Source organism: Phallusia mammillata, chromosome 3 (assembly GCF_965637545.1).
Source record: "Phallusia mammillata chromosome 3, kaPhaMamm4.hap1.1, whole genome shotgun sequence".
NCBI lineage: Eukaryota > Metazoa > Chordata > Ascidiacea > Phlebobranchia > Ascidiidae > Phallusia > Phallusia mammillata.
In genome coordinates this window covers 15,492,434-15,562,657 of record NC_137254.1, presented here as the reverse complement: position 1 = coordinate 15,562,657, position 70,224 = coordinate 15,492,434, and the positions used below count along the sequence as shown (strand labels likewise).

Below are 70,224 nucleotides of genomic sequence, written 5' to 3'. Positions count from 1 at the left end.
AGAACACGCGGTTATCACTGTTAGATTGTCCGGGTCTACAACTAAACTATTACTACTATGCTAATTGTTTTCTACCACAGTACTGTCAGAATCGTAGTTATCAGTCAAACCATTGACAACACTTGAGTTATCATCGCTTAGTTGTTGGCCGTTTGCGTTAGGAGACAGACCGTTCTTGAGTGGACATGTTTTGCTTGTCGATTTATGGACGTAAATACATAAAAAACCTGATCGGGATTTGTCCCCGGGAGTGTAAAAAAAATTACTTGATTTAAGATTTGTACCCGGACATGTTTCACACTCGACCATTAGACCTCCATCGTAGGGAGTATTACAAACGCAATAAAGAGGTTTCCATTTACCATTTGCGCTTAATAGTTAGAATGTTAACGTTGTTCACTTTCTTTTTTCGAGCTGTAAGAAAGGATTTAATAGCTTTGCGGGGCAAAAATTAAGTATTCGGAAACGAGTCTAAACAACGAACCAGTGAAGGTAATGTGCGAGTCCATGTTTGTTCTGGAGTAAGTTCAGCATCGACAATCGAACTGCGACCTAAACTATCTTTTATTTCTGTTTGGTGCGACTTGCAAAAGTTTTGAAGCTTTTTAAGTCGTTTGAGAAAACTCCCCCCCTTCCAAGATTTATTGTTGCTAAGAAATTTTACGTCATGAGTTTTATCAAAACTGTTTTTTCGTGTAATTGCAGATATTGACATATCGACTCAACCATTTTCTTAGACTTAGGAAACGGTGATCCGCCATTTTTCACGCGGAGCGAGGAAAGACGCAAGCGCGGAAAAAAATCGCAACTTCTTACCATTATGATCAATAAGTCGGCAGCGACGTATGGTCCGGCGTAGAAGCATTGATTTAATAAAACTGCTCTTTCGATCTTAAGGCTTGCTAGAAGGTTCCGCAACCACTGCATTATTGCCCCTTGATCGACCCTTAGCCTTGCTTGGTGGCTTTGTAGCATTTACTGCCTTGCCCCTTGCTCGACCCTCAGATTTGCTTGGTGGCTCCGCAGCACCTACTGCATCCTTGCCCCTTGCTCGACCCTTAGCCTCGCTTGGTGACTTCGCAGCACTCACTACCTTGCCCCTTGCTCGACCCTCAGCCTTGCTTGGTGGCTTCGCAGCACTCACTGCCTTGCCCCTTGCTCGACCCTCAGCCTTGCTTGGTGGCTCCGCAGCACTCCCCGGCTTGCTCCTTTCTTGACCTTTTGCTCCTCTGGCAGTTGGACTTTCAACCTAAACTCCGATAGAGGGTCTTGTCTCTACAATACATTGAAAAGGAAGTAATTTACACCCGGAGATATAAAAAATGATCAACAAGTCGTATGCTTATATAGAGTAATGAAACAGCTTTATTCTTAAGATGTTTACCTACTACACTCAAAGAGCATTAACATGAGCTTCGAGACTGGTCATGTAATAACCGAATCCAACGTCGGAGAGGTGAAAGCGGTCGCTTGATGTTAAAATCAAGAAAGCTCACGCCGTACTCGCTGGCGAGATCACGTAGCACCCTGTTGGTCCCAGGTACACGGCAACCGTTTGTGGTGTTCTGCTGGAGAATTCCAGCTAAAACGACCTACAAGAAAAAGTTTTATTATTGTTTTGAATAGATACATAAAAATGTTTTGTTGTGCATGTGACTCAAATCTACCTGGGCCCTTGGGTACACGTCTAAGCAGATTTGAACCAAGTTGCGGAAGCGGGCTTTAATAGAGGCGATGGAAGTGCCTGAATTTATGTCATTGGTCCCGAGAGCCAGAATCACGATGTCAATGTGATCAAACTTCCGCCCCAACTTCAATTCGATTGACCCGTGGTTGATACAACCTCCTGGATTAGAAATTGCATTTAAAGTAAAAGCATCACTGCTGGAAGATACCACCAGTGGATAAACCAGGTTCCTTCCGTTGCTGTCGGTCACCAACAACACAGAAGGAATTGGTGAAGCTTCAGCACGGAGGTAGGCTGTCTGCTTCCCGCTGACACCGTATCTGTACTTAATAAGAGTCGTTCGTTTTCCCATCCTTATAGCTTGTTTGAATTGAATATTTGTTTGCAGTAGAATTGTTTCTGAAAATATATTTAAACAAACAGAATCTTTTAGTACATACGTCAAGCAATCCGAGAGGAACATAAATACTACAACTAAAGTGTATACAGTGCTGCAATCACTGGCGAGTGTGTGAGTACGTTTGTTCAGTTTTGCTTATTTTAAGTCGTGTTTGCAGAGGAAGCTCAAACGCGTTTGTAGTCAAACAATTGATCGAGGACGTTCCTTAACCTTTCTCCTGCCGACTATAGAATTACTTTTGCAATCCAATGTATTTTTTCAACATAAGTGTTGTATTCTTCAAGTTGTTGTATTCATGACACCAAGTAAACGGAAATAAAATAGAATGATTTAACTCAACATGCGCAGCATTATATAGGCAACGATTATCCATTTACATTCCACGGAAAACACGCCAGATTAGGAATAGTGTGCTTGCGGACCATACTTGAAATGTAAGGAATGCTGCACTGCGCTGAAGGCATACAAGGCTCGAAATAAGGTGCTAATTGAAACACAACGTTGGAAATTACAAAGCAACAATAGAAATCCTTAACAATATGTTTGTCATAGCATAAAGATGTTATGTACGAAGTTTGCAGCTTGTATGATTTCTATGTTTGATTTTATGGTATGTTCCATTTAATTTGGTTCCTTCAGGCCTCAAAATGTACATTAGAAAAAACAGTGATTTTACCTAGTTTACAAATTCAGACTTTTAACACTATAAGGAAGATTAAGAGTTGTTTATCAGACTCTCGAATGAAACTGGACTAGTTCAGCACACGCAGGTGACAAAAACCAAATTTCGAGACTTTTACGCAATTTTCAAAAGTACGTTCTATTTAAGGAACCACGGCAGGAAAAAGGTTAATGAGTCCGTGGTCGAGCTGACAAGACTAGTTCTTTTCGAATTATTTTTTTTATGTATGGTCTCAATTTACACAAAGCTCAAGTCAAACGATTTTCAAACCGCGAGAAGCAGCAATTTTTTGTATAACTTAGGTGGTTCATCCTAACAAATGGACATGATTAATTATTCTTTATATCCATGTTCCGTTTGCAATGTAATTGACATGTTGAAAGGTAATTTGTATTAAAAAACACGCAAAGAATTACTGTAATTATTTGAATTGTTAACACAATGTTCTCTGCAACATATGACTCGCCGTTGGGTAGTTAGGCTCACAAAAACCCTGTATTATCTTCAAACGTAACTTTATAACGCAAAACCTGCAGTGTCTAGTCACTTGGTGAGTTTTACCTTATTCTACCACAGACAAACTTATAGTAATAGTCATCAGTCACAATGAACATGTTGTAAAGGACAGTTTCTCTTCCACTCCATCGGATAGAGTTGAGATGACGGATGAGTTACCTTCTATCACTTCAGTAACAAGTGAAGACACCTTAAGTTGACCTTTGATACAAAAAGCCCGAAGCTATCAGCACCTATTATCTCTGAAAGGGAAATCATAGGAGATGGATTGTCTCCATCATTTTTTGCAGATGTGTAATCAAGTACACTTTTTTCAAGTCAAATCAAATTCGTCGAAAAAATGGCTGGAGTTTTGGGTATATTCTGCCGTAGGATACGACCTGTTTGAAGACGGTTATAGAGCCCGCGGGACCAAATGAAACGCGGCTAGCGTAAACACCAGTGCGGTTCTTCGGAACGTTTCCTGTGGTGATCTGGTAGACAGACCTGGGATTACAGAGGAAAATCATTAACGATGATGGAAGCGCCACTTATGCTTTCGTCAGATCTATATCTCCGATGGTGGTTCGCTGCATCGCCTTGGACCTGGCTGATCTGAAGAAAAAAACCTATGGCATGTTTTTTTTGTATTTGACTAAATCATTTGGCTAATTGGTATGATACTAAAAGGTAAAAAAATCTGAGAAAAAAATAGGAGCAAAAAACAAAAGTAAAACTTGTCGTCCTGTGGTATTTCATCCCACACTTGTAGTTTTGGTCTTAAGCTAAGTAATTTTGTCACTGTGCTGACGTAACAGGTTTTATTGGATTGGCAAAAAACGAAGGGTAAACTTTGGGTCTTTCTTTTCGGGGTTTATAGTAATCCTCTCCGATCAGAGTCATGTGCAATATTAATAACCTTCAAAATGCGCCATCACTCGAGCTTTGATCAAATCGCGTGTTGCAGAAAACACGAGATCAAACAATCTTAGTTTGTCAGTTTTCCTCTCCGCAGATCAATGATTACCTCCAGGTTTCTGGAGAAAGACTGATTCAACTCGGGAAGGCCAGACTAATGTGGGTCATTATGTTAATTCTCCGAATCTTGTCAAATGAAATTTAATCGAAAAATATTATTTTGTGTTTGAAGGTTCAATTGAAAAATTATGATGTAAAATGAGCAGCAAATTTGTTAAAGCATTTAATGCGTTTCTTTACATTAAATGCGTTTCTTTCTTTCTTGCACTTAGAAATACATTTTCCTTTTTGCTAAGGCACTTAGAAATACATTTTTTTCGCCGACTTGCACGTTTTCTGGAGGAATACCCAAAACAAAAAGCGACTGCAAACATTGAAAAAGGACCACAATTTTCACAAATCTTTGATTGTTTAGTAACACCAGGAAAAATACAATTTAGCTGTTTATGTGTACATGAAACAAGTTTGGATAAAATGAACTGATCGCAAAGGCCATACGGCGCTTTAGGGCCGCTGTCATAAACAACAATCGTTTGCTTGGTGAACAAATATTAGATACAGTTACCCAGTGATTTCCGTCTACATTAACAACGATTTGGACTACCCGCAAAGTTGGAGAAAGCCAAACAACTTTGTAAACCCATAACATTCGAAAACTGCTGTGCCAACATGTGCATTGCCGAGTGTATGTGCGAATCACCTAACCATTCATCTGCTTGCAGCAAATCCGAATAATCTAAAAGAGAATTCATTGAAAAATCTGGTATAAACTTTTCAGCACAGCAGCGTGTCGCCAAACTCTTTTTTACTCGTACAACCCCGAATGTCGTTTACAGGGGCCTGCATATACTTGCCTGGATTTTTATTTGGAGTCGCTAGTCTTGTTCGCTTGCTCGACTTTTCCTCAGGCTCTGACGACTGTTTTTGTTCTCTACAAATTTGCCTGACCACTTTCTTAACACACCTGGAAGCTTTTCTCCGAAACTGTTTTCTTTCTGCCTATCAAATTTTTTTTGCAACGCCCTAATCTCGCTTTGATCTAAAACCCGTGTATTTATGGCTTCATGGCGTGCTTTCTTTAACACTGTCTCATTTGAAGTTGCCTGACTCAAAAACATTATCAGACAGTTTATTAATGCTTTCCGAGTATTCATCACGAGCTGCAGCATTTTTTTTGCTGATGCAAACCTTTCAAGGGACAAGCCACAATTGCTTTGGTGTTTTATTCCCCAATTTTTTTCGAAAGTTTTTCACGCACAAAGTGTTGTTTTCAATACGGTTTGGTGAAAAGTGAATTGGCTTGCTAACCGAAACAACGGTATCGGTCACGCGCTTAGCATCACATGAATTATTGCCTCAAGAAACATGGAATTTGGTCTTCACAACCAGGCGACTGATATCATCGGTGATACTCCTAAATAGTCGCCCGGGGTTTGTCCTTATTTGACCGGGATTTCGCTATACGTTGTTGGTTCCAAGGGCCAAAACCACAACATCGACCCGAGCAGGGGCGGCTCGTGCTAGGGAGCTGCAGCACCCCCTAGATATGTTTACTTAATACACCTACCATAATATTACAAATAACTTTCATTATTTTTATTTTTTATTCCTTAGCAATATATAATAAGCATAATTTTTGCCCTAATCCCTTTTTTTTCATTAAAATTTTTTTTTTTTGGAAACACTAATGTATATCTATGCTGGAACTGCAGCTACAGTTTTCTGACGTTTCGTGACGTTTTGCGGTTCTGCGCATGCGCACTTTGAAAAGCTACATGCTGGGCGAAATAGGAGCCAACGCCTGATATTCAACTTTGTCAGCCAGAAATGAGCCACAACAAGAAATATATACGCAGTTTTAATTGTAATTGGTATCAAAAGAAAAAAATGGCTTTGTGGTTGTGAAGTTAAAAATGCACTGTTCTGTTTTCCATGTTTGCTGTTTGGAGGTGATTAAAAATGCTGGACAAAAGATGGTTTTACAAATGTAGCCAAAATAGGTGAGAAAGCAGAAAAACATGAGAAGTCAAAGAAGCATGTGGACAATGATGTTTCACTTTCACTTTGGGAACTGTAAATATTAAGGAAAAACTTAGTGTGGCGTATAGACTTTCAATTATTAAACACAACAAAAAAGTGGAAAAAAATCGTGAAATTTTGTCCGAAATAATAGACTGCATTTTGTTCTGTGGAAACTTTGAAACTCCCTTACGTGGACATGATGAAAAAGATGAGTATTGATATACTGGACATGTACTGTTGTCTAAACCAGGGGTTCCCAAACTGTTTTGGTCTGTGGCCCAAATGTCTATTTTATAGCGATTCGTGGCCCACCACGTGCTGTAAATTTGGGCACAAACAAAAATAACTCAAAAACTGGCGAAATTATCCAGCAATTTATTTTTAATGAGATACATGCTCCTGAACTTTGGCTACAAGATTCAGAATTCTTTGCAAAAATTACGTTTTTCAAAACAAAGCGCATAACATCTACAGTATTACAAAACAGTAGAATCTATTCAAATGGCTCTGTGGCCCACTACCGGGCCATGGCCCACAGTTTGGGAACCACTGGTCTAAACAGTAGCTGCTAAATTGCTTCACAGGAATTATTTCTTAAGAATGAACATTCTACAGACAAGATAGTGTTGACCACCAAGCACATCCAAAGAAAAGCTAGTTGCTGAAATGAAAATGTTTCTGTAGATCTGATGTTCATGATTACTTTGAAAATAATCTAGATGATGTTTTGACAAGTGAAATTACTAGGATGGAAAATCCTTTTTGCTGTTTCCATGAGTCCTTCAAAGGCAAAACAGTTTGGATACAAACCTTTGTTAGGAACACCATTATTTCCAAAAGACTTGCACTTGCAGTGCTAGTACAGACGAATCCGGTTAATCGCATACCGGTTAATCGCATAATCCGTTTAATTGCATCGCAATTAAAAATCCCAAACCGTCGCCAATCGTTTGTTAAGAAAATCGTCCGGTTAATCGCATACCGGTTTACCGGATATTCGCATCGATTTTCAACGAAATATGCGATTAACGGGATTGATGATCTCTATGTGAACGTCGAACAGGCCGAGTTTTTCGAATAAAAGACGACCATATGATATTAAAATCCTCCGGAGGTAATGTACGCGAAAAAGACGTAGATGCATTTTTGCATTCTACACCAAATATCGCATCTAACGTTGAAACTGAAACGTCTCGACCTTAAAATAGTTTTGAAAAGTTATTCGGAAATTAAATCGACGTTCAGTTTACCGCTGTGCGATAACTAGGAATCGTTACCTCAAAGCCGTGCACATTGTTCCTTTATTGTTGGCTTATGAAATCGCCAATATATAACAAGCGTTAAAAAGAGTTCAGCACGTTAAAATTACGAAACTGGTGTTCCGGCAAAGACGCTGATTGTAATTTCTTACTATGTGCGAACTGCACCAAATTCGAAGTATTAAACTGTATTGAAGTTTGAACAATGTTAAATGTAAAACAAATTGTTAAAAATGTTCTTATGTTATTGTTCATGACCCGCCAAACACGTAATGGTTGTAAAAAATGTTAGATCGCAAGTAATCACTCTATGTTGTTTAGATTCACGTAATTGGTAACGTGCCAATAATTGCCATTTTTTATGTCTTCTATTCGTGACCTTGCGCAACGTATCAGGTAAATCACCATTTAAGAAAGGCATTTATCCCTCTAGTAGCTGTTGCTGGTTTAAATTTTTGAAGCAACGATTACACGTTGATCACGTGACAGTCACGCTAATCTTGCAGCTGCAGTTTTGCTGAGTAAGCTAGAAGGTAGCGCCACAATCCGAGTCTTAAAGGTTTGCTGAAATCAATTATTCTTTTAGCGCCCTTGCGCTGTAGAATGTGCCGAAGTTGTAAGTGTAACCAGGTTTCAGTCGTGTACTTTTGGATTTGGGCTGGCTTGCAAATATGCACACGCGTTGGTTTGAACTAGAAAACAAAATAGGTCAGAAACAACAGACTATATTACGTGTATATTAAGCGAGAGGTCTATCACATTTATAAGGGAAACTACCCAAAACAAGACTAAAACGTCATAAACCGTCGTCATAGGGAAGTTCCCAAATTCAAATGTTGGGCCCCATGGCTGTGTAACACATATTTTCAAATAAACCTGACTGCAAGAGAAAGCACAAATCAAGCGAAATGTGGCGTGTGCGCCATTTAAGAGTGTGTGTGCGTTTCTACAGTTTCTCCAACACACTACTACCATAGCCACGACAGTTAGGAAGCACGACGTCATGTATTGCGCTGAGAGTAATAAATCTAGTTTTGACTTGAGAGTACTTTTTTCAATTCTCGGCAACAAAAGAGAAAAAATACTGCTCCGTTGCCATAGTTGAGCGTCACTGCATATTAGTTTTAGCTGGGAAAGTGAAAATGAGCACTTTTGTTAACGACGTGTACTGCTTACGTAGCAACCGGATTATCGCATAATCCGGTTAATCGCATCAAATGCCCTTTGCAAATCGATGATGCGATTAACCGAATTCGTCTACCACTATTACTAGTCAAAATGTTGTTGCCACACAGGTTTTGCACAAGTTTTTTTATTAGGGTTGTCCCACAGGTTATCTTACTTGTGCCTTGAGGTACCGGGCACATTATTATTACATGTTTTTCATCATAACCAAGCACATTGTTTAGCATGTTCACTTAAAACCACTGCACTTTGGGGTGATTTGTTGTGTACGTGTAGCGAAATTTTATTTGCTTGTTGGTTTTTGTCATCGTCACTTTATTGTTTTTATTCTTTTTCGTTGGTGCCACCCCTTAATTACGTTTTTGTGTTATGGCACCCTTATTACTCTTTCCCTTAGGGGTGATTGATTTGTAAAGCGTTGATTGTGCCGGAATGTGCATTTGTTCCGCATGCCTTAAATCGGGCGTCCCTAGTCGACGTTGTGTTTTTACATTGTTTCAAAATATAAGTCCGTGTCTATAAGCTAAACCAGTGTGCGGGAGTAATTGGCTTTTGTAGTGAGCCGTTATTACAGGATTCTGAACCGGGTACGAAGTAAGCAGGCTTGGTGTATACCGATTTACGAGGCCTGCCGAAATAAACCAGTCACCACAACCTCGCTGTCTCCGAGTTATGGCGGAGGTTACCTTGGTGCTGGCGACCTACTGTCGAGGTGCTGGAGCTCAAAGAGAACAGAAAATCAAGTTTTTAGACCTGGTTTCGGACGAAAAAAAATCAGCTATGATGTACGCTATATGATTGCAGGCATTTGGTTCTACGTCGCTTCACCTTCAACTTAAAGCCGGTGCCCGTCAAAAAAAGCACGCAAGGCCCATCAAGTCAAAGAGTCCATTCAAAGAGTCGGAACCGGGTGCTCTGTTTCGGCGATTTCGCAAAGTGTATTTCATATTTGCGTCACTGTGTGTTTTGGAGGGCACCTCTAGCGCCTAATAATAAGCGACGCAAGAGTACAAACTCTGTGTTCGCGAACGAATGTTGTTATGCAACAACCCTGTTATGGACAAACAAAGGCATATGACGTTTTAGATGTTGATGGCGCCGAAGTGCTCTTTTTTATGTTAGTCCTACGGGAGTAGGACGAATTCAGGTCGGGGGGAGTGTAGCGAAACTTCGTTTGCTGGGTGGTTTTTGTCACCGTCACTTTGTTGTTTGTTTGTTTTTTTGGCACCTTAGATAGGTTTTTGTGGTATACAAGAGGGTATAATGATGTCTACTTGTCAACTGTCGAAAAATATGAGGCAAGAATGGACAGATGGGAAATGGTTGCATCTCTTCAACATGCACGCAACTGTCCATCAGCCTATGTGGTTGGAAATAAAACTATGTTATTAGAGGGTAAGAATTTTCCCCTTAGTTCCCCTACGATAGCGGTGTTAGTATCGGTAGTGGGTTGCCACGTGCCCGGCATAACGTTAACGTGTGCGGGATTAATTGGCTTCAGAAAAAGGCATATGTGTATCCACCCACGAGCTTTGACAGATACCAGATCATTGCCAAAGATAAAGGTAAAACTTTGGATTACAGGGATAAAATGGTGGAAAAATGTTAGAAAACGAATTACTCAGTTTATTAGTGCATCTCCAGAAAATAGAGCAAAATTTGTTTCGAAAATTCGAGGATAGCATTAAGTAATCAGCAAAGACCTGCTAGGTGTGTATGCGGTGAAGAGCTCGAACATCATCCAAGACAACCCAGTTTTATTGGGGAAAGTAAAACGAATTAACATGTTCCTGATTTTGGTTTATTTTGCGATCCAGTGTTTTCTCGCGTTTCCCGTTTTTTGTTAAGTACTGCGCCTACCAACATTCAACTTATTCTAATTTCCAGTTTCTACTCTGTATGTCTCTCGACAGTTAGGGAAATGAGCCTATGTCCGTTACATGTTCCAAAAATGCCAGGCGTTATAGGCAAGGAACACAGAGCTGGACGGCATCAAATTTGCGCCTTATTTTTGCTTGCACGGAGCTGCGGGGAAAATCCCCTTGGGTAATTCCTCTTCCCAATGGAATACGCTTCAACCATGACCATGCCACAAGGTCATAACCCTTTACTGGGCCAAGGGAAAAATGTCGGCATCGGTACATACTATTCCCACCTGATTTCTACATGTATACGAGAGAAAATAATTAATACAAATGGCAAAAATGTGATAGTTGTCAAGTGTTAATACTATCTGTAAAGTCGTTTCTTACATTTACAAAAAAATCTGTTTGGCCCGTTTAAGGATTAAAGATTGACGCTGCGGAGAGGACAACAACACCGCCCAGAGTGCCGCGGTGAAGTTCATCTTTTACTCCAGCAGTAACGCATGGAGATCGCCAAGAGAATAAGGCGACTTGCGCCTTTGCCTTCCTGACTACAAATACGAAGGATCCAATTATAAGATTAGCTAGTCTTGGACCAACCAATGCCGAGAAGATCGATCACCAACCAAGGAGGCTGCAATAACAACAACAAAAAAGTTGGATTACTAAGGCGAATGAACAAATGACAGTTGAAGATCTGGGTGATTTGCCAGAAAGCAAAAAGCAAAAAATATAAAACAACATCTGAAAATCACCAATGAGTCTGTAAGTTGATTTGCAAGGTATCTATGTTTATTTTTAGACAAGCACAGTTTATCATTTAGTGTAGTGTTTTGGAGTCTTAGGGATGCACTATTGGTGGTTTAGTGTGCAAAAACAAAGAGATCGAAGTTTTTGGTTGGGCTAAAGGACAAGCTTTTTTTCAACTACTGCTGTATATTTTTAGTTTGTTGCTCCAAACAGAATGGGGTGCAGAAAGATGGTTACACTATCCAAAACAGCCCATCTATTGTCACCAGCTGCACTGATGAGACCTTATAGGTCGAAACAGCCCACCTTTTTTATTGTGGGGACCAAAGGTAGTTTCTCAAGTGTGTAAGGAGCCGCAAAACAAACTTTTAAAACAAAGTACAGGATAACAGCCAACAACAAGAATCTTAGTAACTACTTTTTGTTAATATGGTTTCCGACTTATGAGACACAATGTAGTAAGCAATTTTACCTCTGCACTTATTATTTTCGGATTGAATAATACTAGTGTTTTAATATGCTGCATTGTAAACTTATATAAATAGGAAATTTTGAAATATCACTCTTTTGCAATTTTTTGCTAACTTTTGATGGCAAATAGTGAGAGCTACAAAATAAGTAGCTAGGAGCCGCATGTGGCCCTCATAGGTTGAGAATCACTGGTCTACACTGTCTGCAGCTTTTTATAATTATTATTATTTTTATCATTGAAGATGCCGAAAAGTTGGAGATAAAGTGCAGTGTTGTGATTTTGAGGAAACAGGTTCAGAACATTTTTAACTTAAAATATTGTATGTAACAAATTATACTGCAAACATGTCCCGTCCCCCCCGCTAATAAACTCTTGGGTTTATTTAGCTGAAGCAATTGGAAACACCAGGCGAATGGAGTACTCGAAGAGTGGTTTGTTTAACGTTATTGGATTGCCAAGTGGCACAGAATTACCGCAACGCTATGGAATAGGAGATTGTAAAAAATTATAGCTGCCAAAGACCAGATAAAAGTCATTTTAGATGGTGGGTATAAAATTTAGGCCGAATATCAGAACCGCATAAGCATGCAGGTTTACAAGCTTGTGTTTTTATAGGGTACCATCATGTTCTTTGAGCCAAGGAGGTAATGGAGCTGGATGAGAGATGCTTACTTTAATCGACAGCATCACCCTGCTTGGGCCGTTCGATCAATTTAGATTTTCGTTTTGCTGGAGTGATTTCTTCTTTTTTAACTATGCTGGTTTGGGACATTGCTTAAAAAATGAGCCTGCAACGACCCCTTCGGTTGTGCAGGTTAAAATTTTACTGCAATGGCACTGATATCAATAAATGCAGGACGAATGTGTGTTTGTAATGTTTATTGCCGCGGATTTGTTTTCCGTTATTTTTATTTTAAATTTTCAATATTCGCCAATGCTATGACTTTTCTTTTCGATTTCAGAGCGTTACGACAAAAGAGGAGGGGGGTCTTCAACGTTTCTCAACCTTTCGTGGACCGTGGGCATATTTCCAAAATGTTTCCGAATTCGAACAACGGGTTTTTTAAGCCAATCACAATAGAGAAAGTTCGCGGGTCACGGCATCTTTCAACCAATCACAACACACCCTGTGTATCAGATTTTGTTAACCAATCAGAGGACACCTTGCGTAGCAACCTGCCTTTCATCGTATTTGAAGTATGTTTATCACAGTTTAGTATTGATTGTAAATTGTAATAGTTAAATGCAATCGCAATTATTTTGTTCTTTTTTTAACATAACGCTTTAAAACGAGTTTGATATCAATGTCAGTGTCTATCATTCATTCTCTGCAACAAAGCGGGGGAAACTGACCAACTAAAAATGGATTATTAATGACTATGGTTTTCTCACTTGAGATTTTTGACACATTTTTTCCTGTATCTACAGAAATTTTCAAATAAATTTAAAACCAAGCCAACACACCTAATACAGCATAGATAAGTTTATGACCAGGCTTTTCAGTAATTTTGATTGGAGACAAAAAGCAGTGGAAAGTTTCCATCTTCTCTTGTGCTCAATCCGCTACACACGGGTAGTTGAAACAGAATCAAGTCTTACCCGAAAAGAAAACCTCGAAAGGACAAGAACAAAATGGTCAAGACACCACAAAACATTGATAGCAATTGTTTAAAGTGACCAGCTATTGACACTCACATTTCTTTTTGCTTGATATTAATGACACAAAGTGTAATTTCCTTAATGCCCCTTTACATTTTCCATGCACTTTGGTTTGAAATATATTTGCTGGTTTTAATTAAACTGTGCAGCATGTACATGTAGATCTCAAAGCTGTAACATACCACTAGTTGTGGACATTTGGTACTTAATTAATTTAAATTTAGACACAATACATTAAACAAAAATATCATGACATGGTATAAACTTCTTCAGTATACTTGATAAATTAATTACTTTTACTTAGAAATGTTGTGGAGTACCTCAATTCAATTCTCAATTCAATGGTTTATTTGTCACGATTTCGTGTAACAGTAACAAAGAAAATTGCACAACAAGTAACTACGTGACAGGTCAACAAAAGGCCTATATAGTTTCCTAAATGGTGAAGTTTATAATATTGTTGTTTCGTTTTTATGTTGAATTAAAACAGTTAGTGTTGACTACAATGGTGAATTTTAGAATCTATCTGCACCAGAAAAGCTATGAAGGACCTTGCAACTGTAGAAATAGTATAATAAAACAAAAGATCGACTGAAATCATTGGATTTGTTTTTCAAAAATTGTGATTAGACCCTGCATAATAAACAGAAATTGGCGACTGTAAAATTAGGTAAACATTTAGCTTAATTTAGAGTAGTGTTGGTATTATCTGGTCGAATCAAAAATATATACACACACCATAAAAAAACATTTACAAAATGGCACTTTTAGTTAGTAGTTAAACATTATGATGCTTACTTATTACTACAAGTAATATATATAAAAGTCATCTAATATAAATTTGTTTGTAAAATGAGGAAGTTAAATATATATTATATCCCAGGCTTTACCAACTACATTACAGATCTTTATTGCATCAACAGCTGCCAGTATATCTGTATTTTTCATTTATAAAATAAAAATGTAAATTGTTTTCTAGTTTTTCGATATGCTCTAATTTGATGTCATGTTTTGCCAAAGAATAAAGTTCTTGATGTTACAATAGCAATGCACTGATGTTGCATCTATGCTTATTGTTTGCATCAATGAGCATATAAAAACAGCTTCGCAAGTTTTTTTTTCACATTTTAGATAGAGTGCTGTCAATCGTCAGGCTTGTCAACTGTAATTTAGACTATGGTAATTGAAAAAGTGTTTTGTTTCATCATAGATATGATAAAGATATCATAGATACATCACAGATATAATTGACTTACTGTTTATGGTTCCATTTATGGGATTGAAAAGATTAAATAGCTGAGAAAACCTGCTCACATAAGGAAAACAAATTTCTAAGACTGCTGCCTGCACTGTTTTTAGGTGGTAGTTATTCCGTACAACATTTTTGGATAAAAATATTTATTATTTCAATCTCATAAGAAAAACACTCAAGTAATTCTTCTCATTTACTTTATACTGTAGCAGCCTTTTTCAATCGTCCAGTTCTTTCAAAGCACACTAGTTCATTTTGTCATTCAAGATAACTTCTGTTTTATTATAAACTTACGACAAAATTACCAGCATTCATAATGAAAACAACATACACATTGGTGGTACAGAACAACATTCAAGTCTGAACATACTGGGAGTTGTTTGGAACAACTATGCAAATGGTGTCCATAGTGTACATTTAAGTTAGAACTGCACTGTGTACAACTAAGAAAACCATTCATAGGAACAGTTTGTTGATCCCAAGGTATGGCATGCATAATGTGATAAATTGTGTTGATCATGAGGCTTGCACTATAGAGAGAATGTGGCATAATACACATTTATTATGCTATCCAAACTGGTTTGCTGTGCCCTGCTCATCATATGCATTCCAAAAAAGACATTGATTGGTTGAAAGGGATGTGTGTTATCCTAAACAATTTGCACAAAAGCTATTTCAGACTTACTAAAAATTATAAGTGTATAATTTACCATTCATAAAGCATATATTGCACAGAAGTCATTTTACATTTATATAAAATTATAATTTGCTGCTATTCATAACCTAATGAGCATTACCTTTAGTTCAAACACCCCAACTGCATCAGTCTTTATCTTGTTCTGACCCACAAAACGTATTTTTAAATCAAAACTGACAAAAAACTTTGAACCGTCGACAATAGTGAAGTTTAAGTCACCAGTGGTGGTGACTCACCACTTAGCAACCTAGACGTGACGTAACGACAACCCGCAGGTTTCCGCCGTTGTGATTGGCTAAAAAAAAACTGTTGTTCGAATTCGGAAACATTTTGGAAATATGCGGACCGTGGCCCCCTTAAAATATGTAAATAGCATATGTAAATATTATGTGAAATAGTCTAATGAATTAGGGAATAAAGTCAAAAGAAATGGCCTTTAATGGGTGTTTTTGGTGAATCTACACCCATGTTTTCCCGAGCACTGAAAGCAAAAATGATACACAGAAAATGGTATGCCTAGGATTGTATGCTACTTAAACCTACATAGGGCGACAACTTTGCTGGTAAAATCAACAAAAAAATAAAGCTACGTTGGATCTGTGAGATATTTCATAAAATATGCACTTTTTTCGCTGATTTCCAAATGTTGTGGGAGACCAATAAATGTCAGTCCCCTCTAACCACATTTTTAGGTGAACAGGTCATTTTGGACTATGAAAGGTGCTTTAAACGAGCTGCATAACAACTCTATTTCGCCTGGAAAATTGCAAGTAGTTTTTTTTACTATTTGTACTATTTATATACAGACAGAATACGGGTAATTCGGTAACAAAATGCATTCGAGTAGCCTATTTTATCCACTTATGCACAGATTTTTCGTAAGGTAGAAAAAAACGCTATACAAAAACTAAAATTGACAAACTACATGTTTTAGGTAGGTTTTGTGCAAAGGTAACGCGTATCACCCAGAAGTTAAACCGTTTACGTTTTCGGCTGTTACGACCAAGGCAAGCTAGTGATCGCCCATTACGTAAATCAATCGTGTGGTCCAGACTAAACATTTTTTCACATACACCACATCGATGTGGTTTTTCATTAGTGTGAGTCAACTTGTGCCTTTTCAAATTTCCACCCTGACTAAACGTTTTCTCACACACATCACATCGATAAGGTTTCGTAGTGGAGTGAATTGCCATGTGTCTTTTTACATCTGCGCGAAGACTAAACGTTTTGTGACAAACATAAGATTGGTTTTCTCTTTTGTGTGGGTCAACATGTGTCTTTTCAAACCTGTGCTACGGTTGAACATCTTTTCACATACATCACATTGAAAGAGTGTTTTATTGGTGAGAATCAATTGTTTTCGTTTGAAGGCACCCTCCTCAGAAAAAGTGCTTTCATTTATTTTAGACAGTTGTTGACGTTTGGATCTCTCAGATAATTTAAGCATCTGGATCTGAAGCATCTGGACATTGCAGATCGGTTTGCTTCAAAATTAATTCCTGGGTCGCCATTATTTATTGTTGTTTATCTGCGAAAACAACAAAATGGTTTTTATGTTGTACTGCTATCTCAAAACATTTTGTTTTAAAAACCTCCACAACTGATTTGGGCTTTAAAATTAGTTGTTAGCAATTTTAACATATAGCAGTCCAAAATCCACAGTCAACAATCATCTGCGCAACATTACATTGCAAAAAAGAGAACTGCACATGTTTGATTATCATCAACTAGAACCCCCAATCAGTATTTTTTAACCTGTGATGTTAAGTGAAGTTGATGTTTACTGTAGAAACCGACAATACCTTAAGTCGATATTATCTGTAATTGTAAACTTTCGAGCAAACTTAAAATTAGTTGAAACACTTCCTTCCTAGCTACAGTTTGGCATGCAAGCTTTTACACAAGTGCAGCAAGAGAAAATATATGTCAATTGAGGATGAACCGGAGTCTGTTCGCTGATAGTCAATTATTCACCATCATTTTAAACCAGTTCTACGTCTGGATATTTGCAAAAGATTGCATAGTAATAGCCGACAGCTGTAGTGACCACTTTTGTCAATCCCAATCAACAAATCAAATGATATCAAACCTGCTGCATATGCTTTCACAAAATGTAACATACCAGTTTTAAAGCAATGTCTTGTGTACCATATAGCAGTCTCTCGTACCTGCAAGCATATACACCGTATACATAGCGAAGCTTTTAGTTTAGCAATTATTGAAGGTATTCCCTTGGGTACAGCATATAACACAAGGTTGAAACAAAACAAATTATCAACGTCTAAATCTAAAAGAACGAAACATATATCTTTACTTTCAACACTGCGTGTAGTCACAAATGGAAAACTGAATTGCTTCCGACTGTAGTCGCAGCTGCACAAACGCCACAAGTACAAGTAGCAGAAAGAACATGTAACACAAACCGATTCTTTTTTTCAATATAGTTGCTGCAGACCAAAAGTTCATGAAGTCTGTACGTTATTCTTTACTATTGCGGTAAAACCCTAAACACATGGATGACTACAACAAAATTCTTAGATTCGACAAATAAACATCTGTTTTGGTAAACACTATTCTGCAAACCGAGCACTCTAATACAACCGCGTAAGCTGCGAGCATAGCATCTGTGACATCCAACGGACAAACAAATCATGGAACATCTTGAAATGGCCTAAAAATTCACACCTGTAGTAGAACTTAAACATGAAAATAACTTAAAGTTCTTGGCCGATAATGCGGTCAAGTAACAACATTGGAAAACTCGTGTAAGCCACATAACTACGCATCAGTAAACACGTGTGCATTGACCTGAAACCGAAAGAAAAAAAGTAGCTCGTTGAGCGTCAGGTTTCCATTGTATAATACAGACAAGAGATTTTTAAATTGCTATGTTTAATAAAAACGATTTTACACGGCCTAAAGCATGGATGCAACTTTTATGTTCTCGGCAGAGGTAATAGAGTTAATATTAGTCATAGTTAAGATTATTTTTATGAAGTCTTGTTTGAAAACATAACGATAATATTTGTCCTGTGTTATGGGAAAAATAAAACACGCCCGTTGCTTGGTTAGTACGCTAACAACTTGACAAAAATGTGATGGGTCATGTTTTGTAGACTCAAACTAATCTACGTGGCATGGTAACCTTAGGATCTACTACTCCGTCCATAATGCGGTACACTGACAACCTTGTGACTGTCAGACTCGTCCACACTGCAACAGTAAAGGAGTGCGCTGATCTGTAACCGAAAGAAAAAGGCAGTCCTACAGCTAGTCGAGTTTCAGACTCTTGATGTGTAAGTTAATAAGGAAGTGTTCACCAAACCAAATCAGGCACATAGAGAACGTTATCACAGGAGGCATGGCACTTCTTCATTTATGGCCATTGATTAGTATAGTGCCGAACGTCATTTTATGCAGCCTGGTATGAAACGACAGCATTCGTCTTGAGTGTAGGGAAAAAAGTAAATCGCGCCATTTGTGTGATTAGTTCATGTTTTGACAAACAGACTGTCTAAATAGTCCAGCGGTAATACGAAATAAACACGTGTGCATTGACCCGTTGCCAATTATTGGAGGCAAGGCGCGTTCCCTGGCATTCTGGAACAAATGAACTAATTACTTCGGTATAATGACGTATTTTGAACTTACTTCGGTATAATGACGAGTATTGTGTATTTATTGGTGCAGTGCGAACAAGCTTCGGGTATTTCACAAAATTTTACAAAAGCCGCACCATTTGCTTCATGCGATTTGACAAAACAGTTTTCTTGACACACAGTGTGTCTGAAGAACTAATCCACGCGGCATTGATTTTTATTAAACACACATAACATTGTTTGACAAGGCAAGTAAAGTTGTATGTGTGAGTGGAGTAATAGTATTTTACAGCAAACCTGAGCCTAATGCGATTTGCAGTCACATCTGAACCTCCAGTGTTAGTTGCGCCAGATGAAGGGCGATAGCAAAAGCAATTAACACATAAAGCCTTTTGTCACTGGGAGACTTTAGCCCGCAATAATATTTGTTCATAGTAAACCAAAGGTAGATGCTAATTCCAGAGTTTCAAGAAATATCTAATGAAAAAGAGTTTTTGAGTTCGTTGATACAGTGGTGTGATCGTTGGTTATGCACATACTGTTAGACGCACCACAAGGGCAATACAAAGCATTATCTAAAAGTAGAATGGCTGAAGTTCGTTGGCTAAGCTACAGAGGCATAAAGACTTTTTTTGCCAAGACTTACACATCCACTGACGTTGCAACCAACACTAGCTTTGTGATATTTTACAAAATGTCTGAAAACATTAAGCCATAATCAGAGGAAAAGTTAGTTAGGAGTGCTTGATGGCCTCAGGTACTTCAACTGCAAGCATAAAGTGGCAAGATTTAAAAAGTTGTTAAGTCGGCGGTATTGTGTTTGGTTGTGGCATTACGAGCGTGACATTTAGGAAGTAGTTAAATACAGCGAACGAATAAACGACATGTCGCGCTCCTGGTGCTATTAGATGATTTGGTTTACAAATTTTGCATAGGCTATAAATGTATACACAGCTGAACGTTCGTACACATGCATAAGTACAACATCAACCGACAAGGCGAAACCAAATGTGTTTATGAAATACATTACCAGGTGACGCCTTTTATAAGACAGATGCTTCTTTTATAACCGAAGAGCAACAATCTTACTCAAGTGCAAACTCTATAAGAAAGTCGAAAAGTCAGATATAGCTTTTGCTCAGAATCAGTTTCCCAGATTAAAACCGTGCTTGAAGCTCTTTATGCTAGTTCAATTAACATTTCCAAACATTGTTTTATAGAGGAACTTAATTTGCAAAAAAGTAAAGCTTAGAATTATTTTCCAAGTAGCAAAATCTTTTTTTTACATTTAGTGTTTTGAAATGTACGCTTGTTTCCTCCGTTGTCAGCAGGGATTTGTGATTTTGCCTTTAGAAGCCGACATCCTGATTCAACTGAGAAATTTGTTTAATAAGTGGTAAGATAAAGAAGAAAAACGATTTAGAGTCAAACCAACCGTATTCAGTACTGCAAAGAAATTTTGTTCAATTGCAAACTTACAAAATCTTTGCCACGAGACAGAGAAACAACCTTTAAAAGTGGCTTATATGAGAAATGCTTCAGACGCAAATTTAACCTCAAATGTCACATGATGAATCGCACTGGTAAGAAACCACATCAATGCACTATTTGTGAAAAGAGTTTTAGTCAAGGTGGAGATTTAAAAAGACACATTCTAACTCACACTGGAGAGAAACCACTTCTATGTAATGTTTGTAAAAAAAAGGTTTCGTACTGTTGGAAATTTAAATACACACACGTTGACTCACACTGGAGAAAAACCACATCGATGTGACGTGTGTGAAAAAAGGTTTCGTCAACTTGGACATTTAAAAGGACACATGTTGACCCACATTAGAGAAACCACATCAATGTGAGGTTTGTGAAAAACAGTTTGTTGAAATTGGAGATTTGAAAAAACACATGTTGACTCACACTGGTGAAAAACGCCATCGATGCTATGTTTCAACAAAAGCTTTGGTCAAAGAGTAGGAGTAAAAATGCACATGAGGATTCACACTAATGAGAAACCTCACCAATGTTATATTTGTAAAACAAGATTTCGCCAAGTCGGACATTTGAAATCACACATGATAACTCATATTGTTGACAAACTTTATCCATGCAATATTTGCGAACAAGAATTTAGTCGAATGGGAACATTAAAAAAACACATGTTAACTCACACAAAAGAAAAATCGCGTCAATATTAGTTTTGTGAGTTTGGATTTCGAACCATGGTTGTAAATAATTAGTCAAACTTTAAAAGCCATACAATGAATTTAATGGTGAAAATAACGGCCCAAATAGACGCAAAAACGACATGCTTTATTGTTCAAACATTTCGGCAAATGCTCATGCCATCATCAGTGATATGAAGTCCACATCAGTTAAACCATTAAACTTATGAACAGATCCGTATGTAGTGTTCCAAACATACAATGAATGTTCTGTGCCAAACGTGTTGGGATTGATACCCAAAACCTTATCAAAATTCCTTAGGTAAAATGTTTTGGCCAGAAATACTGCCAGTTGCGTGTTATTCGCCCCGAGTTATAGTAAAACGTTGTCGCTTGACTATACATTCGCGTTTGCTGACTTATCTTAGACATGCACTGAGGGTAAGTTTCAACCATACAAACACCAGAGAAGTTTATACCTACGTCATGTCAAATTTGTCTATACTTTTATATACTTTGTTTAACTTTTTAGTTGATTTAGTCAGCGAGTCATTGTGTATTTTTAACGGCAACGTTGCACACAACAGCTCTAGGTAGTTGGGATTCAATTGTTGCACTCTTATTGTCCTACTGGGCACGATCGAGATATCAGCAGACTGCGTGGGACAATCAACAAATTATTGCTTTCATTCTCCTAACCAAACCACCTTCAAGTGGCTCATCTTCTCAACATCATTCGTGTCACAAATATGTTTGTTTATCAATATCGTAATAGTTTTATAATGAGTTAGATATAAAACATATCGAAAAATTAGTGATAAGGTTTTAATGACCCATATACAGACATAAAAAAACCTTAATCGAGATTCGTCCCCTGGAGTGTCCTGGGTTCGAAACCCGTGAAAAAAATCCCACAAATTGAGTTATCGTTGATATTTGATGAAGGGGGCAATGTGTAGCGCGAACAGAAATATTTGCTTTTTCGTAATTTACGATCTCTTTTTGATTGGGTAGTTTCCGCGCGTCAGCGCTTTTCTTTAACAAATTAATGTGGTCAGTTGACGACAGACTATTTGAAAATACACAACCTAAGTATTCAATTGTAAAACTAAGCATGGATCTTTGAATTGTTTTTTTAAACCCCAGTCGACTTTTTAATACAACACAAACGAGACTGTCTCCTTGTCCCTATGTGTTCTTTCACCAAGCGAAATAAACTCAACTCCTAACGGCATGTATATTTTTGATTATCGAAGTCTTGCATGCCAACAGCGAACCGGACAGAATGCGTTCTTTCTTTCACTCTCGCCTTAAGCGGCGTATTCTTACATTGTGTCAATTGTTTTTGATGTAGCTCGAACAAACACCGCGCTACAAGCTGAAGTGAATATCAGCCAGAATTGAATACGTGAGCTGTGTTATTATGTTTAGTAGATAACAACAAACCAAAAGTAATGTGTTAAATCAAAATGTATCAGAATGTACTTGGACATGACTTATGCATGTAACTTTTCTCTGTTATTGTTATAGATGAGCTTGAAATGACTCTGTTTGTATGCTAATGGCTTTGTTAGCACGCGAACGATTTGACATAAACGCAATGGCAACACGTGTGCATTGACCCGTCACCAATTGATGACAAAAGTAAAAAGGCACATGTTTCATGTTGGTGCGTTGTTGTGTTATGCAAACCCTTTAGCCTTGTGCCACATGTACTGACATGGTCATGTTAGCGTATTTTAATCTTCAAGTAGCGTAACGAAGTAGTTTCAATTAAACCAAGTAATTAGCCTTCGCATATATCAGCTTTTGACGATCTTGCAAAAGAATAAATATTGTATACAAATGATCATTTAAAAAATTACCTTTAATTTACTGTTTTCCTTAACCATCAGTTGCTTCCTTTTAAAAACGTAATGTTGATTGAATAATGTGCTATATACACTGTGGCAGGTGTGGAGGTGCTATAAAGCGGGTAATGATAAATTGCTTGTTCGTACAATTTGAAGTCAAAGCTTACACAAACGTGACAAAATGAAAGGCCTCCGGACGAAACATTTGCCTGCCAGCGCTGAATGTAAGCTTAAGTTTCTTTTTTCTCAAATTGCTTGTGTCTACTTAACCGTGACGACAACTACCCATATCCTCGCTTTGCTAATGTTACACGCATCAATGCGCACAGACCAACGGGCATTGTAGCGTCAAACACAACGAAGCTATTTATCAATCTAGTGGCCATAGCTGAAACAGTGGAATGATTTCGTAAGAGGGGAGTGAGAAAGGTTATAGGTAAAGTTTTTCCTGTGATACAAATGCTGTATTTTTAGTGTTGCTTTTTTAGAGAGATGTGGGGGCTGTTGTATCGATTGGTTTGAGCAAGTATATTGTTTGTTTGTTTTCTTATGCACTCTACACAGTACAAGTTGTAACCAACTACGTGCTATAGCTAATTTCTCGTCCATTAATATCAGAACGTACAAAATTCTAAGGTCGCAGCTGCGCAACTGGTTAATGTTTCATTTTTACGTACACATTCCAGGAGCTACCAAGACCATTAAGTAGCAAGATAAAGTTGTTGTGCGTATGTTACCTTACGACAATTTATTTGTTTACTGTGTTAACAACACAGAGGTTCAATATTTCACCAGTGGTCTGTTATGTTGCGTCAGATTCGAGAATGTTTCTTTTTAAGCATGCTTAATATGCTACGTTATTACTAAACTTGAATACTTTTGCCTTAGACGATGCGACTGTTTGCATATCGAATTTCCTGCACGCCCCCATAAACGAATTGTTTTATATATCACACAAACTCAGTTTTAGTAGCGTCAACTGAATACATGCAATATAAGAAGTACTATTTCCTTGTTTCAAACAGGTCAACAACCGAAATAGCGGGGAAAATAACAAAATCTTGTTTTTAGATATCAGTTAGACAAGTTAATTACCGGAATTGAACGGATGAGAACTAAGGATTTGGACTCTGGAACAACACCTTGTTCAAAAAAAAAAAATTGACACATTTTGATAAGATAATTTACTGATGTAATATTTGTGAGAAAAGATTTCGCAAAGGTGGAAATTTGAAAACACACCTGATGATACACACCAGTGAGAAACCCTAACAAAGTGATATTTGTAATAAAAGCTTTACCCAAGGTGGACATTTTAAAACACAAATGTTGACACACACTAACGAGAAACCTTACCGATGTGATGTTTGTGAAAAAACATTTAGCCGAAGTGGAGATTTAAAAAGGCACATGTTGATACACACTACAGAAAAGCCCTATATTTGTGATGTTTGTGAGAGAAGATTTGTCCGAAGTGGACATTTGGAAAGACACATGTTGACACACAAAAACGAAAAACCTCATCGATGTGATGTTTGTGAGAAAAGATTTGCCCATTGTGGAGTATTAAAAATACACATGTTGACACACACTAAAGAAAAACCTCATCGATGTGATGTTTGTGAAAAACAATTTACCCAGTCAGGAGTTTTGAAAACACACTTGTTGACTCACTCCGATAAGAAACCGCATCGATGTGATGTTTGTGAAAAAAGATTTAAACGGGGTGGAGAATTAAAAACACACAAGTTAATTCACACTAAAGAGAAACCATATCAATGTAATGTTTGTGAAAAACGATTTGGCCGAAGTGGGGTTTTGAAAACACACATGTTGATTCACACTAAAGAGACACCTCATCGATGTGATGTTTGTAATAAAAGATTTAGTCAAAATGGAAGTTTGAAAAGGCACATGATGATACACACCAATGAAAGACCTCATCGATGTAATGTTTGTGGAAAAAGATTTAACCGAGGTGAAATTTTGAAAAAACACATGTTGACACACAGGAAGCTGACTTGATTGGGTAAATTACCTCATTTAAATGATGACGTCACGAAGTATGTTTTTATTTCGCTCTAGTGCAGTGGTTCCCAACCTTTTTTGTCCTGTGCCCCCTTTTAGTAGATATTCAATTCAAATTCCCCTCCCCCACTACAAGTGTAGTTTGCTAAAATATCGTTTACATTACCATTTTAATCTAATTATTAGAACTGAAATTAGACTTTTGATTATAATCTTTATAGCCTTTAATATTCTTCTTTGTACTATGACCTTTACTGAAAAATGTTTTATTCAAAGAATATATTCAAAATATTAGAGTCAAACTGTCAGTGTGAAGCTTGTGATTGCTTTCGACAACTCATGAATGCGTGGAAGAGTAATGGCGAATAATGTAAATATTACTGAAGATATTTACATCTAAAAATGTAAATATTACTGAAGATATCCCCACAAAATAGAACACAATTAACTCAAGTGCGACTAGGCTACACAGACAAATATGCTTGGTATAAATTTATGGTGGTCTCTCCATTGTTTGAAACTTTTTTTAAAGGAAACGTTTTCGGCTAAAAAAACACGTGTAAACAAAAAATGAAACCTACCTTGTACTGCTTTATAAAGACGAGTGTCTGTAAAATCCCTTTTCCCTCGGTTTCCTTTCATATTAAATATAGTCATCAGTTCGTTTGCCATCACTCTGTAATTGATCATTTTACTTTTTGTGTTTGTAAGTATCTCTTGAACAGTCACCACCTCCGCGAAAAAAAACATGGTTCATAACAAACCAACGAGTTTTGTAAAAAATCGGGAATAACTTAAAATAATGTTTAAACCAGTGTTTCCCAACCTAACCATTGTTTCTTTATTTATTTTTATGAAGTGTGATGTGTAAAAAAAACTCAGTTTTGGGATCAGGGACTTTAAAGTCAGTGTTGGTAGCGTTGGGTATGTACAGTACAAATTATGCTTGGAATGTGTCAGCAAACATTAAAAAACACTGGTCTAATGCTTGTGTAAAAGATTAACAAGAACAAAGACTGGCAAATATTCATAATATGTTTAATCAGATGGTAAACATACATTTTGTTCATAATTCACATTCTTGCACATGTTCAAAACAAAGGCAAAATTCAGTTTTCCTTAAGTTATGCCGTCAAAACCAAGAAACAATGAACACGAAAACATTTACCCTTCAGCACTCTGTGTACACAATCTCTTGTGTTACTTCCACCTATGCGTTTCAACAGTGAAACCTAAAAAAGCCATTTTAACATGTTTACATTACAGCTTTGTATAGTTGTATGTAACAATGCTTTGTGGTAAGACCCATAAATGTTTACTTCAACACTTTGAAAAATGTAAAGAAGCTTAATACGATTTATACGTTTACAAACCGTTTCATTGTATTTTTCGCTATCTTTCAGGTCAGCTTCAAGCCGTTTAAACTCCTCTTCGCTGTTGAGTTTTATTATTTTAAACTCCAGGTAAGTTTTGAGCAAGTGCCTTTTCCAGTTTTTCATTTACTTCCACCAAGTAGAAGAGAACCTTCTTGCAAGTCTAAAGAAAGATAAAACATAGCCGAAATGCATTTTTTGTGATTATTACCAAACACATTGAAAGTGTGTGACACATGCATTTCCTTTTAAAGTGTTTTTTCGAACAGTGTGCCACAAGATATCCTCGATGAAACCTCACAGTTCAATTAGTTTTCAAACTTGGACACACAAAGCAATACATTTTGTTTAGCACCAACCTATGGCTTTTTGCATGTAATAAACTGTGAACAAAACTTGCTGCTGTACACTTAATGTAAAACATAAGGTTAGGTTGTTATTGAAACTTTTTTTTAAACAATGTACCTACTTTTGTTTGAAATAGGAAACATCCCATAACCTTGGTCTGCAAAAAAGGGAGCATTGCATGACAATAAACTAAGATAAATATTTAAACACAGCTTTACTTTTATCAGAGTGAGTAGAATTGCTGCAACTGGAACTTGAGGGACTTTCAAAACCTAAACAATATGACAAAAGTAGATAAGATTAAGCAATGTATTACATTTCAACAAACTGAATGTGTTATATTCACTTTATACTTGGTAATAAATCTTTGATTGCATCACACACCAGAAATGAACAATTTGCACCATGTTTTATTTACCTTTCTCTACTTCTTTTCTGAGGGAGTTTGGGGTGAGGGATAGTGTTCTGCTGAGTGGTGGACCACTATCTGAAAATGAAACAAAAACAACACATTCTTGTGTAAGCATAAAAATGTGGCGATGCACAAAAAATAACAAGATATAAAAATATTATAGTTAACACTTATTGAATCTGTAAAAAGTCTAAATGATATGTAATGTTTTTTTAAAAAAATTGTCTGAACCTGCCTATTTTGCTTGCAATGATAAATTTGTACATCCTAATTAGATAAAGTTTGCTACATATTGATTTTATTTTAAGTACAAGGCTCAACAAGTTCGTGTATAAATACATAACTGTGGATCATACCCTTGTTACTACATTCTGAAAGACAACTTCTTTCTTTAGGTGGATTAGGAAGCAAAAAATTAATATCATCATCTGAATCTGTGACAAATTCTACAACAAACTGGTTGTAAAATGTTATGTTATATTTTTTACTAACATTTTAGCATTGTTTTACCAGAAACATAGTCTGCATTGGCAATTTTTTTGCCACAACTTCTTTTCTCATTTTCTTCTTTACTTTCAAATGTTAAATTGTACATGTCACATTTTTTTCGGGACTCTTGAAGAAAACACACCAAATGATTAAACACAAAATTCAATCTCACAATCACATAAATACCTTTAAATAGGTAGTGCCATAGCCACTGTAACTTAAGTTAGATGGGTATTGCCTGCCCTAAACTTATAATTAAGTCTAGTTTCTTTAAAAACCCACCATGTTGAAATTTGATTTTTTTAAGGGAAATGTTGTCTATTCTTCGGTCGGTTTAATCATAAGTTTTGCTGCACGCTCAGCCTGATTTTTTGGCCACAGCACTTCTTTTCCAGTTGTTCAGCACAAGGGAAAGGTGCCCTCCACTTCTCTTCCATTTTCAGTCCATACACATTTGCACCACATTTTTAAGAATTTGAAACACTGAAATCTTCCTAAGTTTCCTAAAAGATAAAAATACAAAAACTTTTTAAAAATCATGTCTAAGAGGAAAGCAAACAAATCCAGTTTTATATTTAAAACAAACAGCTTTTTTTGACAGCTGCTGTTTTGTTACAGTTGTAATTTTTCTTTTCAGCACACAGGGCTGAACACAGCCCGGTGGTACTAAATACCGCATGTGACTGCATGTGACCGCATGTTATCACACGGGAGGAATCTGTGAAGGACTTAAATATGCTTTTACCAAAAAATAATTTTGCGGACTTTTGAAAGCGCTGACGGTTAGAGCTATTAGGGTTGGGTGAAGGTTTGAAATTAAAATCAATCTAGAATCTGGTCTATTTTACCCCTCATGGGGCTGGAATTCTTACATTTCACATAACATGGTGTATTTTAAGAGGAATCACATGCGGTCACATGCGGCCACATGCGGTCACATGCGGTATTTAGTGCCACCCAACACAGCCTATGGCAAACAAGGTGGAATTGCATGGCCTAACAGAAAAATCAGACACATCACATTTGGACACAATGTAACAAATAAAGTTTTCACCATCAAGATCTTTTACAAAAGCATAATTGTTGCTCGTTAACAAAAAGCACCCATTTATGAAATCGGGAGCAACTTTTAGTGTGAACTTTTGGCTGCAGTGTGCATTTCTTGAAAGCTCATACACTTTTAATCTTTTAACAATTTGGGCACCGGGATTGCAAGAGTTTCGCACAAGTCGCTTGAGTGTTTTCATATAATTCTCAAAAGAAAAGGCCGAAATGGTATGAAGTGAGTGAGGTTTTTAAGTGTTGATAATCATCAACCAAGTGTAACAAATTGTGGACATTATAAACACAAAAACTTTTTCCACAAAATGTTTCACAATTTTTAACAAAAAACTTTAAAACTGAAGAAGCATAACTTGCATATTTTTCTTGTATAGCTGGGTTATCATCAAGCAAAACACTCATGGAAATATGCAGTGATAAAAAATGTATGTAAGCTCTCTTTTTAAGTACATCTCGTAGTGGAACAGGGCCTCTATAAAGCAAGAACTGTCTAAATTTGGTTGCTTTCCATCGCTTAACATCATCCATTGACCTAGGTTGCCTAACAAATTTCTTCGGCAGTCGCAATGAGGTCATATTTGCTGAAAGAAAGTTTAATTGATTTGCTGACAACCGACATACCCGAGGACCCTTTTTGAGAAAAAGCAACATGCGCTTTACCACACCCAAGCAAACTAAACGCATGTAGTCAAGGGAAAATGATTGAATACAGTTGATGCCTGCCTTGGTTAAGGGTGATACACACACCTGGTGGTTGATGTACTCGCCTCTTGCAAACTTATCATCAGTGCGTGCTTCAACTGTTGCATCAGTTTGGTTGTACATAACACGCTTTTCCAAGCCCCCTTTAATTGTACATCTTTCACAACCATAATAAGAGTTGTGTGGTTTTATGCACTTGTGATGCTCTTGCAGGTGCATCACATACAAATGCTTTGATTGATACTGGAAACACTATACCACAATGAATGACTGATTTACTGAAGTAATGTTCTTGCATCATTTGGAACACTAAGACCATGACATTGCAAAATACCCAAAAGTTCGTTTAAGGATCTTCGCGCGCAGTAGTTGCGTGTAGCCCACTCAGCCAAGTCTTTTTGAATATTTTTTCCGCTGTTGCTTCAACGGCAGAATTGCCACCGTCACTACTTTTAATGACAGACAAAGGTATTTCAGGTTCTGATTCCTCACAAATTATTGCGACACATGAAGCAATCAAAAAAATTTTGAAATTTTTTTAAACCTTTCAAGTCGCCTGACCGACCCATTCTGGACGGTAGATACTTGAACACCAAAAACTAGCGGCACTGGAGTCCGGTTTACTTGAGGTCAAGAAGGTAACGTCAGGTCAAATATTTGGAAAATGCTTGTTTTTAACCTTATTTATGATTTTAAACTTTCACTTGACCCTAAAAGCCCTAACCGCCGGCATTTCTACAAGTCTGCAAAAAAAAGATAACAAAATTAAACTATTATAAACTATTTGGTATTTGACCTCCGGTGCTGCTAGTTTTTAGTGTTTAAGTACCTACTATCCTGGACAGTCGGCAGTAAAACATAAACGGTTTGACATAAATTCAAATTTTTTCACTGGCCAACTCTAGACTTCTGTCAGATACAGCATGCAAAGTTTCAGATCATTCCAATAAGCAAATCGAAACTGAGAAGCACACATCGTATGTCGAAATTAGAACCAATATCGAACATCAACCGAGCGTCGCCCCAAAGTACTAGATTCACACTAGCCATAATAGTGACCACAACAATATTTCACATGTTACAGTTAAAGCCTACTACAATATCGTCACAATAAATCATTGCCTAATGTTCGAGCAATTCGGACAGATCACAAATACGCAATACTATTCGCAGAGTGCGCGTTGCCCAAATAAGTCACCACATCAATTCATTTTTTTGTATGGGTCACGTGTCACCTTGGGTTTCCGCCCATTGCCCGATTAGCACCCCACATTTTTTTCGAAACGCCTGCCTGGTTGCGGTCAAAGTCCCTTAATCGTGGCTCGAGCGTTATCGTGAGGAATGTTATAAATGTTTTGCTATGTAAGCAAACAGAAGATGTCGTATTGTCTTTCATTTCCTTACTAACATCAAAAACACATTCCTTGGAGAAAGGGGTCACTTCTCTTGCACAGTTTTGTGATGAACATATTAACATAGATTATTTTTATTGATCACCGTAGTTATTCTGTATTCAGTTTTTAAGACGGTCACTTTGTTTATTGGCGCTCTAACCCGCACAATATTAAGTATGTGTCTAGGAAACTAGCAGCAAACAAGCTGTTAAAAAGAGAGGTAATGTTCATGCTACACGATGAAACAAAACACCTATGGGTAGAAGGGTAATGCGTGGTAAAACAGCGAGAAAATAACACTGCATTTAACGCGCAATAATGGAATCAATGGTTCATGCAAAAACTATAGTACATTTGGGTGATAAACAGCAAGGTTACATCTGTTAGTAAGTTTGATTTGCGTTAGGGCCTGAGAACTTAGCACCAACGCACCCCGGGCAAACAGCGGAAAAAAAGGCTCCAGCAAACACACAAAACATCGCATATCTTCAGTTCTGGTGAAGGTAGATAGGTAAAATTACACACCTGTACTAAGTCGAGTATGCAGAATTTAAAAATGCAAAAAAAAAATGCCACAAAATTAAAAAAATTTGGGTCGAAATATCCCGATTTTGGTAACTTAAAGTAAAACGGGAAAATAAAATATAGATCTTTTTTTTTTTGAAAAGCTTAACGTTTCTGAAAATCAAAGTGATATGCGCCAAATTTCGGGGCGGCTGGTTAAAAAAATGCAATTTATTAGAAAAATTTTATGACGTAAAAAGGTAACAGTTTAGGTTTGGCGCTCAAATTTTGGGGTCAAATCCCAACGGATTTGAATGAAACTTGCAGGAAATGCACATGAGGGTCATTACATTGCACAGAAAAATATCTACTTAAAAAGACCTAATGGTAAAAATTGATAACCGATTAAATGTTATTACTGCCAAATTACATTTTGGAATAAGTACGATCTTCAGTTCATCTTTAAAAAACGCAAGAAATTGACACTTAAATGCAATGAATCATACACATATGCAATTATAAGGTATTTAGGCTACTATATTGTAAAAATCAGAAGAAAACATTGATCCTGAGCGAAATATTAATCATACGAAACTGAATAGTGCCATAACGACCAACGCTTGTCCTATTTTGAGGCGGATTTTTAGCTATTCTGTTAAAACGGGAAAATGCCACTGCCATATCCTTTTTCTGTAGCGCATGCCGTTTTCAAACAGCCCTAAATCGTTATTCTAACTTCGGGGCCACTGCTCGTAATATTCACTTGAAGTTCATAACTCGCGCATATTGCCGCCGTCCCGCTCGCCAGCAAACAATGACGCGCGACCGATCAAAATGGCGAACTAAACAAAGCCGAACAGAAAAATTTGCACGAAATACTTTTCGAGGAATTAACAAACCAACGATGGCACTCGCTTAAAAAATAATCAAAACCACAAATATTCATGCGCTTATGAATATGACTGCTTAATGCTCTTTGGTTGTGGCGTCGGTGTGGTCAGTGCTGGTGCTGCTTTGCTCCTCGGTGGCGTCGGTGTGGTCGGTGCTGGTGCTGCTTTGCACCTGGGTGTCTGTGGTGGTTGTGGCATCGGTGTGGTCGGTGCTGGTGCTGAGCTTTAAGTTTTTTTTTGCAGAAGCAACTTATTATAAAAACTAACCCGGGGTTTTACCAACAATCTTGCCGCCTGGGCATAGCTTTGGCGGACCTCCGTTGCCTTCTTTTTCTGGGTATCTGATCCTGGGAAATCAGACAACGCAGGAAAACCCTCGGAAAGTGATACCTCAGTTTGTTTCCCAACTAACTTCGGAAGTGTTGGTGGTGTAATCCATTCCTCAAATAAACGGTCAGTCCATCATCGGAGAGGTGAACCTTGGCTTACCACAGCTCGGGTGTGTTTGGTACAGCGAGGTCCAAATACGTGACATTGCTTTGACTGTGACTATAAATTACTCAAATGAAACATGACCATATTAATGACTGAATAGCAAGTGTGTTAGTTGTGGTCATTGATATAACTAGTTATTCTTAATGTGGTCCAACTGAAATACTTTTCGACTCATTTATTACTATTTTGTACCATGTATTGTTGTTGTGTCTTGCCGTATTTACAACCGCTTCGTTTCGAGGCCGTGTCACGTGTGTTGTTGCGCCACAGTATTACTGCACGTTATTGAGTTTGGCCCTTTGCCATGCAAGTAAACAAAATTCCTTAATGATACCCGAGTGTAACATTAATGCGTAACAAAAATTACGTCACAATGGAGTTGCTAAAGATTCGTATTACTTGTTTTTCTGCGCAAAACAATGGCTGAAAATCTAGAAATTTGGATTTTTTGTATATTGCCAACTTATATGTTCAATAAAGGCTAAAATGTGGATCAGCATCCCCAGAAATTTTAGGCACGAGCCGCCACTGTTATACACAACAGATTGCTTTATAGCAGAAGGAAGTCAAGTATAGTATGTTGTTACTTAGGCACCATCACAAATAGAAGGTGTGGAAGTACCAATGATGCTTCCTGGTGACCCACACTATCCATAATTTTGTCTTTGTAGGTAACCATGTCTATTCTTTACGACAACTTTTAGCGTTGAGTTTCTTTTCGGCATATAAAAAGAACATAACGCATAAATTCCATCCGGCCGAAAAAGAATAAAATACGAATTTTTAATGCGGTTACGGGCCTGATACATGAAACAGTTCGAATGCGGTCGCAGGCCATTCAAAAGCTTTTAATCCGTTCTGCGGGCCAATGGTTGCCCGCCCACCACATCATTGCTAATTAATGTGTTTGGCACTGACGATTTCGAACAAAACAATTGCGTTAAAGGTACTGTTTAGTATTGTTTTTACAAGCACTACTTTCGAAACAAACCTCGAAAAAAAATTCTCTATGCCTCTGTACCCTTACAACAAGATCTCTCCGATAAGTTCACTTTGTCACTGAGACAGAGCTAAAACCTTGATCTACAAGCTTTCCTCTCTTCTATAGAGAACTGATGGAAAAATAGTTTCTACTATTCGACTCGGCTTTGCGGCTTTACATAGTATCGAACTACTTTATTGTTGGTCTAGAACAGGGGTCACCAAACTTTTTTCACTGCGGGCCGGATAAGTTTAAAAATAATTCGCGCGAGCCACATAGTTTACATGCCCTGGCGCCTCCTATCCAAACTTATTCCGCTAGGCGATTTTTCTAGGTGCGCCAAAATATGGTCTTTCTACAATCCCATTTAAAATCTGGTGATGCGATCTATAAAATACAAAGGTCGTCTCTTACGAGCAATGCTTGTACGTCACAAGTAACAAATAATGCAATTGTTTGCGCACAACTGACACACTTGTAGTCTTAAAAAAAGTGTGCTCCGACAGCAATGTACAATAGGAGATGACAGCCATTGGATTTCAGTTACCATGTAGTTACAATTTCAGTATAAACTGGCACCATAGATTACATGTTTGGTCAGTTTACACAATGCCAACTAAGACGCAAGAAACCTATAAATAACCCAGGCCCACATACCGTTCCTGTATGCTCATGACATAATTGTGCAATGCGCAATGAAGCTTGTAACAGGTTGCAGGGCTAGTAATATGATAGTAGAGAAATTATTGTAATAGAAATGTAATAAACTACGACAGTAGCTGTGTTATATTCAGTTGATTAATAAGCTAGTGCCATAACCAGCAAGCGACGAAAACAATAGAAGTCTGAACCAATGTGTCATATACATGTCACGGTTTCAAAACCCAGCTGTTATCATTACAGCGCGTATTATATGTGTATAGTAAGACAACCAGAGAATTGGCTGCCCCCAAACCCGTTACCCACTTCTTCCCGGCGTGGTCACCACAAAGGGAAGAAGTCCTCCATCCTTTCCGTTACCGAAACACGTGCCGTAGTGGTTGTGATTTTGGTTTTCCCCGTCCTCAGAGGGCTCCCCTATCTACGACTGACTTTCGACTGTTACTCCACAGCCCCTGTCGAGAAGGTCCGAAACAGTCACTTGCACGCAACGGGCATATATGCCAACAGCACTGTTACCGTGCTCGATATTACACTGGTATTGGTTGATCAGCCAGCCAGTTTCGACAGCTACGTCATCGGCAAGTTTCGACGATGACGTCACAACGTCGGTTACCTAGACTCCTTGGAACCAGGTGGTAAATGGGACCCTCTCACGGTCAGCAGGGAAACAGAAGTCCTTGCAAAATTGCCGTACAAGAAGTCCAGCCATTACATTTATGAAATGCTGGCAACGATACTGTACCCTATTATAAATCTTGAGGGGATAGTCGAGCGCCGCGGAGGCCTAACTGATTTTACATGCCGCACTAGGGAGCTCGCACTCCAATTGGTCAAGAAAATGAAAACTCTTCGCTCTGTTGAGTTTGTCAAAGCAATGCCACCGAGATTTTCTGTACAGGATCAATAGAAATACGGACCTCTGATCTGAAACTGCGACCCATTGGCCCGCAAGTTCAAATAGGAGGCTTCGCCGTCAAAATTGGGTACGAAGCACAGCCTCCACTGTGCTACATTTGCCGCCAATTGGGACACATGCAAGACACTTGTGATCTCCTGCGTCGACAGGAAGAGGATTTTCCAGCTCCTGGTGACAATCAGCAGGTGAGCACGTCCAATCAGTCGTCTTCGACACCGAAACCACCGCAACGAAAGGCCAAATCTGGCACTGCTCTTTCGGTGATCGATGAAGCTCCTACCACGAGCGAGCAAGACCCACCAATCAGGGATATCCAGTCTGATGTCCCGCTAGATATTGTTCAAACTTCCGAGATCCCGCTCGATGCAGATAAGTCTCCAGACAATGTTGAGACTATGGAAGGTGACATGCCAGAGGAACATCCGAGCCCCCGTACTTTATGCTGAGGCAAGTGCTCATGATACAGCTGCCGATCGCGTATTGGATACTTTCTTCAATATACCTACCATATCAGGAGTTACAGAGGATCGCACCTCGGGTGCATCCGCCACACCTCACCATGTTGCAGAATATCGCACATCGGGTGCATCCGCCGGAACTCAAGGAGTTGCTGAGCGGTACCTCGGGTGTACCCGACACATCTCTTTATGTTGCAGATGATCGCACCTCGGGTGCATCCGCCGGAACTCAAGGAGTTGCAGAGTGCGGCACCTCTGGTGCGCCCGCCACATCCTATCATGTTCCAGAGGATCGCACCTCAGGTGCTTCCGCCGGAACTCACGGAGCTACAGAGGGCCGCACCTCGGGTGCGCCCGACACATCTCACCATGTTGCAGAGGATCGATCGTACCTCGACGATTTCCTTGTCTGATTCGACATTCATTCAGGATGCAAGGTTAGCATACCGTTCTACTGAACTCGGAAGAGGAGGTTGCAGAGTACTTAAAACGTATGCACTCCTCTTCATCTTCGTCTAGCCATAACTCTAGCAAATGCGTTGCATTGACGGACAGGACGTCGTGTTGTTGCGGCCATAAGGTAGCCAAATCCCCGGGGAAGAACGACACCTTTTGTGAAAGGTGCGCGAGTTACTTCAAATGCTGCGATAATTGTGGCGATTTGTGCAATTTATGTGATAAAACTTACGTGGATCGCTCGGGTTGTGGGTACCCTGTTAAGTACACCAACGCCCCCAGGGCAAACAGCGGAAAAAAAGCTACAGCAAACACACAAAACATCGTATATCTTCAGTTCTAGTACAGGTAGATAGGTAAAATTTCACACCTGTACTAAGTCGAGTATGCAGAATTTAAAAATGCAAAAAAATGGCACAAAATTAAAAAAATTTGGGTCGAAATATCCCGATTTTGGTAACTCAAAATAAAACGGGAAAATAAAATATAGCTCATTTTTTTGGAAAAGCTTAACGTTTCTGAAAATCAAAGTGATATGCGCCAAATTTTGGGGCGGCTGGTTGAAAAATGCATTTTAGTAGAAAATTTTTATGACGTAAAAAGGTAACAGTTTAGGTTTGGCGCTCAAATTTTGGGGTCAAATCCCAACGGATTTGAATGAAACTTGCAGGAAATGCACATGAGGGTCATTACATTGCACAGAAAAAATGTCTACTTAAAAAGACTTAATGGTAAACATTGATAACCGATTAAATGTTACTACTGCCAAATTACATTTTGGGATAAGTACGATCTTCAGTTTATCTTCAAAAAAACGCAAGAAATTGACACTTAAATGCAATGAATCACACACATATGCAATTATGAGGTATTTGGGCTACTATATTGTAAAAATCAAAAGAAAACAGTAATTCTGAGCGAAACATTAATCATACGAAACTGAATATTGCCCTAACGACCAACGCTTGTCCTATTTTGAGGCGGATTTTTAGCTATTGTGTTGAAACGGAAAAATGCCACTGCCATATTCTTTTTCTGCAGAGCATGCCGTTTTCAAAAAGCCCTAAATCGTTATTCTAACACCGGGGCCACTGCTCGCAATATTCACTTGAAGTTCATAACTTGCGCATATTGCCGCCGTCCCGCTAGCCAGCAAACAATGACGCGCGACCGGCCAAAAAGGGTTCACTTTCGACCTCAATATCTCGCGAATCAAACAAGGCTGAACAGAAAAATTTGCACACAACACTTTTCAAGGAATTAACAAACGAACGATGGCACTAGCTTAAGAAATAATCAAAACCAAAAATATTAATACGCTTATGAATATGACTGCTCAGTGCTCTTTACTACGTTTCGCGGCATAAAAGCCACTGCCATATTCCTTTTCTGCAGAGCATGCCGTTTTCAAAAGCCCTAAATCGTTATTTTAACTTCGGGGCCACTGCTCCTAATATTCACTTGAAGTCCATAACTCGCGCATAATGCCGCCGTCCCCGCTCGCCAGCAATCAATGACGCGCCACCGCTCAAAATGGCCAAAAAGGGTTCACTTTCGACCTCAATATCTCGCGAACCAAACAAAGCTGAACAGAAAAGTTTGCACACAATACTCTTTGGTTGCGCAGTACATGTCCGTTGGTTTCCCTCGCGTAACGAGGTACTCGCGACTCTCGCAGAAACCAGATCAATGATTACCTCCGGTTTTCCGAAGTACGACTGGCTCAACTCGTGAAGGCCGGACCATATCAGAGTCATTACCATGTTTTTTGTTTCTCTTTTTTCCAAACAAAAATTTCTGATAATATTTAATATGAAGTAGTAACTATTAAATAATCAATTTTATTTAAACGTTTTGTGAACTGCATTTGTCACAGTACCAGACTACATTTTTGTCACAAACATTATTTTTACGTTTGCACAGCCAGAGTGGTACCATTCCTTACATCTGTCGCATTCATTATAAAGCTGCTTATTGTCAGCTAACCTACACTTGCAGTAAACTGGAATCTCAAAGGAGTCCCTGATGCGCTTTGTAATTACCCGACCAGAAATTATATCGTTCGGACAAACTTTTCTGTTTTCCAGCCACTTTCCAATCATCTCGCGCAAACTCGCCTCCGTGAACACCGCGTCTTCAGGTCGCATACCGATGCAAAGCGCAGCAGCAAATGCTATCGCGAACGGACCGCAGTTTCCTGATCCTGCTCTCTGTCGAGACACATCAGGGAAAATTAATATTTTTGTTTTTACAGGTAATAAGTTTTGAAATGGGGAGTTGTTCTTCTCTCTTGTATTTTGTGTTATCAATGTCGTAAATCATAACAGTGGAGTCATTGTCTGAAAAAACATTTTACGCAGTAACCCAGAGATTGCCCTGGACATTTATAATTTGAACAAATTTTTGCTGAGGTGTGTAAATAGGGGACGTGTCCGTACAACCTCAAAAACGCGAAACAACTTTGCAAGCCTCCAATATGAGGAAACTGCTCAGAAAGAATGTTCATTGCTGAGTGTATATGATTATCACCAAGCCATTTTTTGTTCCTTTTTGCATCCACCAAGTCATCTGACGTTAAAGAAAACTTTGTTTCCCACTTTGTTGCACAACAGCGCCGAGCTAAACCTGATTGTTCGTGCTCGCATAAACCTTTTGTTAATTGACGCTGATTTCTCTTCTTTGCATCGTCCTTTCGCTGAACTGTGGAGCCTAAGCAGTCCCGCAGAGACACTGCGGCAGATTGCATATACTTTCCCATGCGTTTGTCTGAAGCTGTGAGCCTACTTCGTTTTTCCCACTTTTCTTCAGCTTCCTTTGATGCTGTTTGTTTTCGATTTATCTTTTCACCTATCCTTATGCCATCTTTGTACTCGCGAACCAACCCAAGATAACTGTGTGCATAAACTTGTGCAAACTCATGTAAGCCTTTAAATATTCTTTCTTGACACCTAGTCCTTTTCAATTCCTGTTGACTTTTTTCCATAATGCCTTGCGTTCGATTGTCTTTGGTAAAATTCTGCTCAGTTTTTTTCTGCACTTCATTGTAAAAGTCAGAATAACCTTTATAAACCCGAGTTTCACCGTGTCGACCAACATTCCCAAGCATCCAACTTGACCACAAGGCGAGTTTGGGAAGTGTGTTCTTGACAAACTTTTCATTAATTCAGGACAATAAAATTCGTTATCCTGCCCACTGTTTAAAACACACAATTTTGCCTTTTCTATAACCTCACCAAAATAATCTGTAAACGGATTGCCCTCCACTTGATCTGCCTCAAATTCAATGGTTTCTCTTTCTTCTGTTTCATTTTTACCGCTCTTTTGAATAGTTTCACGTGCAATTTTTTGTTTTAAATAATGCCAACTCTGTTCTGCTTGCTTTGTGTCTCTTGCTGTAAAAATAATTATCATATGATGCAAAATGTCTGTTACACTTTCCAATGCACAAGTAAGTAAACCCACGATATACATGACTTCCTGTCTTCGCTTCTTAACTAAACTCGCCAGCTTTTTCATATTTTTCATAGTATGACTGGTACATAAATTCAAAAACGGTTTGTTGATCGTCGTTTTTGTTGCTTTTCCTGATACTACTGCAAAACAACGTTCTAAATATGTCTCCAGACTTCCCTAAAAAAAACCGGTAAAACTGAATGAATTAAAGCAATGCTTCCGTCGCAAATAAAGGGCGCGGGCGGGATTTACCACAAACAAAACTTTCGTCGCTTTGAAACGACATGATAAAGTTTTTAATTGACGCAGCATTATGCGAATTCGAAACGTACGTTCCGACCGCCAACGGTGCCCTACCCTTAAAAGGGTGACGCACCACAATTTCATACGCATAAAACGGCTTTGGAGACGCCCATTATCACACCGCCCGTTGCATCGATGTACGCTGCGTCAAACTGCGTACGATCGTGAAAAACTTGAATTGTCCTCTGACCACAACATCACAGAGCGCGGCTCACCAGACCATTTTCTCAAAACCCCAGGAATCTTTTCTCCAACGCTACTCGCTTTCTGAGTCTCAAACATTTTTTGCAACGCTGTCAACTCGCATTTATCTGGGACCTCAATCTTTCTCGCTTCGTGCCTGACCTTCCTTAAAACTTCTGCACTCGGAGCAACGTCTTTATTTCCGGATTCGTAAACACTTTCTGAAAGAGTGTCAACCAAGTCTTTGCTATGGAGTCGCGCTTTTTTGTTCTGCATCGTTTTTTTTATTTCTTCTCTACGCTCTCCTTTCAGTTTCCAAAAATCGTTTTTACGGTGCTTCACTACTCCACTATACTTCACGAAAAACTCTTTTGTTATGTTGTCAAACAAAGCAATCTCGAATTTGCGTATGCAAAATTCAAACTTGCAATTGCCAAAGCAATGAAAAACGCATTGGTCGGTTTTATGTTTGTTCCAGTGGTGGATTTAGAAAACAAAAGAACAAAAACTGTTTGACTTTTTTAGCATGTTTTTAAAAATATCTGTCCAATTTTTATTGCAAATATAACGACTCTTTACAGAACCGTAAATTTGTTCCCAATCGTCTGATTGCAAAACAAATGAAGTTTGGTCCGCTAATATATCTGAAGGGGTCCAAAAACTTACATCACAGTTAGACTGAGTATTAGTGTCAACAAACTCTGGACTGTTACTGTCACACTGCGATTCGTTTACTCTATTCTGTTGCCAAACACGTTTAAAATATTTTGCTTTCGTTTGTATTTCTTTCTTTGACATGTTTTTGTTGTAGATAAATTTGACAAGTCTTTCCAAGTTTGAATTATGTTGAACATCTGTTATACCCAAACTAGCGGCCGCAACTTCTATTTCAGATTTGGTTACTTCTTGTCGGTTAGCCCAACCAATTAATCGAACATTTTGAACAACACTAACCTTTTTAGAAGTTTGAACATTTTGAACAACACTAAGCTTTTAAGAAGATCGATCGTGATGTGTTGTGGCGATGATCTGCTCTTTGGTGGTGGTGATGGTGTTCTTGGCGTTGATTGTGCTGGGGTACTGTTTGGTGGTGGTGAGCGTGTTGTTGTACTCAGTGTTGCTGGGGTGCTTCTTGGTGGTGGCTGCGTTGATGTCGGTGTGGTCGGTGCTGGTGCTGCTTTGCTCCTCGGTGTCTGTGGTGGTTGTGGCGTCGGTGTGGTCGGTGCTGGTGCTGCTTTGCTCCTCGGTGTCTGTGGTGGTTGTGGCGTCGGTGCTGGTGCTGCTTTGCTCTTCGGTGATGTCGTTGGTGTGTTGGGTTTTGTAATCTTTAGAGTTTTAAGTTTTGTTATTTTCAGCAACAACTTATGAAAACTCACCCGGGGTTTTACCAACAATCTTGCCGCCTGGGCATTGCTTTGGAGCTTGGTTGCCTTCTTTTTCTGAGTATCTGATCCTGGCAAATCAGACAACGCAGGAAAACCTTCGGAAAGTGAAACCTCAGTTTGTTTCCTAACTAACTTCGGAAGTGTTGGTGGTGTAATCCATTCCTCAAGCTGCCGCAAATAAACGGTCAGTCCATCATTGGAGAGGTGAACAGCGAGGTCCAAATACGTGACATTGCTTTGACTTGCAGCCTCACGAATTGCCAGTTTAACTTGGGGAATAAAGCCACGCTCGCTGCGCCAGTGTGGCAGAATTCCACAACAGTATACCTATATTTACAAGACTAAAAAAAAACAAAAAAAAATACACCCCAATGTCCAATGGCATGACAAAATATACAACACAGTACATTATTAGGTTACCAAACCCTGAACGAATGTGCTGCGATGAAGATCTATAAAATACACAGATTTTGTATCCATGGAGGTTTAGAAGGCGTTTACTGGAGATGAAGCTAATTAGCAGTTTGGTTAACGAAACAGGTTATAAAATAAAAAACGATCGAGGTAGCTAAAGCACATAAAGAATATGTTTATTTTACACTGACCTTTGCATGGGGGTACAACGATTTGGTACAGTTGATCATCCGAAGAATATCCCCGGTAATCTTTCTGGCCAACCAACGCCACTGGGTTCCAACTGCAAACGCATCACTTAGGATGTTGTTCGTACCCAGGGCCAAAACCACAACGTCGACGTTTGAAATTGGGGGACGATTTTGCAACTCCGTGATTCCATGCTCAATGGTACCACCGGGGGTGGTAACAGCTGCAAAATCGGAAAAAAAATTGGGCGAAGGTTTTACGACAGAAGGACAAACCACGTCCCGTGCGTTGCTGTCCGAAACAAACAGTACGCAGCTCTTCTTTCTTGGTTCAGGCACCAGCCACTTAACCTGCTTTCCGGAGACGCCGAACGAATACTTCAGTGCCAGCATTGTCTGTCCACGAGGCCATGTGGTGTTTCGTGCACCAAACTGTTAGCAACACATACTTATTCATTAGTTAAATGTAAAAAAACCAACAACATTTTAACCAACAAAAACCAACAACATTTACTTTCTACTTTCCAACAGCTAAACAACACTTTCCACTGAACGGCAACAAAACACTTTCCAACAGCTAAACAACGCTTCAAGCCGCTTACCTCTAGGTCAAGATCCAGTTTTTGACGGAAAAGAAAGTGCTGACGATGTAGATACCGTTTGCAATATTCGGACTTTGAGTTTACAAGTTCAACCGTCAGATTCGTATTCTTTGCAGAAAGAGACCAAAGATTCCTACACTGACCAAGGTGATGCGTTATACTCGAGAAGGATGGCCGGTGAAATATCGCGTAGAGGGTATAAACGATCCAGCAGAGAGTTTTCGAAAAATTAAAGGATCCCTGAGCACGTGCTACAGATGTATATTATACGGCTCACGAACGGTGATTCCTGAAAGTATTCGTCCTTTTAAACTACTACACGAGGGACAATTCTGTATGCAGCGTATGATGCAGTTGGCTCGTACAGCAGTCTACTGGCCAAACATGGACAGGGACATCGTTAATCTCTGCCGAAAGTGTAATACGTGCGCGGGATATCAGAACGCTCCATCAAAATTTGCCCTGCATCCATGGATGAGTCCACAAAAGCCGTGGAGTCGGTTACATGTTGACCATGCAATTAACTTCATGGGTTACAACTGGTTGCTGCTAATTGACGCATATTCGAAATACCCGTGTATTCATCCGACGCAGTCGATATCAGCAAAAACTACAATCGATCTTTTGGAGAACGACTTTTCTTACTTCGGTTATCCTCACACGTGACAGATAATGCTCCCACGTTTAAGTCCGAACAATTTCAGAATTGCAACGAGCGAGGAATAGTTCACGTTACAGGAGCACCATACCATCCAGCCACCAATGGGGCTGCTGAGCGCTTGGTACAAACTTTTAAGCAGGCTCTTCGGAAGTCGTCAATTCCGCCTAAACAAGCGCTGCTCGAGTTTTTAATGCAGTACCGCCGAACACCGGCCGGAAGTGGTTATTCACAAAGCGAACTTTTAAACCACCGACAGATGCGAACAAAAGTTGAAGCATTGCTATGATCTCTAGCCCATATTTTTTCTCTTTCGCTATTTTCATTTCATCACATGCTCTATGACGAGTTCTAACCATTAGTTGTTTTCGCAGCCTCCCAGGAAGTTACGTCCGATCTTTGCTTCCCGGAGCAGCCAAACAACTTGAAATGATCGGCGACGATTTGGCACCACATGACAATTGCTTTGCAGTGAAGGACAGTAAAGCTGACAGGTATAAAATGAATTTTCAGCCAGGAATTAGACAATGTGCTGCAAACCTTAGTGTAAGATCTCTGAGTGGTGTTCATTTCATATTGTAATTGCAAATTATAAATATAACGTGGCTTGCAAAATGCAGTTTTGATTATTTTGTTGTGGGTTGCATTCAGTCGATCCAGCAGAGAGTTTTCGAAAAATTAAAGGATCCCTGAGCACGTGCTACAGATGTATATTATACGGCTCACGAACGGTGATTCCTGAAAGTATTCGTCCTTTTAAACTACTACACGAGGGACAATTCTGTATGCAGCGTATGATGCAGTTGGCTCGTACAGCAGTCTACTGGCCAAACATGGACAGGGACATCGTTAATCTCTGCCGAAAGTGTAATACGTGCGCGGGATATCAGAACGCTCCATCAAAATTTGCCCTGCATCCATGGATGAGTCCACAAAAGCCGTGGAGTCGGTTACATGTTGACCATGCAATTAACTTCATGGGTTACAACTGGTTGCTGCTAATTGACGCATATTCGAAATACCCGTGTATTCATCCGACGCAGTCGATATCAGCAAAAACTACAATCGATCTTTTGGAGAACGACTTTTCTTACTTCGGTTATCCTCACACGTGACAGATAATGCTCCCACGTTTAAGTCCGAACAATTTCAGAATTGCAACGAGCGAGGAATAGTTCACGTTACAGGAGCACCATACCATCCAGCCACCAATGGGGCTGCTGAGCGCTTGGTACAAACTTTTAAGCAGGCTCTTCGGAAGTCGTCAATTCCGCCTAAACAAGCGCTGCTCGAGTTTTTAATGCAGTACCGCCGAACACCGGCCGGAAGTGGTTATTCACAAAGCGAACTTTTAAACCACCGACAGATGCGAACAAAAGTTGAAGCATTGCTATGATCTCTAGCCCATATTTTTTCTCTTTCGCTATTTTCATTTCATCACATGCTCTATGACGAGTTCTAACCATTAGTTGTTTTCGCAGCCTCCCAGGAAGTTACGTCCGATCTTTGCTTCCCGGAGCAGCCAAACAACTTGAAATGATCGGCGACGATTTGGCACCACATGACAATTGCTTTGCAGTGAAGGACAGTAAAGCTGACAGGTATAAAATGAATTTTCAGCCAGGAATTAGACAATGTGCTGCAAACCTTAGTGTAAGATCTCTGAGTGGTGTTCATTTCATATTGTAATTGCAAATTATAAATATAACGTGGCTTGCAAAATGCAGTTTTGATTATTTTGTTGTGGGTTGCATTCAGTCCACTGGCAAGCTTTCTGTTGCAATTTGCCATTCGTTGTGTTTTTAATTGCAGGAACGCGACTCAGAAATCGTTGTAACGTGCAAGATCTTGCTTTGTATTGACTCCTTTCTTGTACGACAAAGCGCATCTTGCATGACAAGCCTTGATGTCAATCTTTGACATAACGAGCAAAATTCTATTTTTCAGTCACATTAATGTGGATTTGGGCAAAACTTGGTCATCATTTACCATGGAGATGGCTCTTTACCAATCGGAAAGTTTTACTACAATTGAAACTGACCAAACGATTGGATCCCCTGTTTACATTGGTGTTAGCATCGATGTGGAAGCTAACACTAACTTGGTTTTGCAGTTATAATGTCACAAATACACGCTTTAATGCCCACTTTGTTTCATTACCTTAATATTTAGGGAATAGACTTTCACAGTTGTGCCGCGCCTGATCCTCTTAATGTTGACGGGAATGTCATCTACAATGTGACCGACTTTCGCACGAGTTTGACTTTTCGTTCTTAGGATTCAGTTGGTTTGGTGTTAAAGAAGTGAAACAGAAGATATTGGTTACCACATGACAATCTGCGATAAAACCGAAAATAACGACTGCAAAATAGTATAGAGTTTTTAGTCAATACAAATAGACTTTAAACTTTGCCATTAAGCATGTTATGAGTTTAACATTACAGGTGTAATATAATTTAGTTTAATCAACTCGACCAGTTGTAAAGGCAATTGCGGTGATCACGAATAGAAAAGCATGTCTATATGCTTCGGCGATGTCTTATTATCACCACCAGGGCAATAAATACCTAATTGCAGTGACTTGTAACTTGTTTATAGTTGTATGGACACTCGAGCTCACGACATAGGTACACCCAGACTTGCTAATGCCTAAACATGGCCACCTAGACCAATTCATAGCATAGAACAGGTGCGGGCAACATACGGCCCTCAGGCCGGATCCGGCCCACGGTGGGATTAGGAGCAGCCCGCAGACAGTTTCAGGTCTTACATAATAATGTGGCCCGCGGCCACAGTCTGCTGCAATTCCCCACTACTTGCGTACTGTATCAAATTATAGTTGTAAATGTAACGGGCAGTAACGCTCCCCAATAGCAAAAACCTTTCCCGCCGTTGTTACCATTGTACCATGCGTCCATTGTTACGACATAACTGCCAACCAAGTGTGTGGCCTGCTTTCACGGTTTCCTTTGTTTCCACACGTGTAGCCTAGTTAGTGTTTAAGCAGTATCTAAGTTAAATTTGCTGTGGTGGATAATTTTATGTTATATCAGTTAGATTTGGACTGCACATTGTCTTTGTGATGTTCTTGAATGTGTTTGGTTTAGGTGGTCAAAAATCCGTTTTAAATCACTGGATAAATAAGCGATTAATGTATATCGATTCAGGAATCCAGCCCGCCAAGTACTTAACTTTCCCATATCAGGCCCGCCGACTGGAGAGGAGCAGTTCGTTAAACTTTTATAAAAGTAAAAATGTGTAAGTATTACCTAGCCAGCCTACTTTACTTACGTCGAGATCGTTTGGTACATTTTTTACCTAATTTTTAAAGACCAGAAATGAAGGCTTCAAGTCTATTTTTTGGAACGATTTAAGAGCCAAATATAAACCGCTATTTTCTATTTTGCCTTATATTGCTTACACACTTATTTATTAGAGGTCAAGCAGTTCGTTAAGAAACTTATGTAAGGCTCTCTTATCTCGAGTAACGGAAGAAATGAAAAGGATGAAGAGTTGGAGGAAAATTAGAGGATAAAGTAAAAGACATAAGAAGACAAACCGATCATTATAGTCTACATTTACACAGATTGCATTTAATTTTTCGTGTGGTTGTTTTAATACAAAAATAATCAACTTAAATTGGCTTGTTTACAAAATTAGTCATTTTGTGACTGCGGGAGTGTTGTAAGGTCACGTCCACCTTTACTGCTATAAAAATGTAACTTGTAAATATGCTTTGGCACAAATGTAAGTGCAGTGTAATAACAGCATACAGGAATCAGTATGTGTAACAGGGCGGTGACCGACATATATGTAGCGGCAACATTCCAATACCGGCCATTTTGCATAGCTTTTTCCTCAACCAATGCACAACCGTGTACAGCAAAGCTAGAAAACTGACTTCCCGTACGTCATAGAAAATACATCGCGCTAAATGGCGCGCTCGGGAAATCCTCTGACTCATGCCTATATAAACCGCGATTTTTGGGAAAATTTGCCATTTGTATGTTAACGCTTAGACAGATAGGATAAACAGGAAGCAGAAAAATAACAAAGCCCTTAATTTAACTTAAAGCGATGGGACTTGGAAATTTTAACGACTGCCTGAAAAATGAAAAATGAAGTGTTTAAGTTTAAATAGATGCGCGAGGGCTTTTTAACTGAAACCCGCGAGCCAATTTTAACTAAAACCTGCGAGCGGGCCAGCGGCTCTTAATTACCGGTCAAAACAAAATGTCGGCCCTGACCTCGAGTCTTTCTTTTATACTTTGGTGTTAATTGCTAATTACCGTTTTCTCTTTAATTACATTCTATTTAAAAAAGACTTCTTGAAATATTTCTGTCGCTGATAACCAAATAAGCCAACAATGTAGTAAAACGATTATACAAGTGGTGTTTTTTTACAAGTGGAGTTTATCTCCAAGGAATCTTGAGGTAGCAGTTTGAACTACAAACTTAGTGAGGCTCATAGCGCAAACCTATTGCGTTGTTAATTGTGAGAGTAGCATTACCAGTATTTGAAGACCGCGCCTGAACCTCCGCAAATTGGTGCTGTAAAAGTTCGAGGTCTGCGGTTTTCAAGGATCTACTGTTGCTGTATAATTATTCTTGTGGAATACCGCAACGTTTGGATATACAATTTGGGATTTACCATCTAACTGCAACTTGGGAATTACTTTCGAATATAATTTTCCGTTCATGGTAATCTTGGATTATTTCCGCTACCAAGCCTTATCCTGCAAGCAAGATGTCGACGTTTATCAGCTCAATTACTCTGGGACGCCTTTCTCAGGCAAACACTCCAGAATAAAGTCGCGGTGTTTCAAGTCGCACAAGAGCGGCATTACGAACCAAAATGATGTCACAAACAGACATACCAACTATGTACAAGAGAGTGGCCAGGAGGCAACAAGCAACACTGCTTCCGAACAACCTACCTGCACCCAGCAACATGTATCTGTCACAACAGAATCAAAAGATAGTTCATTTCAATCGTCACTGCGTCAAACCATACTCAAATGTCCGGCGCTTTGGTGTAACACAATGGATTTACCCGTTTACTTTCGATTTCTGGACAAATGGTTGGAATCAAACAAAGTGTACGACGAAGAAGCGTGATTCACACTTTATGAATATAGTTTAACGAGCGAGCAAACAGCCAATCGCAGGGCCTCGCTCTTAAAGGCAGTCAATTTAACAACACCTTACGAAACGATGAAATCAAGCATGTTTGAACTTACACAAGGAACAGGACTTGCCTGTTTGACAGTTAACGAAATGGATTTTCAGTCTGAAGACGAGTCGCCATCTCTGCTACCAAATCGCTTAAAAGCTGCATGCAAGCTTAATCCTGACGATGACAAAACAACGAGAGAAATTGTCACAACGAAATTTATCTTGCTAAAGCCAGTAGTACAAACAGTAATAACTGCACGTGACTTCAATACTCTTTCTGAGCTAGGAGCATTTGCAGACAGATTTCATCGCCCTTACTCTGTTAAGACACAGCCTACCAATAAAACTGATGACAAATTAGACGAACTCAACGCCGTCATTGACAAGTTAATCGTCGCGATTACAACGCAAAAACATTGACAAAAGTACAAAACAACATGTACATATTGCAAAAAAAGAAATTATTCTGCGCTGAACATATTGTTCTGTGTCTGACCATTGCCTGCTGTAAACAAGTACTGAATTACCCGTTAAAAAATATAACGGACAGTCTGCTTCCCAGCACGCAAGTGCAGTGTCCCCTCTGAGAATCACTTACTGCACCGTCCAATTGTTTTAATATTCAACGCAAATCTGCGTCACGCTTCGCCCTCACACCCAAGTACGGTGTCGCCTCTGAGAATCACTTACTATGCCAGCCGAATTATATTACACTCAACGCAAACATGCGCCAACGTCGACGTCAATCCTTTTCGGCTTTATTTACTACAACGCTACAATCGATGCAAACTTTACCTGGCACAGTATTGTCAAGAGGAGAAATGTCATGACCGGCTCTCTATTGCAACCTAGCATCCATTCCAACACCGCGAGCTGCATATGGCTACGGCAATTTCGCATTCAAGCGGAATTTGCAGTTTATAGAGAGTCTCGAATGTAGCGGCTGGTTCGCTGGCGTGAATTGTTTGAATTGAAGGGTCCTGATCAAACCACTTCGGTTTTGAATGATTTCAAGTTTTTCGGGACAAAGAATCTCTACCGCGTCGTGTTTTTACATTGAGGACTAATTCTGAAAGTGTGTTTCGCTCTATATCACACGAAGATTAACGAGCACCTCCGCCTAACGACTTCTGTGACAATCTCAAAGTTTTATTGCCCTCCTTACCGCGCACAGCAAGTGCAGAACGACAACGAATCCCACGAGACTAATCGTCATGCGACTATTCCTCATGCGAAAAGCATTATTATCAACTTCGCGTCTAACCAACGCTCGATTCTACTTCTCTAATCGTGGACGCCCACATCGACGATCGCAACGGATGAAGACATTTTATGTTCAACCACAGTTTGATGTCTAGACCTTTACCGCGTTCATGAACTTATTTCACGCTTCTTGCGCAGAATTCGACACCACCGGTGGGTCGAGCGCCATCATTGCTCTCAGCCGAGAGTCGTTCGTGTAGCAACGCAACTTTCGCCCTACTTACACGTATCCATGTAACCAACTGTATATAGTGTATATATGTCACCGACATTTCTGTTCCATGATCATTTCTCGCACCCTATACTACATGTTTGTTCGTGTGTCGAATCACACGGTCGCCATGTATATACCGTCGATCTTATGCTGATCGCCGCCTAAAATCTGGGTGGGGGACTATTTGTGGCAGCAACATGATAATACCCGACATTTTGTATAGCTTTTTCCACAACAAAAGCACAGCCGTGTACAGCAGGCTAGAAAACTAACTTCCCGCACGTCATAGAAAATACATCCCGCTCTAAAATGGCGCGACTCCTGCCTGTATAAACCGCGATTTTGGGGAAAATCGCCATTTGTATGTTAACGCTTGTTAGACCAGTGCTCTTCAACCTTTTTCCCTGTTGTATACCTTTCACAATTTTTGAGCAACTTTATATACCCTACACATAGCAATTTATAAATGTGCACAGAAAGTAACAGTCTACCAATAGGTACTTGCCTGGTCGCGCGAATTATTGTTATACAAGGCCAGCAGTACACAACCTGTGGCCGTGAACATGTAAACTGAAATATTTGGATTTGCAAAACTAGTTTGAGGGGCTGGAAAAAATATTAACAGCCCTGAAGCCGCATGTTTTAGACTTTTTGTAAGCCTATTATGGGTAAACAATGTGAAAACAGGCATCATTAGCGTCATATTTTAAATGGTGACGTTATAAACAGTAAAGTCTGATCCCTAGACTGTTCTACGTAACAAGCTAGAAATTAAATTGGCTATCAGGCACTGCGGAAAGGCTGTGCACCCCTGTGCTACGTCCAGGAAATTTAGCATACAAAAGTGTGCAAACGTAAGAAGTTGATTTAATGGCTGGCTTGTTGCTGCATTCTTTCAGCGATTTGGACATGTGGTGTGGCGTTGACGTGTTCTCAATTTTGTGTATTCGCAATCCTTTACTCCAGGAATAATAAAAGTAAAATTTCAGAAAGTACATTGTTTAGCCTTAACGGATACTCCAGGTATGTGCTTATTTGCGTCATATTTCACATTATTGACGCATCAATCCCAACCTGACGCAATAATATTTACAACAAGCAGGTCAGTCTCACATAGGTCACCATACTATGTCTTCCTGCATTTCATAAAAATAGCGACGTTTAGTAACACTGACCTCGGCTGTATTCCCTTCGTATACCTTTCTTCAGTCGTATACCCTAATTTTAATGTGGTATACACTTGGGTGTACAGTATACCCGGTTGAAGAAGAGCACTGCCCTAGCGTACTGTGATTTATATATGAGTGTGCCGTGATCGCTGGTCTGCATAGACGCTTCAGGGCTGATCCCAGTTATATTAAAAGACTTAGTCTTACCTAAACCAACGCAGGTCTCCTTTCTCTTTTGTTCCTGTCTAAGTCTACTTTCTGTTTATCCTATCTGTCTAATAATTAAGAGAAAGGAGACCTGCGTTGGTTTAGGTAAGACTAAGTCTTTTAATTTAACTTGAAGCCTCTGGACTTAGAAATTTTAACAGTAACTAGAAAAATGACAAAGCCTTTAACTTGAAGCGATGGGACTAAGAAGTGTTTAAGTATATAGAGGCGCGCGGATTTAGCCAATTTTGACTGAAACCTGCGAGCGGACCAGCGGCCCTTAATTACCGGTCAAAACAAAATGGCGGCCCTGACCTCGAGTCTTTCTTTTATACTTTGGTGTTAAGATGAATGTAAATATATAACTGGGATCAGCCCTGAAGCGTCTATGGAGACCAGCGATCACGGCACACTCATATATAAATCACAGTACGCTAGGGCCATTGAAGGCGCTATACCGAATCAGCCGGTCACCAAGCAGAATGGGCCTGGCGTACTGTGACTTTGGTGTTAATTGCTAATTACCGTTTTCTCTTTAATTACATTCTATTTGAATAAGACGTCTTGAAATATTTCTGTCGCTGATAACCAAATAAACCAACAATGTAGTCAACGGATTATACAAGTGGCGTTTTCTGGAGTTTATCTCCAAGGAATCTTGAGGCAGCAGTTTAAACTATAAACTTAGTGAGGCTCATAGCGCAAACCTATTGCGTTGTTAAATTGCGAGAGTAGCATTACCAGTACGTGAAGACCGCGCATACACGTTGATGGTGTGCAGGTCTCCTTGAATATATATTGAATACGCTAATTTACTTTGTGAAAATAATACTTTAGCAAAGTTTTAGGAAAAACAAACTCAATCAAATAATCACTCAACCGTGATAATTGTTTTAAAATTTTGCAAAACAAAACGTTAATAAATCTATTTGTAACTATTTGTATTTGTTAGTCAACTAGACTGTAGTTGAACATAAATAGTGTTTATGTTACAAATTCATCCGGGAAATATGTTCAATTATGATATATACTTGGTCCTAGGACGTGCTGTTGATTATGAAGTTGTAACCATTCACAAATAAAAAAAATGAAGGTTTCACATGAATTTCAACATAATCAACCACTTTGTTGGTGCCAACTGAATATAAACGATATGCGTGGCAAACCCGGCTGTGTTAAGTATGTGTAAAAACTTTACACTAGAAAGAGACAAATGTTTCGGCTTTTACTTATCTGAGTTTGTGTTGTGGTTCAGGACTGCTATTCTGTGGCTGCTTGTGAAATTTAGAAACATCTATTAGCAAAAAGCTTCTGAAATGCAGTATTTTGCAAAGCCTCCTTGCTTGATTTTGTTATATTAAACTCTGCTATTGAGAATAATAGCGTATGTAATGTAAAACAAAGGGCATCTCAGTTCGTAAATGTCATATTTGCATTGATTTCCGAAATTGTGAATAACCAATGTTTTTATCAGAGATGATTTTCAATAAATCTGTTTCCCTCCTCTGCAAAAGCAAGCATAGAAACCCAATATTAAATCCGATGAGTGATTTGTAGATCAGCCTCTCAGGGTAAATAATTTCCGCCATTTCTTTACTCTGGTGAGTTGAGCCATTTATGTACCAAGTTTTCGTGTAAGAAACTAATAGATCTGCTAATTAAATTCATCAGACGGACCTTGAACAGAAACTATTTGATCCAATTTTTTTTCATAAAATACAGATTAGAAACAGATGTTAAGAGTAAAAACAATGCTGTAGACGTTTTGGTTCCCGTTTACTTTCTATCAGATGTTTGCAATTGCAATAAACACCAACATGTTTTCTTTCCAGGCCAACACAGCTGTTTCCAAAACAGCAATTGACTGGAAATTTAAATCCATAATCTATAAGATCTCCAGAAGAGGTTATACAAAAGTAAGTTTGGTGATTTTAGGAGTTTAATTGGAAAATGGTTCCGTAGCTTTATGTGATACATATTATAATGCGTCGGGTGGTATATTAACAGCCTGTGGCCACCAACACAGGGTCGTATAACAATACGCGTTGTGTGCGAGGAAATCGTTGCACGCTTTGCAGCAATTAGATACCAGTCACCCGAGCTTACAGCTTGCTCCGTTTTAAGTGTTTGTGAAGAATTTTATTGTCTTCGTTCCTATGTGAGTTTGTTTTGTAGTTCAGGCCTGATATTCTTTGTTTTATAGCAATATGCAGAAACATTGACAAATGATGTTTGTTGTTCGAAATATAGAACTGGTAAACAAAGAATACCCATAAAAACAGTTTATGTTATACGCAACAAACAGTTTCTTAGTTTGCAAATATATTCATAGGTGCATTTTTTCAGAATGAAATAACCAATGAGCAATTTGTTAATTCCCATAAGGATAATAACTTCTCTTACATTCCTTTGTTTAGTCTGGTAAGTTGGTCTTCTAATGCCTTTGTAATAGAGCTATCGACTAAAATCAACACAGCATCCCTGAACAATTAACATTTGGTTTACATTTTTTAGTAAAATACCAACCAGAAAATTAGAATTCTTTGCACTATACCTCCCAGCGGATAAATTCTCATGAATAAATCTGAGCCAATGATGATAGAAATGAAAACATAGGTGCAGATCACAACGTTTTTGTTTCTGTTTACTTTCTATCAGATGTGGGCAGTTGCAATTAACACAAAGGTATTTTCGTTTCAAGCCAACACAGCTGTTTACAGAGCATTTACTGAGTTGGATTCGACCCACAACCCTAAAGATTTCCATACGAAGTCACAAAAAATGTAAGTTTGGCGATGTTGGGTGTTTAATTGAAAAGTCATTCAGTAGCTTTATGTGTTGCATATTATAATACATTGGGTGGTATATTAACAGCAAGCAGCTACCAACACAGGGTCGTATAACAAAACGCGATGTGTGCGAGGAAATCGTTTCGCGCTCGGCAGCAATTAGATGCCAGTCACCCGAGCTTGCAGCTTGCCGTAGTGTTATGCAACCGTTACATGCTGTGTTCCTAATGCGAAATAATACCTATAGTTATGTCCTATCAACCAATGATGTTGTAAACTTGTATATCCAAACGAACCTCTGCCATCCCTTTTTATATTTTCATTGAAGTTTGACAATAGGGACTTTCGTACTTACAATGTGCATGGACTATAAATTAGCTATAGCCATGCTGTAAATAGTCTATAACATGTTTCTGCTCCGTTTTACGGCTTGTTAAAGATTGAGCCAACGACCTTACGATTACAGGAGGGTCGCACTAACCACTGGGCCATCCCAGAGTCGGAATTGGGATGAGAACCACCAACCTTTTAATTAAACAACAAAATGGGCTAGATCCACTAAAACTTAGAAGATAATGGTTTTTACCCTATTTCTACTCCAGAAGGAATCAATACAAACAGAAGTTACGTTTTTCTGTCTTCTTTCTTTATTTTGTGGGCAGTTGAAACAAAAATATTTTCTCTCCGAGCTAATACAACTTTACAAAGCAAGCATTGGTTGGGATTGAAGTCCATAATCATTAAGATCTCCATAAAAAGGCATAAAAAGTGAGTTTGGCGATTCTAGGTGTTTAATTGGAAAGTTATTCAGTACCCTTATATGATGCATATTATAATGCATCGGGTGGAATATTAACAGCATGCAGCTACCAACACAGGGTCGTATAACAATACGCGATGTGCGCGAGGAAATCGTTTCGCGTTTGGCAGCAATTAGATGCCAGTCACCGGAGCTTGCCGGTGTATTACGCAACCGTTACATTCTGTGCTCCTACATGTTGCGTACATTCGTTACATTCTGGTTTCTACGTGGGTTTCTACACGAATCGGGCTGTATGAACGTGGGTCATCTTCGGTGTCAAGTTGGGATTAAAACCGTTAAATGGAAAACTACACCTAGGTTGCACAACTATCATACACTTGTTCACAAAGAAGGGATATTTTAACACATGAGCATACGTTTAAACGTGTTGATCAGGATTGTGACTCGACGATTGTTTTACGATCACAATATGGTTTCCTGTTTTTGCATTCGTTGTTGAACGATGCATTGGATCATAGCCACGTAGCAGTTTGCACCTCCACAGTAAAGTGAGCGGTTTAATATAGTGGAGATGCTGATATCGACTGTTAACTACGGTTGTCAGGATTCGTTTTTTCACAGTTTTTTTTTTTTTTTTTCACAGTCAAATCATAAGTTAGTTCGTGTCTTAAAGAATTGATCAAATCGGCGACTGAACTGGTTTTTATTTTTACACGCATTGCACGAAATACAACTATGGCATTATTCTACTTGAAGTTTCTGGCCACATTTGTTTTCTTCTTTATACAACCCGGTGAGAAAGTTCATTAAGTCTTTCATATAAGTCAGGATATAAAGTAAACGTAAAAGATATCGTGGAACACACTCATTGTAATCAGTATTATCTCATAATTGCGCTTGTTTAAATGTAAGCTTTTGGTAGTTTTTGTGACCATAATTATTTTGTTGACAGGATCTTGCCAATATTGCCCCAACCACCTGTTTCAATGTCAAGACCTGACCTGTATTCCACGATCACAGCTATGTGATGAAAGCTCCGAGTGTTCTGATGATGAAATGAATTGTGACGGTAAACTGTTGGTTTTGTTTAAAGTAAATTCAGTTTGTTGCAAGATGATATCGGTTATTTTTGCGATTAATTCTTTCGGGTATTTGCACATTTCACTTTTCCACGTGTTTACCACATTGTCTCATTGTTTTAAATTTGTTTCTTCTGATAAAAGAAAAGCTTATGTGCAATGGGAATGTTTTTCTTCCGTTTTTCCTCCGTTCTTGGGCGTTGACAAGTGTAGTGCATGATTATATCCAACAGATTTTCCAGGCAATACGAAGTAGCATCAATTCAACTCTGTTTCCATCTTGCAGGAAACTGTGCAGCTGACCAATTCGAATGCCAATCTGGAGCCTGTATTCCTCTGTATATGAAATGTAACAGGAGGAACGATTGTGCTGACGGGGATGACGAAGCCGGATGTCCAAGTAATTTAAAGATTTTGATTTTGTTGCAACTCATTAAAACCAGTTCAAACATGTTGCAGTGCTTAACCGGTATGCGTCGTCCTGTGATGTACTCTTTAATGCTGTATTTAAACAGTGGGGATGGGCCGAAACAGCAAGTGTTATGTTTGGCCGAACACGTTAATGCTCCGTCCATTGTTCAACGTCGCAAGCACTACCAATTCCACCCTAGTTTTGTAGCTTTCCAAGGTCCCTAGCGTTACCAGCAGTGTATTAAGCTGTACAGGCCCCAGAACTACGCGTTTTCCACTGACTAACGCATTCAGGAAAACCGTCCTTTTTGTTCTTGGATACCCTTTCGAACACTAGTTTCGCAAGTTATGCAAATTTAATGCTTAAGTCAGTTTGTGCAGATGCTCGTTTGAGCATCAAAGTCAGCAATGTTCGATACCGAGTTCTCGGTTCTGGTTCGGCTCGGCCCATCGCTCAAATTTCAGTTCGATTGACAAACGGTTTCCGCTAAAAGCCAACAATATGAATTTGATTGTTAGTTTCAAGACACGTTTCAAAACGCGATAAGACTGATTGACAGGTTGAGAATGTGGCATGTTTGGCAAGTAACGCTGACTCATGCAAGAACACCAGGGAATTTTAGTTATAACAATTAAGAGGTTGTTGCGTATCAGTTACGTTAGTAGTTCAAATGTATACCGCAGTTACTTTTCAAGCAGTTCAGAGAGCATGACTTTATTGTTCCGATTGATATTTGCAATTACAGCAAACCGCGGTTTTGGGATGTTCGCCTAATCCGGACAAATTGCGTGATCCAAACGGGTCCGAATTAACCGAGGTTTTTAAAATCGTCAAACAGACCATCAATTTTTCTACTCCATTTGTCAATGTTTGCATCACTTTGAAATTGCTTTAAAATGTTTGAAGGCTTCTCGACTCGTTCCACTAACGTCCCACCCCCAGTCGTCTTTATCCTCAATGCGTCAAACTTATATTCTTCCTTTTAGTCAAATAACTCTTTAGAATACAGTGTAGCTGAAGCGCGTTTAGCCAACATCCACCAATTGTGCCCTCCACTTTCATGCGCTCCACAACGTCTTAACCTTGCGCAGCTATTTCCGGCTTGTTGGTGGGTTTTAGTGCAATTGTGTCGCTATGATTTCTTTCACCAAAGGAAATAAACCCATCTCAACGTTTGAGTATTTTCGATGGTTCTGTGTTTAAACTTATCTTAAATGAGTTTTACTCGTCTTTAAAGAATTAACAGTTGAAAATAAGTGATCAAGTGAATGCACTTTAGTTGTGAATAATTTATTGTCATCCCTCAACTATTTTTTTTTTCTTTTTAGATTCAGACGGATGCAGATATCACGAATTTCAGTGTTTTCCATCAAAGCAGTGCCGTCCGATTTGGGACATGTGCAAACCAAACACATGTCCACCTGGTGACCAGCCGCCTTTATGCAATGGTACGATCATTTTGTCTTTGACAAAGTGCTGTCCGCTCAGTGCTACAGTATCAACTAAACTAGTCAGGATAATTTGCTCATGTCGGCTCTACTCGACTTAATAGTCTCAGAAATTACCCTTACGAAGCATTAAACCGTAATGTCATTCAGGTATTTGCGGTCCCGATCAGTTTAAGTGCGATAACGGGGCCTGTATCCCGCAACAATACCGCTGCGACAAAATCTGGGATTGTGAGGGCGATGAAATAGGATGCGCTCCAGATGATTATCACACAAGTAAGCTTCTATTTACCCCGTATTGGATTTTCCTTGTGTTGTTGTTTTGCTTGACTGGTAAAATAAACAAACAGTGATATCAAATTATGCGCGACTTATTTGTCATCCAGCGGTCAACGTCACCATCCTGCGCTTGCTGGTTAAGTATACTCATAAATATTCACTTAAATTTTTGTTGCCTAATACTGTTGCTTAATACTTCTGACAATGTGGAATATTTCAAATGTAACAAACAATTTGGTTGACCCCTTGAAGTTCGTAGATTCGCTTTTAGTGAATTGAATTAACAATCTTGTGATACATTTTTTTCCTCACAGATGCCGACAACTGCACTGCGCATCAGTTCTACTGCTTTTCTTGCAACAACATTCATTATGGTTGCGCCGAACCCGACTGTCACCCCGATTTCGAGGACTCGTGCTTTGGTAATAAACCGAATATTATAATGGAGCCCTGAATCATTTTAATTTTTGGCTTTTAATTATTTTTTTATGCCCTGATTAAACCGTTGTTCCTATGTCCTGTTGTTGGGTTCATGCCAATCTCGCTAGCCCCATGATTATCCCACTAGCCCAATACTTATACCTCGGGTTCATGCTTATCTCGCTAGCCTAATGGTTATCCTGCTAGCCAATGGTTATCCCGCTAGCCCCTTATTTAACCCGATAGCCCCATGGTCATTTCGCTAGGTCCATGCTAATTTCAGTAGCCCCGTGGTTATCATGCTAGCCCAGGGGTGGGGAACCTTTTTGTTTGTGAACGCCACGACACTCGTTCAGGCCGCACAGACTATTTCTCAAGCCAAGTAAAGTGGCATTTAAACTTTTTGTCTTACAGAATGGTTGGTGTGTTATTGGACTTGCGGTCCAAGCTAAATAAAATTCGTCACTACATTTCCACCCTCACTACAACGTTCGGGATTTTATTAACATAGAAACTCGCTTGATTATCAATATAAATCTAAGAGCAGCTTGTGACATCACAGACGAGTTTAGGTCATTCAATTATGCGCAAACAATTGTTTTTTTGTAACACAGGTAAGATTGTAGAACCTTGGTCTCTTGGCAGTTCTACGGATATGTGTGCCAGCACGCAAACATTTAACTCTAGTTTAAAATCAGTTTGAATCATTTTTTGCCATTTAACCATCACAGGAGAATGTGGACCTGACGAGTATCACTGCCGATCTGGTTACTGTCTTCCACAACAATATGTATGCGACGGATGGCACGACTGTTTTGACTTTGACGACGACGAAGCCAATTGTCCCGCCACAGTTCCAGGTTTGTTTCAGTTAAATTGTATAGGATTGAACTGTAGACTTTACCGATCCGCGACACGATTAGAAAGCTGAAATTGATTTAGGAACATTAGAAATACATTTCAGTTGCCAACTACTGAATCATTGCACCATCTTAAAACTGTACGTTGATTGCAAGGCGATTGCGCTGACCATTGCGTCATCTTAGGCCGAGCGGAGATTAGAACCACCAACCTTGCGATTTCAAGGCAGTTGCACTAACCACTTGGTCATCTTAGAGGCCGAGCTGCAGCTCTAAAAAAAAATGAGCGAAATTTGAGCGAAAAATTCTGCGAGTGAAACAAAAGCTCACTTTAAACGAGTGAACAACTTCACTCACTGATTTGAGTGAATAAAAGACTAAATTTGCATTGTTTTTGGTCTTTATTTCACTCATTGGTTTGAGCTATTGAAAGAAGCAGGTGCTGTGTGGTTGGTTCTTATTTTGCTCACCTTTCAAGCAAATACACATTAAAAACATCACAATATGTTCACTGGTTTATTTTTCTGGGCACAAATGAACACACCAACACAGTTGTTACATCACAGCACTAAGAGAATGGAAACTGGTCTGGATCATATATTCGTCCAACGGCGACCAACAATGGCTGACTGAGTTTGACTTTTGACTTGTTCAGGGCATATTCAGCAATGTTGTTGCCGGCCTGTAAAAACATCAGAGCTAGTGAGGATGTTTTATACTGTACAACTATATTTTAATCACAGCAAATGATAATCCAGAAAATATCAGGGATTGGGAACTTACTGAAAAATAAACTTTGAACAAGCTTTGGTTTTGCTAAAAAAACAATTATACTTACTTGCATCACGGGCTAATCTTTACCACTTACAGTCTTTACAAGTAGATCCACATTTGAAAGGACAATTAGAACTGTCAATGTTCATTAACTTTATTGTTTTGTTTTATGAATATTGTACATTTATGCAGGAAATGTTTGAATAAAAAGAAGACCACAAAATAAATCCTAAAAACATACACAATATATAAGTACAAGAAAATAAAACGACTTACTTCTCATTTTCTCCTCAATACTATATCCAAGCCCAACTTGGCCTCGTTTGGTAATTCACGCCATCCAAACCCTATCCCGCAGTTTTGCGCAATAGATGTGACTGTGACGTAATTCAATTTCATTCCCCTCGCTTGCGCCAGCCAATCACGTTGTCGACTTCGGAACGCGCGATTTTGAAAAGAGAGAAAGGTTCTCTCGTTTCGCCGCGAAAAAAGGTTTGAGCGAAAATTTCACTTCTTTCCAGACGAAAGACTGGAATTTCGCTCGCCGCCTCCCGCCGGGGAGAAGAAATGAGCGAAGTTTTTTTAGAGTGTGGGATTAGAGCCACCAGTCGTACGATTGCAATCGTGGTTGCACTAATCACCTTTGTGGTTGCACTACCCACCTTTTTTAAACATTTGTTTTTGTTTTTCAGTGATCACAACCAACTGCACAACTACCGGAGTTTCGGCGAGGTTAGTTTTGCCAGGATTATATTGAACGACTACTGTATATTCGATTAAAAATAAAATCAATTTTGTACTCTCCATCATGTACAAACAATTCTGCAGCATTCCGCCCCAAGTATTTTCTCTTCAACTTTCGTTGGTTTCCGCAGCCTCCCAGGAAGTTACGTCCGATCTTTGCTCCCCGGAGCCGGCGAACAGTTTGAAATGATCGGTGACGATTCGACGCCATTGGACAATTGCTTTGCAGTGAAGGACAACCAGGCTGACAAGTATAACATAAATGTCCTGGCTGGAATTGGACAATGTTCTGCAAACATAAACGTAAGGTTTAAACATACAAGTAACATACTTCTTTCAAGTGTTAATATGATTTATTTGAATGACAGATCGGTCATATATCATTAGTGATAGTGAGTGATTTTATAGTCATATTCAGTCCGCCGTCGAGCTTTCTGTCTTAAATCATTTTGTTGTTCAATTCAAGGAGAGCGACACAGAAATTGTGGTAACATACAAAGTCTCGTTTGGTGTCGCCGCTGGCTCGTCTTCACAAATAATAACTCGCAACGGGAAGTCGGCAGTCGTGGTGTTTCAATGCGCTTACAACCGTTCAGGTATAGCGACAATGGATCAACCTCTGTTGGCAATGATCAGGTTTGAAAATCTCTTTTTTTAATGTATTTATCTGACTTAAAATTGGCAGACGGCATTAGCGTCGATTTTTTAACTATTGGCAAAATTTTAGGGGAGACCTTTACATGTTTTGACGTCAGCCGTTAAAACCCAAAATCTTAGGAACACAAAGCAGTTGCTTTAACTGGTCCGTTGTCCTGGCGACCGCGCGATCTAAGTTATGACCCATATTGGGTTGCACGTAACGAAATAAAGCTCGCAGATATAACAAATTTCCACACAGTCAGATAGTGAAGTTGCCACGGGATTTAAGTGTACGTTGTTCAAGATGATCATTTACATTGCGTGTGACGATTTTTAAATGACTCAACATTAAACAGAAAACGTCTTATTCGAGGGTTGCTTGCGTTTTGGCTGCAAAAATGCCTATATATTAGTTTAACTATAGTGCAGGTGTACACAACCTGCGGGCGTGAACATGTTTATTAAAATATATGTACTGGCGGCCGTGACCTGAATAAAAACTATTTTGATTTTCCCCATTTTATGGAACTGAAAAAGTATTAGCAGCCTAGGGGCCATATGCGGCAGACGTTTTTATGCCTATAGTGTGCAAACAATGGGAAAAACCAAATACCCTAAGCCTCATAATATAGATTATGACGTCATAAACAGCTAAGACTGATCGTTAGACCGTTCACCTCAATCCGCGCTTCAAGTTAGAAATTAATCTAAGCTTTTTTGGCGCCTTTAGATGGAATAATATATAATATTTCTTTACATCAGTAATTTTAAAACACAAGCAAGCGACAATTGGCCGGCCGTTGGTGAAATAAAGATCGGTGATGCGGCCGTCATGCGATACGGTTTTGCACCTCTGGACTAGTCATTCCTGCAGTTAACATAAAGCAAATATAAGATACTTCAGACTGACGGACTAGCATAAACTACCGTGATTTGTAAATGACTGTTTAGTTATCGTATGGGAGCATAATATGTTTGTATATTATTTATCAATAACAAAAATACCCAGAAAGCGACTTCTTTGCTTTCCAAAACACTAGTGTTGTTTCTGTTTCGGAATAAAAACTATCGTACTGACAAATATTAAACAGTCAAATCCTCTTCTGCAGTCACGTTGAGGTGGATTTGGGCAAAACATCGTCATCATTCACCATGGAAATGGCTCGTTACACATCGGACAGTTTTACTGAAATTGAAACTAAACAAATGATAACAATTGGATCCCCTGTTTACATTGGTGTTAACATCGATGTGGATGCTGACACCAACTTGGTTTTACAAGTATAATGTCACATAAACACGCTTTAAATACCAACCCAGTTCATTACTTTAAATGTTTAGGGAATAGACTGTATTCTGGCCGGCGCTGAGAATGAAAGTGAAACTATTTATCCTGTTGTCATCGGAGGGTGAGCGCTTGTAATTCGAGGTGACGAAATTTCCACCTCAACTTACATGTTTTTCACAGTTGTGCCGCGCCTGATCCTCTTGATGTGAACGGGAATGTTGTCTACGATGTGACCGACTCTCGCAAGTTTGATTTCTCTTTCTTGGGATTCAGCTGGTTTGGTATCCAAGACTCGGACCAGGAGATATGGCTTAGGTGCAGAATGAATATCTGCGAAAAAACGGACGACAACGGCTGCAAAACGGTATGTTTTTTCGGACCCCTTTTTTAATCTCACTGAAATCATCAGTTTTGTCAACCTGAGTATTTCCAGGCCTCATATTCTGAAAAAAAAAATTGCACAGACATATTGGTAACTGACCAAGAATCATATTCTTCTTTCACCTAATCAATGCGTATGTCGTTTCCTGTCACCTGTAAATCGTTTGTTTAGTTTTGTATCTCACATTTAAACCTGATTTTATCAGGATTGTTCCTCGGAACCGATACCTGATATTCCAGTCAAAAGATCAATCCCAGATGAAACTGATGAGGCAAAGAAAATCTCTTTAGGACCCTTTATCCTTGCACCTGATCTGAACAGTGATGAGCAACCTGTTTGCAACAAGTTGAAATTTGAGCAAAAAAATCAGAGCCGGTATGTGAGTGTAAAACATTACGATGTTTCGACAAGTGCTATTGTCATCTTCAGGTTACCAGAAACTGATTACAATAGTATGTGTCGAAACGTTGTATTGTTTTACACTGACACACTTGCTTTATAGGCGCCGACAGAATTATTTGTGGCTCCTCCTGCCCCTATGTCCCGGCGCGCATGGCTGGCTCTGGTTTTTGTTGCCGAGGTTATTCAAAACCGTGAATAGTGTACATAAGGTTTAAACTTGTCCTTTTACTTAATGTATAAATTAGTTGGGTCTAACTTATCACAATTATTTTGTAGTGGGAATTGGGATGCTCTCACATGTGTGGCATCGACACGACAGGTGTAGCTTACTGCTATTGTCTTTAAGGATATTTCCTGATGAAAGATTGGAAGACTTGCCATGGTAAGATACAATTATAAGTCTGCTCATAAATTGTTTCAAAAGTTAGGTTTTGTTGAAAACACAATTACATTGCAAAATTTTAGTTCAATCTGTGAGTCATTGCAAACTTCCACCTAACGTTTTTACTCTTACACCTATTTGTTAGAGGTCAACCGAGGCATTAAGTCACTGATAGTGGTCTCTCTCATCGCGAGTCTCTGCCTGATGATGCTGATCATTCTTATTTTGACTGTTGTCATGGTGATGAAGAAGAAAGATATGAAGAAGATTGTGATTTAGAAGTATTATGAAAAGGAACGAAGAGTGTGGGCAATGATAAACCAAAAGACTTGAAAAACAAACTGATCATTATAGCTTGTATTTTCACAGAATGCATTTAATTTTCATGTGGTTGTTTTAATACAAAAATGACCCACTAAATTGGCTTGTTTATATAAATTTTTTGTGAGAGTGATTTATGACTACAGTCCCTTAAAAACATCTTTGCCTTAGTCTTGTAGTTTGTCAAATCTGTTGCTTCAGGCTAACTTCAAAATCTGCCAGAAACAATTACTGTGATGTGAGGATTAAGCTATGCACTGGTCCGTGTCACATCTGAAAAAAATATCATATTAAAAACAGACATAGCGGTGGTTTTATTGGAAATTTTGCAACCAGTTTAAATAAACCAATTGCAAAAAATTATATTTTTCAAAATTTTAACTCACAAAGTTGTGGACAAATGGAGGCATAGTTATTTCTTTTATTAGCAGGAACTGGCCTTTTGTTTTCAAACCATCATTTTCTGTAGAGATAATTGCGTCTCGATGGCGTTGAGGTGTTCTGCTTGCAATGTTATGTTATAATTGGTTTGAAGCTTTTTTAGCAACAGCGCCATGTCCGAATCGTGTTAGAAACATTTGAGAGATATAACGACGTGACACAGGTTAGAAATGGGCACTAGCGAAACAAAGTAAGTAACACGATTCAGTAAGCTTGAATGCACACAATAGTTGTGTCATGATGTCCAATACGTAACAAAACATCAGATGTAGAAAATTTAGGCTACGTAAAACTTTCAAAAAATTACAGTTAAGTTTTTATGCTAATTCGGCATAACTGTAAGCATTAAACATTCAGTTGACAAAAAATACACACATAATTGCAAAGTAACAACCACGTACTCGAAACAAATGGACTAAAGTTCTAAACTTACCGTCTAATTAATTCGTTTATATCACCGTACTTCACTTCCTCCAGTGTGTAAATTCGAGCAAAAAAATACGGTTGGCATCTAGGGTAACTAAAAAAGCAAGTTCTGCAAACCAACACAGTTCACAACCAAAACACTTAAATTCGGAATAAATTACTGAAGCACCGCGACAATTTTAATGCTTTTGCACTTGTTTGTATTTTTTTTAGCTTTTATTTTTCATGTTCTGTCTTCATGTGTTCTTGAAACTGTTCTATTCTTGGAAAGCTTAGTGGACATTCGGAGCACTGATAACGTTGCACCGTTGTATAAACTTTCATGTGACGCAACATGTTTCCGCGCTGTCGAAATTTCGTCTCGCAATACTTACAAGCGAATGGCAACTCGCCGGTACGGAGCAGCATATGGTTTGGCAAAGTTTGACTATATCCGAAACTCTCTTTTCAAACTTTGCATTGGTAGGGTTTTTTCTAACAATGAACTTTTTCCTCGTGGGTCGTCGCTTGTGATTTGTAGCAAACGTCTGTGTGCAGACGCCGCAATTGAACTGTTTATTTCTAGTGTGCATCACCATGTGACTTTTAAGATGATGCTCTCTGCGGAAAGTTTTCTCATAAATGTCACATCGGAAAGGTTTTTCGTCATTGTGGACACCCATATGGGCTATCAAAATGTGTTTAAGATCCGAAGATAACGTGCATTCTGAGCACTGGTGACGCTGTTGGATGGAGAGTCCGGAATGTTGTGATTTAAAATGCTTGACTAAGTTAGACTTGCTGTCTAACTGGTCTTCACACTCGATACACTTGTGAAGCGTATCTGTAAAAATGTTATGGTTTAGGGCAGAAGAAATGTTACCATAGTGATAGTGTATAATTTGTTTGTTTCGATATCGTTGCCTTTACAAACTTTAAATCTGCTATTAGTCAGCAAGAGTTATTCTGGTAATAATATAAACAAAGTTCATACAGTCTAACCTAATGCAAAAGGTATTTTACGCGATCGTATGAAAGCATAAATTTGAAAAGCAAAAAGTATTTAACCGAACCTTCGTGATTTTTTTCGTGAAGTTTACAAGTTTTTTGTTGTGCAGATTGCTTGTCACAAAACTTGCATCTGTACGTTTTTTCTCCTGTGTGTCCATTTAAATGCTGTTCATAACTGGATTTATGTTTAAAAACATTTTAACAGAATCCACAGATAAACTTCTGTCCTTGGTTATGCGTAGATCGCTTGTGACCTTTCATGGCGCTTGACTGGCTAAACTTTTTCCCACATAAGTCACATTCGTACGGTTGTTCAAAAGTATGCCTGCGAATGTGAAGTTTAGGATGTTCCTTTCGCTTCAATCGTCTCTCACAAATTTCACAAGAAAACGGAAGTTCCAGAGTTTCTTGAAGTGACAAGTTTTCTTAATCAAGCTGAAACTGCAGAATGCTCTTTAAATGGAAGTATTTTATTAGTCTTTTGTTACTACAACTTTGTATAGAATTCATTGCGACTTGTTACAGTAGCGCCGCAGTAAAACGCGATTTTTTCCACTAAAGTTCACTGACTAAAAAGTTTACAAATTATTTTCATTTACAGTGTGATAGATGTCGATATTGTTGGCAAAAGTGAAATAATTCTTGCGTTTTGTCATTAGGCGTTGAAATATTCAGTACCGTAATTTTCCAAGTATAGTGCGCCCCCGTGCATAATACGCACCCTAAAAATGGCATGTCGATGCTGGAAAAAAGCTTGTACCCATGTATAATACGCATCCAAAGTTTTACGTAAAATTATTTCAGAAAAAAGATAATCTTTTGAAACAACCGGATGTTATTCTGCCGGTCAGTATCACTGCGCATGCGCTCGCAAACTCGATAGCGAAAAATGTTTAGGATTTGTGCAGGGTACATCGTGACAGCAAACGAGATCTTACTGGTCGCGTTCAAGCGGAACCGATCTTAATACTTGCAGAGAACATTTTTATTTTTAAAACACAAATGAAGTTTAATATGTTTTAGATTAAAATACCTAAAAATCAGAATAATTAAATTGAAACATATACACAAAATTTTAGTTCCATCCGTTGCATATCGCCAATGATATCATCCCATTCACGTTGTCGCTAAATGGGCAGTGTGCAGTATTTGACAATAACACACCATCAAAGATTGCACCATCGCATCAAACGATGTGTCGTCGATTATGAAATTTACTGACCAAGTGTGTTGGGCAGGATGGCTAAATGTGATGCGCGATAGACAACAAACAAGAAGAAAGGTCTGATTTCAAGTTTTATTTCGAGGCAGATTTTCTTCAAAAACTGTTGTACCCATGCATAATGCGCACCCTAGATTTTAGGACAATAAATTAATTAAATTTTGCGCATTATACACGGAAAATTACGGTATTAGATGAATTCTTCGTAACATTTTTTTACGACCGGCTTGTTAATCTCCCAAGACACACCGGTTAAAAAACACTGCTCCAAAAAACACGCCGAGCTGCGTTGCATGAAAAATATAAAGTGGGTATTGGCGTCCCAATTCTTTTGTATAAATATGAAAAAATCATTCTGCCTTTGGCAGGTAATGCGGGCCGGCTATTGTAATACAATACAGAGCCGTGTGTGGGCCATGCAAGAAAACTTAACCAACGTTGCGATAAACTTAAGTATGCCACAAGCTGACAAGGTAGAAACTAGAAACGACTACGTACAAATTTTAAAACTGGAAATTGTTTACTGATAATCTTCATAATATAGGTTGCGAAATAAAATCAACACCAATCTTGAAGTAAAACCATAACTGTTTCACACGTTTCACACTGCCTACTATATACATGGAGCGACACTGACGAAATTTAAAATGTCGTAGACCAACTAAGTCACTTTCAAAATAACTGCTCCATCGAGTATTCAAGTGGTATTTCGCATATCGTTGCGTACGCATTTGCAAAAGTCATATCGTAAGTCTAAGTTTCATGCAACTTACAGCCAACTCGGTTTTCGATACAGTAAAGTTTTCCAAAACCTTTCCTTGCATTCCACACAGAATAAGTCTATTGTTGTGCGGCAAACAGGAAGTAATTTAATTCCCTGTTGGAAACCAGAGCACGGAATGTGGGGCGGATTAAAGCAGGGGCCGTCAAATGAACGGTGGTACGTTGAGTGAATTTCCATGGCACGTCTATTGGTCAACTGGTCTGTTTTCCAACGCAGGTTATATTTTTCACTACACGTTAACCTATAATAAAACTGTGCGTTTATTGTAAAAGTGGCTGTCAGTGCAGGCTTTGTGGTCATTTTTTGCCAAAAAAATTATTTTAACTTCAACAAACTTTAACGTGAAATTCAACTTCTACATTCTTAACATGGTTTAAAATAACAATACGACAGCGATGTAAAACCTTACGCTTTAGTATGGCAGTAAGTATGAAAAGCATTAATAGTTTAAACCATGTTACGAATGACATACGGACTTCATGAACTCGGTCTGCAGCAACTGCTCTGCAAAAATAATCGATGTGGCTGCTCCTGCCACTATACAATCGGAAACAATTCAGTTGCCCGTTTCTGACCACACTAAGTGCCGAAAGCATAGTATGAAATACATTTTAAACTCTGTTATACGATGATAGTTTGTTTTGTCCAAGCGGAAATTGTGAGGTGTTAACTCAGTGTAGCGTTATTATGCCATCTGTTTATTTACCTGTAAGTAGATCTTTCGAGCTGTTACAATGTTATATACTAACAGGAACACTAGGAAGAGAAATTATTTAACTTATTTTGGACATTCAGGAAATTGTAGGGTTTTTAAGTGTTTGTGGAGTCTTAATTATATCTATATGTATAAAAGCTATTGCTGCCAGGCATAGTATATAGTTTAAAGAGCTCTTTTGGCAAATGTAGTTTTATTACGACGTTTCGACGTCCTATACAGGTCATCTTACTTAGTGTGAATAACACTGAATGCGACTAGTACAGTGCACGATAAACAAAGGAAAAAAGAATGGAACGTAGGCACGTCATAACGCAACGAAAACACCGCGCGATAACAAATGATTGGGCCTCGAATCTTTTAGCGGGTGCCTGTAGCACGCTGGGAGGATCACGTCTGTTTGATGTTCATTGTGCTGCCCCGTTGGTGAATATTCCATGACTCAAGAAATAGTCTTTTCCTGTAGTCTGGCTCCCGGGCCACAACAGACGCTGCATTGAAATCAATGTGATGGCATTGTGATATCGCGTGATTGGAAAGGACCGACTTCTTAGCGCCGCTGTTGGCAACATCCCGTTGGTGTTCTTTTCGACGGGTGTTGAGTGACCTTCCAGTCTCCCCGATACATATTAACGGACATTCGGCGCAGGGAACAGAATATACAACACCTCGTTGTTCAAAGGGGTTGATTGGATCTTTTAGGTGACTTAGTAGCTTGCGGAGAGTAATAGCAGGTTGAAAGCCAACCGCTACGCCGAAGCCACGCAACATACGCCGTAGAATATCCGTCAGTTTCGGTATGTACGGAAGTGTCGCAAAACCCTCTGTTTTTGGATGGGTCACCTGCTTGGGACACGTTGCCCGTCGATCACGGAGAATCCAGTTGGGGTAGCCGATATATTTCAAGGCTTTGCGAACCTTTGTCAGTTCCGCCTCGCAGTCGTCGCTATGAGTGCACAAGCGTCGTGCCTGATCTTTTAGGGAACGAACCACCCCTCTTTTCTGATATGTGGGGTGATGAGATCAAAATTTGAAATACCTGCCGGTATTCGTTGGCTTGTGGTACACTCTCGAGTACAAGACAGTGTCATCGGTTCTTGCGACTTGAACATCTAAAAATGAAAGACAGTTTACCGATTGGAGTTCCATGGTAAACTGAATGCCTGGTTGCGTCTCGTTGAGATGCCGCAGAAATGCCACAACCTTGTTCTTAGCAATGACACAAAAAATGTCGTCAACATATCGCCGTCAGAATCTTGGT

The 70,224-nt window shown here is 39.0% G+C and overlaps 3 protein-coding genes, 2 long non-coding RNA genes and 2 pseudogenes across 9 annotated transcripts; 4 read left to right on the top strand and 3 right to left on the bottom strand.

Moving 5' to 3' along the window:
- Positions 1-15,750: 15,750 nt before the first annotated feature.
- On the bottom strand, positions 15,751-27,521 carry LOC145220399 (uncharacterized). 2 transcript variants are annotated; one of them, XR_013858123.1, is made up of 5 exons: positions 27,185-27,521; positions 26,985-27,038; positions 26,888-26,923; positions 26,419-26,581; positions 15,751-26,277 (listed from the first exon to the last, which is right to left on the bottom strand). It is a non-coding gene; the product is annotated as an uncharacterized LOC145220399 (long non-coding RNA). The 2 variants fall into 2 exon arrangements; XR_013858124.1 differs by lacking the exons at positions 26,888-26,923; positions 26,985-27,038; positions 27,185-27,521 and having other exon boundaries at positions 15,751-25,721; positions 26,214-26,277; positions 26,419-26,544.
- Positions 20,573-21,343, top strand: LOC145220377 (uncharacterized; annotated as a pseudogene).
- On the top strand, positions 24,344-25,214 carry LOC145220410 (uncharacterized). The gene has a single exon (XM_080087648.1). The coding sequence runs from the start codon at positions 24,344-24,346 to the stop codon at positions 25,040-25,042; it is 699 nt and encodes a 232-aa protein (XP_079943774.1). The 3' UTR covers positions 25,043-25,214.
- Positions 27,522-35,032: 7,511 nt separating the features above from the next.
- LOC145220394 (uncharacterized) lies at positions 35,033-39,274 on the top strand. Its single transcript, XM_080087633.1, has 2 exons — positions 35,033-36,170; positions 38,277-39,274. The coding sequence occupies exon 1, from the start codon at positions 35,392-35,394 to the stop codon at positions 35,719-35,721; it is 330 nt and encodes a 109-aa protein (XP_079943759.1). The 5' UTR covers positions 35,033-35,391; the 3' UTR covers positions 35,722-36,170; positions 38,277-39,274.
- LOC145219665 (uncharacterized) lies at positions 39,148-41,089 on the bottom strand (annotated as a pseudogene).
- An 18,861-nt stretch (positions 41,090-59,950) lies between these two features.
- LOC145220423 (uncharacterized) lies at positions 59,951-63,130 on the bottom strand. 2 transcript variants are annotated; one of them, XR_013858158.1, is made up of 4 exons: positions 63,066-63,130; positions 62,616-62,808; positions 60,504-61,260; positions 59,951-60,135 (listed from the first exon to the last, which is right to left on the bottom strand). It is a non-coding gene; the product is annotated as an uncharacterized LOC145220423 (long non-coding RNA). The 2 variants fall into 2 exon arrangements; XR_013858159.1 differs by lacking the exon at positions 62,616-62,808 and having other exon boundaries at positions 63,066-63,108.
- On the top strand, positions 61,158-64,700 carry LOC145220355 (uncharacterized). Of its 3 annotated transcripts, none has more exons than XR_013858120.1 (7): positions 61,158-61,274; positions 61,438-61,607; positions 62,720-62,891; positions 62,952-63,019; positions 63,079-63,262; positions 63,486-63,891; positions 63,959-64,015. XR_013858120.1 is itself a non-coding variant. In XM_080087595.1 (7 exons), exons 1-6 carry the CDS (start codon positions 61,158-61,160, stop codon positions 64,025-64,027), a joined length of 780 nt encoding a protein of 259 aa, XP_079943721.1. In that variant the 3' UTR covers positions 64,028-64,064; positions 64,210-64,700. The 3 variants fall into 3 exon arrangements, 2 of the variants coding, with proteins under 2 accessions (XP_079943721.1, XP_079943720.1); XM_080087595.1 differs by lacking the exon at positions 63,486-63,891 and adding an exon at positions 64,210-64,700 and having other exon boundaries at positions 63,959-64,064; XM_080087594.1 differs by having other exon boundaries at positions 63,486-64,026.
- Positions 64,701-70,224: the final 5,524 nt, after the last annotated feature.

Bases quoted from the DNA above. Each gene is read 5' to 3' on its own strand.
- LOC145220355 (XM_080087594.1), top strand. From the start codon at position 61,158: ATGATCGGTGACGATTCGACGCCATTGGACAATTGCTTTGCAGTGAAG. The intron at 61,608-62,719 runs GTTTGAAAATCT...CCTCTTCTGCAG, and splicing joins CCTCTGTTGGCAATGATCAG to TCACGTTGAGGTGGATTTGG. The intron at 63,020-63,078 runs GTGAGCGCTTGT...TGTTTTTCACAG, and splicing joins TATCCTGTTGTCATCGGAGG to TTGTGCCGCGCCTGATCCTC.
- LOC145220394 (XM_080087633.1), top strand. From the start codon at position 35,392: ATGCAAGACACTTGTGATCTCCTGCGTCGACAGGAAGAGGATTTTCCA.
- LOC145220410 (XM_080087648.1), top strand. From the start codon at position 24,344: ATGTTGACACACACTAACGAGAAACCTTACCGATGTGATGTTTGTGAA.